This window comes from Salvelinus namaycush, chromosome 14 (assembly GCF_016432855.1).
Source record: "Salvelinus namaycush isolate Seneca chromosome 14, SaNama_1.0, whole genome shotgun sequence".
NCBI lineage: Eukaryota > Metazoa > Chordata > Actinopteri > Salmoniformes > Salmonidae > Salvelinus > Salvelinus namaycush.
The window spans coordinates 19,950,875-20,018,381 of NC_052320.1; the positions used below are offsets into that span (position 1 = coordinate 19,950,875).

General features: G+C 41.7%; 5 protein-coding genes across 7 annotated transcripts in view; 2 read left to right on the forward strand and 3 right to left on the reverse strand.

Moving 5' to 3' along the window:
- LOC120059255 (E3 ubiquitin-protein ligase NRDP1-like) overlaps window positions 1-3,402 on the reverse strand; it is a 7,420-nt gene extending 4,018 nt beyond the window's left edge. The window contains exon 1 of one of the 2 annotated variants that reach the window (XM_039008160.1): window positions 3,245-3,402. The gene's annotated coding sequence lies outside the window, so the exon portion shown is untranslated. The remainder of the gene's footprint in view (window positions 1-3,244) is intronic. The other variant, XM_039008159.1, reaches the window with a different exon arrangement.
- Window positions 3,403-9,627: 6,225 nt separating this feature from the next.
- slc39a5 (solute carrier family 39 member 5) lies at window positions 9,628-18,675 on the forward strand. The gene is made up of 7 exons (XM_039007405.1): window positions 9,628-9,681; window positions 10,002-10,179; window positions 10,401-10,570; window positions 10,732-10,860; window positions 16,170-16,464; window positions 17,152-17,342; window positions 18,467-18,675. The coding sequence occupies exons 1-7, from the start codon at window positions 9,628-9,630 to the stop codon at window positions 18,614-18,616; spliced, it is 1,167 nt and encodes a 388-aa protein (XP_038863333.1). The 3' UTR covers window positions 18,617-18,675.
- Window positions 18,676-29,002: 10,327 nt separating this feature from the next.
- Window positions 29,003-41,766, reverse strand: LOC120058654 (serine/threonine-protein phosphatase 6 regulatory ankyrin repeat subunit C-like). Its single transcript, XM_039007406.1, is given in 26 exon segments — window positions 29,003-29,560; window positions 29,765-29,939; window positions 30,095-30,177; window positions 30,364-30,509; window positions 30,693-30,776; window positions 31,282-31,369; window positions 31,516-31,735; window positions 31,926-32,043; window positions 32,264-32,351; window positions 32,531-32,732; window positions 32,880-32,951; window positions 33,072-33,183; window positions 33,335-33,397; window positions 33,496-33,636; window positions 33,842-33,910; window positions 34,022-34,139; window positions 35,438-35,635; window positions 35,718-35,796; window positions 36,037-36,249; window positions 38,510-38,652; window positions 38,868-38,955; window positions 40,189-40,389; window positions 40,512-40,582; window positions 40,810-40,888; window positions 41,371-41,451; window positions 41,740-41,766. Coding segments are annotated over 26 exon segments (3,279 nt in total). The 3' UTR covers window positions 29,003-29,240.
- Window positions 41,767-42,232: 466 nt separating this feature from the next.
- Window positions 42,233-45,515, forward strand: LOC120058893 (coenzyme Q-binding protein COQ10 homolog A, mitochondrial-like). Its single transcript, XM_039007637.1, has 5 exons — window positions 42,233-42,703; window positions 43,387-43,539; window positions 43,735-43,927; window positions 44,189-44,290; window positions 44,511-45,515. Exons 1-5 carry the CDS (start codon window positions 42,573-42,575, stop codon window positions 44,676-44,678), a joined length of 747 nt encoding a protein of 248 aa, XP_038863565.1. The 5' UTR covers window positions 42,233-42,572; the 3' UTR covers window positions 44,679-45,515.
- Window positions 45,516-52,208: 6,693 nt separating this feature from the next.
- LOC120059256 (citrate synthase, mitochondrial-like) lies at window positions 52,209-64,929 on the reverse strand. Of its 2 annotated transcripts, none has more exons than XM_039008162.1 (11): window positions 64,772-64,929; window positions 60,671-60,718; window positions 60,226-60,333; window positions 58,846-58,911; window positions 56,989-57,120; window positions 55,263-55,451; window positions 54,290-54,492; window positions 53,682-53,811; window positions 53,411-53,512; window positions 53,025-53,234; window positions 52,209-52,731 (listed from the first exon to the last, which is right to left on the reverse strand). In XM_039008162.1, the coding sequence occupies exons 1-11, from the start codon at window positions 64,826-64,828 to the stop codon at window positions 52,558-52,560; spliced, it is 1,419 nt and encodes a 472-aa protein (XP_038864090.1). In that variant the 5' UTR covers window positions 64,829-64,929; the 3' UTR covers window positions 52,209-52,557. The 2 variants fall into 2 exon arrangements, with proteins under 2 accessions (XP_038864090.1, XP_038864091.1); XM_039008163.1 differs by having other exon boundaries at window positions 52,558-52,731; window positions 60,671-60,768; window positions 64,772-64,878.
- Window positions 64,930-67,507: the final 2,578 nt, after the last annotated feature.

Here is a 67,507-nt window from a genome sequence, read left to right on the forward strand (position 1 = left end):
CTGAGTTGATAGGAACATTAGCCCGAGCTATTTAGGAGGGATATCACACCTGGCACAAATTATTGTCTAGTTGTGTTTTTCCTGCTGAGGGGTGCCCTATACCTGCGCCCAGAGGGGAGTAGTTCAAAGTCCGGGTACAGGGGGTGGCTTGGGTCTTATGACAATTACACAGTAATTAGGCCTACACAATATCCTTGGGATTAATCACGACATGCATCTTCATCTTCGCAACAATGCCTCCTTCACTCACGCCACCAAACTTACCCTAGTAAAACTGACTATCCTACCGATCCTCGACTTCGGCGATGTCATCTACAAAATAGCTTCCAATACTCTACTCAGCAAACTGGATGCAGTCTAACAGTGCCATCCGTTTTGTTAACAAAGCCCCTTATACTACCCACCACTGCGACCTGTATGCGCTAGTCGGCTGGCCCTCGCTACATATTCGTCGCCAGACCCACTGGCTCCAGGTCATCTATAAGTCTATGCTAGGTAAAGCTCCGCCTTATATCAGCTCCCTGGTCACGATAACAACACCCACCCGTAGCACGCGCTCCAACAGGTAATCTCACTGGTCATCCCCAAAGCCAACACCTCCTTTGGCCGCCTTTCCTTCCAGTTCTCTGCTGCCAGTGACTGGAACGAATTGCAAAAATCGCTGAAGCTGGAGACTTATATTTCCCTCACTAACTTTAAAAATCAGATATCTGAGCAGCTAACCGATCGCTGCAGCTGTACATAGTCCATCTGTAAATAGCCCACCTAATCTACCTACCTCATCCCCATATTGTTTTTATTTACTTTTCTGCTCTTTTGCACACCCGTATCTCTACTTGCACACCATCTGCTCATTTATCACTCCAGTGTTAATCTGCTAAATTGTAATTATTTCGCTACTATGGCCTATTTATTGCCTACCTCACGCCATTTGCACACACTGTTCTTTTTTTCTATTGTGTTATTGACTGTACGCTTGTTTATTCCATGTGTAACTCTGTGTTGTTGTTTGTGTCGCACAGCTTTGCTTTATCTTCGCCAGGTCGCAGTTGTAAAAGAGAACTTGTTCTCAACTAGCTTACCTGGTTAAATAAAGGTAAAAAATAATCATTATGCTTCTCAGCCCAGGCACAGTGCAAGTACACACATCTGTAATAATGTCACCTGAAGTGCATGACAATGAAAAAAATGATTGGTAGATCAGCTATAAAATAACTGCGGCAACGCGATAACATCTAGCTAGTATCTAAATTTATGGTCTTTATGGCATACTGAAGATGATGAAACAGGGCATCAGCGTAGTTTGATCTGACTATGGTTTATTTTCTCAAGTGGTGGTTGAGAGTTAAAAGTATGTGGACACCCCTTCAAATTTGTGGATTCGGCTATTTTAGCCACACCTGTTGCTGACAGGTGTATAAAATCGAGCACACAGCCATGCAATCTCAATAGACAAACATTGGCAGTAGAATGGTATTACTGAAGAGCTCAGTGACTTTCAACGTGGCACCGTTATAGGATGCCACCTTTCCAACAAGTCAGTTCGCCAAATTTCTGCCCTGCTAGAGCTGCCCCGGTCAACTGTAAGTGCTGTTATTGTGAAGTGGAAACGTATAGGAGCAACAACGGCTCAGCCTTGAAGTGGTAGGCCACACAAGCTCACAGAACGGGGCCGAAGTGCGTAAAAATTGTCTGTCCTCAGTTGCAACACTCATTACCGAGTTCCAAACTGCCTCTGGAAGTAACATAAGCACAATAACTGTTCGTCGGGACCTTCATGAAATGGGTTTCTATGGCCGAACAGCCGTACACAAGCCTAAGATCACCATGCCAAGCATCGCAATGCCAAGCATCAGCTGGAGTGGTGTAAAGCTCACCGCCAATGGATTTTGGAGCAGTGGAAACCTGTTCTCTGGTTTGATGAATCATGCTTCACCATCTGGTAGTCTGACAGACAAATCTTGCCCAAATGCATAGCGCCAACTGTAAGGTTTTGTGGAGGAGGAATAATGGTCTGGGGCTGTTTTATGGTTTGGGCTAGGCCCCTTACTTCCAGTGAAGGGAAATCTTAACGCTACTGCGTTATTTTCAGTAATGTTATGTACAATGACATCCTAGACAATTCTTTACTTCCAACTTTGTGGCAACAGTTTAGGGAAGGCCCTTTCCTTTTTCAGCATGACAATGCCCCCGTGCACAAAGCGAGGTCCATACAGAAATGGTTTGTCGATCTGTGTGGAAGAACTTGACTGGCCTGCACAGAGCCCTGACCGTAACCCCATTGAATACTTTTGTGATGAATTGGTACGCTGACTGCGAGCCAGGCCTAATCGCCCAACATCAGTGCCCAACCTCACTAATGCTCTTGTGGCTGAATGGAAGCAAGTCCCCACAGCAATGTTCTAACATCTAGTGGAAATCCTTCCCAGAAGAGTGGAGGCTGTTACAGCAGCAAAGGGGGGGACCAACTCTATATTAATGACCATGATTTTGGAATGAGATGTTCAACGAACAGGTGTCCACATACTTTTGGTAATGTAGTGTAGCTACTATAGATGATAGACTGTAGTTTAAATCAAATTAGGCTGTTCATTAGGCTATTCTGTTTTCCTAGACACAAGTGAAGAAAGAACTATAATATTGGATTGAAAAACAATTTCCTAATGGTAGAATAAAAGGACAATATTTCTGAAATTGAGAATCTGTTTTACACCTTTGTCTAATCTTTATGCCAACTGTCTAGCCTCCTATTATATGAGTGGAAGCTCGTGTTGTTCAAGCTGACCAGTGACCTATTTTCAGTAACGTTATGGTCGGGGGGTGTGGTTGAGGAATGGTTAAATAAGAGATCCTTTTCGCATATCTAGCTATCTGATATTACAAGGCATTTTACAGACTGATAGCCAGCTCAATCTAGCTAGCTAATGTTAGTTGGTTAGCAATCTAACGTTAGCCACTACTAGATATACAGCTTACTAGCTACGAATGCACTGCAGCTTAAATATATTTTTGTTTTACTAGCTAGCTGCTAGTTAGTTAGCAAGTTGCCACCGAAGTCAACATTCGTTTTTTTGTTTAGAATATAGCTAAACCCAACTAGCTAGTTAATGCTGGCTACCTAGCTAGCACTGCAGCTGACTAGCTAACATTAGCTAGCCAACTGTTGTTGACTTGCTATCTATATCAAGACTGTAACCATGTTTCAAAAAAATTATAATAATCTGTCATCGGAATGAAAACTTACGTGTTTGAGGCACAAGCAAAATTGCTGCGACAATTTCAGACCTCTGCTAACTAGGTATAGTAGCTGGTTTAGCATGCAAGCCACTCCTACACCTCCACGCGGTGCTATGCAACCAGAGTTTGGGGGTGTCTGAAATTATTGAAATCAAATGATATTAAAACATTTAGGATAAAATTATTTTCTTTCGTTTTTCTGTTGACATACTTGGGGGAAAAAAAATCACAATCTTCTTTGTAATTCAGCTTTGGATACGGGCTCTCAAGTTTGGGGCCATTCGGGGGGGCTCCATTTTCCTGTGCAAGTGGCAGATTCCTAGAGTCCTCTGGGAGATTACACACAGGGGGACCACTCACTGTCCTATTTTCTTCAGGGTGTCACTGCCTGTTGTGGGGTCAAGACAACCATCATCTTTTGGCTCTCAAAGGCCATAGATGAACCAGCCAGGAGAGGGTGTCTTCTCGAATGAGGTTTAACGGAGGTTGGCATCCAATAAATGTTGCATTACCGCCACCTACTAGACTGGAGTAAAACTCAATTATACTTTGCTTGAAAAAAATAATAAATAAAACAAATACCCTACCATCGAACACTACATTACTAAAAAATAAATACACATAAAAATAAAAGAAATGTATGCCATACTCCACTATTTAAATCGATTTAGTCCTACTTCAGGCCAACAACCTGAAAGGATGGGACACCACCACGTAAAACACCCTGTAACTCTTCTGACATCAAATCTCGCACACCTCAATACCTCTCTGCAGCTGCCACCAAAACGTTCCATCCCTGCAGTACATTTGATAACCATTGCTATAAATGCCAAAAATCCAATCTTACTGAAACATATATTACTTGTTGTTTATTCCTCTGTACTCATTCATATCTACTACTCACACCACTCCTCTCAGGATCCATCCCCCTTTACCCATCTTCCTATACTTTCTTCACTGCCTCAGCATGTGACAACTTCTGTACTACTCTAACCCTGGAAACCTCAACCTGCCTCTCTCGCACAGGACATTTTTGATCACCAGCCCCATGGGCACTCCTACAATTAACACATACCACTAATTTCCGCAATGCTACACATTCCTTTGTCCTTCTGCACACTTCTCACACCTAGGAACCTCCCTTCTACAGACTGCCGCCACATGCCCATGAGCTTGACACCTGTAACAACGTAATGTATTCGGCACAAAAGATTGTACAGGATAACATATTTCCTAACATCACTTTGTCGGGCAAAGACTCAACATCAAAATGCAAAAGAACAGACAATGACTGTTCTGTTTCACCAGTCACGCCACCCTGTCTGCGTCACATCAAATGACGAGCATCACAAACACAGAGAATCTTCCCCTTCACTTGGTCAGCTTTCAGTTGGTACCCCTCTCTCTCTTAGACCTCCTCTGCCTCTTTTTCCTTCCATTCCTCCTACGAATTCCAAGTATTAGTCTCCTTATGATAATACTGCACTTCCCCCGACGTACATATTGTTCTTGCCTTCTCAAGGGACGCCATTTAACCGGCTGTCACAATCTCCGTACAATCAGCACAAACCCCTCGGAATGTAGCGCTCAACAGTACATCCCACTTATAAAGCCCAGGAGAGGGTGTGGTGGCTCTGGGGTTCAAGAGTTCTCCTCTTTGAACTTCTGACTGTTAAAAGCAGACTCATAATCTATTATCCCATTAGGCCTACTCATCCCTCTCTTTCATGAATGATTGTGAGATATTACTACTTACCTGTAATGTATTCTTCAACATTTAAAGGGGCAATCTGTGGTTGAAACAATAAGAAAAGGGTCACCCCACCTCTGTTTTGGTAAAAAGCTGAGGGGCGGGCCTAGAGACATGTAACCACTCTCAAATTCATAGACGGAGCAATGGATGCAAGGACTGCCCAGCCAATAAATCAAGGTTATAGTTCCAAGTATGTTTTAAGCCTGTGCAGTGTTTGTTTGCATGTACAATGTTTACAAACATTGGAGTAAGAAGTGTAGCAACTGCAGCTTGCCCCTTTAAAGTGATAACAATTTGCATAGGGTAGGCCTATCACAAAGGTTGAGAATTCAGCTAATTATTATTTTTTGTGGATATTCAATTCAACCCTTGTTAGATCCTCCACCTATTATTATACTGGTTGAAGATGTTGCAGTAGCCCAGTTATTGCAACAACGCTGTTCCAGGACATGGATATTAAAAACACTTCTCACGTGCCTTGAGCAGGGCAAACCATCCTGCTGTATGGGAAACGGTAGGTCAATTGCCGTGAGCAATGCTTTGCGGCCTCCCTTATCTGTTTCATGACTCAGTTAACGAGTCGTTATAATATTAACACAGAAAAACAAAAGACAATAACCCCAGGCTCTTCAACCCTCAGATCAGCAGGGCAAGAGAAGATGTATTTCAGGACTGGGAAAAACAACCCGTGTGAGTAGCCTATAGGCATAATAAAATCTGTACGACTTTGTTGGTTCGCGGACTCTATAAATTTTGGCCATTTTGTAGCGTTTCGCTGCTTGTTACAATTTGCCAGACTAAATGATAAACAAACTGGAAGCATTAAGAAGTTATTGAGACTGTTCACGGTACGTGACTTTTGAATAAACTTGCCTCCATATTGCTTTCTGCAGTTAATTTCTAGGATGTCACCTCTACTGACGCTCGCAGTATTTGTTTGTCTGCCTCTGCTGGAGTTCGGGACAAGGGCTCGACCATCTCTCAGTGGCACAGTGGAAACGCCATCGAATACGACAGACAGGATATCAAATGGAAGCCGACAAGAGGTATCAACAGCCGAACATTTAGACGAGGCTTTTGAGGAGCAGGTGAGAATATTGTGGAAGACCGTCTATGCCATTACATTTTCTAATTTGATCATTCAGAATATTTCGAGAGTGCTCTTCTCGACGATTTGATGGCCTGATAAATCCTACCCCCTCTAACCTATGAACTTTCCTCCACATCTAAATGTGATGAGTTTACGGCATATTTCAGAGACAAGATAACCAACATTAGGCTTAGTATCAGACTTGATTATAAGTTTGATTTGTGCCCTAGCCTGCCAGGTAAAGGCACTATGGATTTATTTTTCCTGGTTGACACAGACATGCTCAGGAAAGTAATTTCACTCTTATACTTGCCTTCTCGATCCAAGCCCCCCCTTTTTCAAAACAGTTTTTAATTGCATATCTGAAGAAGTGAAAGCTATTGTTAATCACTCCCTGTTCACAGGCACTTTCCCCACTGCACAAAACTTATATGGTGAAATGCCTTCTGAAGAAAAGTATTCTAGATTCTTCAGCTTTTAGAAATTTTCAGCCAATCTCCAACCTTCCATTCGTCAGCAAAATTCGTGATAAATTGATTTTCAAACAGTTAGGTGATTATTATTTTTTAAATGCCAACTATTAAAAAAAAATCCAATCTGGTTTTCGTGCCCACCACAGCACAGAAACAGTGGTAAATGATCTTAGAGCCAACACAGATGCCAAACAGCTCTCTGTCCTTGTACTCTTGGATTTAAATGCTGCATTCAACACTGTTGAACATGATGCCCTTCTGGAGAGGTGGGTTAGCCAATTTCTAATTTGGTTTAGGACCTATTTAACTGGTTGAGAGTTTGTCACCCTTCGTGAACATAACTCAGAGAAAATACATATCACGTTCCACAATGTTCGATTTTTGGTCCGGTGCTGTTCAGTTTATATGTTACCCCTTGACAGCGTTATTAGAAAGCACAACATAGATTTTCACTGCTACGCAGATGATACACAACTTTACATTTCTGCATCACCAGAGGATTTTAGCTCAATAATTTAGACTGTTAGTGATTTAAATACTTGGATGGCTCACAATTTCCTCCAGCTAAATCAAGACAAGACAGAGGTACTTACTGTTGGAGCCAAAGCACAGAGAGATAATCTGGCCTCACATTTTAATTCAAGGCGATAAAGATAAAACACCAAGTAAAAAACCTAGGTGTTGTTTTAGATTCTGAACTAAACTTCGAATCACACATTAGGAATGTGACCAAAATAGCTTTTTACCATCTGAGGAACATTGTCAAGTGGCGGCTGTTTCTTTCTCAGGCTGTTAGAGACTCAATGCTATTATTACAAGCAGGCTTGACTACTGTAATGCTCTCTTGTCTGGTCTACCCAAGAAAGTCATTGGTCAACTGCAAAACATACAGAATGCTGCAGCACGGGTACTGACCAAGACCAGACAGAGAGCACATTACACCGGTTTTAAGGTCTGCACTGGCTGCCTGTGAGTTTTTGAGATGATTCTATTGGTTTTTAAATCAATCTACGTTTGTGCACCCCAATACATGTCAGACATGCTTTTAAGTTATGTACCCAGTAGGTCCCTCAGGTCCTCTGGCACTGGCCTTTTAACTATCCCAAAGCCTAGGACCAAGAGGCATGGAGAGGCAGCCTTTAGTTATTACGCCCCCAGCCTCTGGAATAGCTTGCCAGGGAACCTGGGGGGGGCCGAAACTGTGGACATATTTGAGAGTGGGTGCTTTTTAGTCGTTCAGGTTGTCACTTTTGTTTTTTTATCTTATGTTTGTTGTTTAGTAAATATTTTAGCTTTTATTTTAGCTTTTATTTTCATATTTTTTTTCCTGTGAAGCACATCGCATGGCATTCCATGTCAAATGTGCTGTATAAATAAAGCTTGATTTTTATATTCTCCAGGCATCTCAAATATATCTGAATTTGGCCTCAATATATCAGTGATACAACTTAATTTCACAGCGACATTATGGAAGTCATAGTTGATAAGGTTACAACTTAAACTTTAAGGAGAGACACTGATGTCAACAAGACACTAAACCTAAATTGCATCGGTAAAAAGGGGTTCCACTAAATTGCATCAGATAAATTAGCCGGCTGGCTAAAACTGTCACTTTTACAGTAATATTCATTAATGTGCGCTATCCCTGTAAAACAAAATTGAATAAAGTAAAAATATAAAGTTGCCTAGCTATTATAAGTCTCATAATGGCAGTGTTTTAACACTAATGATTATCCTTCTTGCTGACAATTTCAGCTGACAATTTACTCTTGTCAATACCTTTTTTCCAGGTCTACTACTTGCACCGTCTGTTCCATCAGTATGGAGACAACGGGACCTTGTCCTATAAGGGCCTTCAGATGTTACTGGGCAGCCTGGGACTAGGGCAGGTCAGTGTGTTGGAGATCAGCCACCAAGGGTTGAGGCACAACCATAACACTCTGACACCCCCTCACCCACAATATCATGACCATGAAGATCAGGAAACGGACACCCCCAGTCCTAGTAGGCCTATTCAACCACCCCCCTCTGTAAAAGCATCCAGGTGAGATACAGATATTGCAACTGATTTGATTCCATGATTGTTAGAGATGTGCGATATACAGTGCCTTCAGAAAGTATTCACACCCCTTGACTTTTTCCACATTTAAAATTGATTACATTTGATTTTTTTTTTTTGTCAATTGCCTACATAATGTACAATACCCCATAATGTCAAAGTGGATTTTTTTTAAATATTTTTTATACTAATTAATAAAAAATGAAAGCTGAAATGTCTTGAGTCAATAAGTATTCAACCCCTGTGTTGTGGCAAGCCTAAATACGTTCAGGAGTAAAACATTTGCTGAACGAGACACTTAAGTTGCATGGACTCGGTTGTGCAAAAATATTATTTCACATGATTTTTGTACCCCACACATACAATTATCTGTAAGGTCCCTCAGTCGAGCAGTGAAATGAGAACTTGTTCTCAACTAGCCTACCTGGTGAAATAAACATTTCAACACAGATTCAAACACAAAGACCAGGGTGGTTTTCCAATGCCTCACAAAGAAGGGCACCTATTGCTAGATGGGTAAAAAAACTGACTTTGAATATCCCTTTGAGCATGGTGAAGTTATTAATTACACTTCGGATGGTGTGACAATACACCCAGTCTCTATAAGATACAGGTGTCCTTCCTAACTCAGTTTCCGGAGAGGAAGGAAATCGCTCAGGGATTTCACCATATGCTGACTTTAAAATGGTTACAGAGTTTAATCCATTCTCAGGAGAAAACTGAGGATGGATCAAGGGGTGTGAATACTTTCTGAAGGCACTGTATGTAGCCACTTTTGAAGTACTGAGGTTTTGGCATTCTAGTGTTCATTAAGCTATGAATAGTTACACAATGACACCTGAATAAACTGTACAGCCTCTTCTCAACCCCCTCTGAAAGAACCCCACAGCCTGGGATATCAGGGCCTGCTGGATCTGGGTCTGAAGAGGGCAGTGCATTATCCTCTGATCATGTGATTAAGGAAGAAATTCTTCTATGGTCATCCCCTATAGCACACTCTATTCCTGTCCAAGGAATGTTTGACTCCCTTGTGTCAAATCACCCCACTACGAGACATCTTCATGGGAACGTGAGTAGTCAATAAAAAAAACGTTGATCTGGCTAATGTTTTGTGCCAAATGCACAAAGTTAACAACTGAATTCTGCTTACTGTTCTTGGCTAAATGTCATCCTCTCAGGTGATGTTTTTTATTCAAAATTGTTAAGATAAGGAGGAAGTTAAAGGAAAAGGGTGTTCTGTTGTACATGCCTGGCCAATGAATGTTTTGGGTCCCTTTTGTCAAAAGAAACCCCTCTTAGAGTTAATGAGAAAATCCACTATCAAAACATTCTCCATACATAAACAGTTTCTGTGGACAGTGATGCCTTTTAACCCTTTCCTTTTCACAGTGTCTGAACGTTACTCAGCTGTTGTGGAATTTCGGTCTGGAAAAGGCATCCCACATCACTCCTGCCCACTTCACCCTCCTGTGCCCAGCTCTGCTGTACCAGATTGAGAGTGGCGTGTGTCTACGCCACCCAGAAACTCATGGTGCGGAGTCAGAAAGGAGTGTGACTTTCCTCAAAGGTGCATTTAATGAAACTACCAGCTGTGACAGGAAATGATTGATCGATATAGTATGTTTTAAAACTCAATGCATCCCTTTAAGTTGGAGCAAAGGGGCATAACTTTACATTAATGACACACCTAGACTTAACATAACACTGGAAACTACAATACCCTATTGACCAAGCAGAATGAATACAACATCTAAATTAATACAATACAATATATTGTTTGTTTTGCAGCTCTGGGATGGAGCTCCTTGGCACTGGTTGTGATCAGCCTGCCGTCTCTGCTGGCTCTGAGCCTGGTACCCCTCCTGCCACCCGCCCGCCTCCATTCCTTCCTCTGCCCAATGACAGCCCTGGCTGTGGGTACGCTGTGTGGAGATGCCTTGCTGCATCTCCTGCCTCACGTAAGTACCCATCCAAACTGTCAAACACTAAATAAATACCAGTGCTGCTGTCTCTGTTTAGTCATGGAGGGTGAAGTTGTAAAATCTATTGGTAAATGTTGTAAGGTAAAAACCTGTTGTTGATAGCGAAAACTGTGTCTTGTTGTATCTGTGTCCTGCAGGCCAAGACTGGGCCACACTCAAACCACTCTGAAGAACAGGACTCTATTCTGAAGGGCCTTTGCGTGCTGGGAGGTTGCTACGTCCTTTTCATCTTTGAGAGCCTTCTAGGACTGAGGACCCATTACAAGGTTAGCTGGATTAAGATGATAAAGGGGCGAGTTTAATGCTGTTGTCACTGTTTTATAATACACTGTGCAAAAATATAAATGCAACAATTTTAAAGATTTTGCTGAGTTAGTCAATTGAAATAAATTCATTAGGCCCTAATCTATGGATGGGTGGGCCTGGGAGGGCGTAGGACCACCCACTTTGGAGCCAGGCTGACCCACTAAGGAGCTAGGCCCAGCTGGTGCCTAGCCAAACTCGGCTAAGTGAACCGAACGAATGTGCTCGCATATCCCCTTTAAAAGACATTAGCTAGAAAAACGAGAAAAGCGGCAATAGTATTGTTTGTCCATCTTGAGATGCCGTAGCCAGTATACACTTCCTCATAAATCAGAATTAATCTAAGTCTAATTAATCTACGTTTTTGCAGAGATCTTAGTTGTGCAATTTTTTTATCTAACCAAGATGTGTTGTGCAGTATTTTTGCAGTAAAAAAAATTGCATTAAAACTTGCCGTCTGTTGTTGAACGACAACAAACACTTAATTGAAGAATCCCTACTGTTGACCAATCACTGACGAAGGGGTGTAGACTTCGGCTTCTGAACTTCGGCTTGCCTCAAAGAATGTTTTTGTAAGCCCCCAAAAAACCTGCCGAAGACCAAAACAAACAAACACGTCACAAAATGTCATAATATATTCCCAAATGTTTCGGATGGGAAGCATGAGGACGCCTTTAGGGCCTATTCTCACTATAAGATATGAAGACATCTGAGGAGCAGGGGTGGCAAAAGAGAATTCTACTTTTTAATTCACATGACATCCTTGCCTAACATTTTGTTGTAGCTGGCCACATGACATCCTTGCCTAACATTTTGTTGTAGCTGGCCACATGACATCCTTGCCTAACATTTTGTTGTAGCTGGCCACATGACATTCTTGCCTAACATTTTGTTGTAGCTGGCCACATGACATCCTTGCCTAACATTTTGTTGTAGCTGGCCACATGACATCCTTGCCTAACATTTTGTTGTAGCTGGCCACATGACATCCTTGCCTAACATTTTGTTGTAGCTGGCCACATGACATCCTTGCCTAACATTTTGTTGTAGCTGGCCACATGACATCCTTGCCTAACATTTTGTTGTAGCTGGCCACATGACATCCTTGCCTAACATTTTGTTGTAGCTGGCCACATGACATCCTTGCCTAACATTTTGTTGTAGCTGGCCACATGACATCCTTGCCTAACATTTTGTTGTAGCTGGCCACATGACATCCTTGCCTAACATTTTGTTGTAGCTGGCCACATGACATTCTTGCCTAACATTTTGTTGTAGCTGGCCACATGACATCCTTGCCTAACATTTTGTTGTAGCTGGCCACATGACATCCTTGCCTAACATTTTGTTGTAGCTGGCCACATGACATCCTTGCCTAACATTTTGTTGTAGCTGGCCACATGACATCCTTGCCTAACATTTTGTTGTAGCTGGCCACATGACATCCTTGCCTAACATTTTGTTGTAGCTGGCCACATGACATTCTTGCCTAACATTTTGTTGTAGCTGGCCACATGACATCCTTGCCTAACATTTTGTTGTAGCTGGCCACATGACATTCTTGCCTAACATTTTGTTGTAGCTGGCCACATGACATCCTTGCCTAACATTTTGTTGTAGCTGGCCACATGACATCCTTGCCTAACATTTTGTTGTAGCTGGCCACATGACATTCTTGCCTAACATTTTGTTGTAGCTGGCCACATGACATTCTTGCCTAACATTTTGTTGTAGCTGGCCACATGACATTCTTGCCTAACATTTTGTTGTAGCTGGCCACATGACATCCTTGCCTAACATTTTGTTGTAGCTGGCCACATGACATCCTTGCCTAACATTTTGTTGTAGCTGGCCACATGACATTCTTGCCTAACATTTTGTTGTAGCTGGCCACATGACATTCTTGCCTAACATTTTGTTGTAGCTGGCCATATTACATCCTTGCCTAACATTTTGTTGTAGCTGGCCACATGACATTCTTGCCTAACATTTTGTTGTAGCTGGCCACATGACATTCTTGCCTAACATTTTGATGTAGCTGGCCACATGACATTCTTGGTCCGCAGCTCAAATTGACCTTAAATATTACAGTAGCCAGTAAGCACAAACTATTCAACAATGATAGAAACGTTTCTTCTAAAACACAATACATTTTTGAATAATGCAACCAAACCATATTATACTCTTGAATAATGCAACAATTTACAAGCATGTATCTGCAGACAATTTGTGTTTATTTTCTCGTCTGTAGGCTTCACTCATTAAATGTTACCTTCAAGACAAAAGCACAGAGTTGCTATAACAGCACGTTTCATTGTGACATTAGCCTATCGGGGAAAAAATGTACGATTAAACCTCTAATACAAATATAAAGGTACATTAGGCCTACCTTACAACATTACAACAAAGCAGGCTTCATCATGCAAATCATTACATGTGGTAAAAGCAAATTGCGACAAAGTGGGTATAAGTGAATTCACTGCGAGGAGCTGTTTTATATGGAAGCCCATAAACGCCATAAAATAAAATGCCTCGTGATTTGTCAACGTGCACAATTAGTCTGATCAGCAGTAGCCTACTGATAACAACCACAGCTTCAGGTAGCCTAGAGAAGCCTATGCGATCTGATCCCATTTGGGCTTGGCCAGGAGAAAAATAATCATGTTTTTTATAGCCTTAGCTATGTATTTATAGCCTAAAATAGGTCAATTTTATTTGTATTCTGAGAAAATGTGAATTTGATCAAATTTGGGTTATGTTCACACTTCGGGTGGCTAGGCTACTTAAGCCTTTTTAATAAAAAATTACTGACTGGAATTAATCAATCAACACAATAGTGATGACATACTTTGAGTATCTTTTTCATTACAGATGCAACCAGCCATACAGCGAGCTCGGCACTGTTCTTTTTTTTGTCCAATCGTAGTTGTCTCTGTGTAAAGGGTTTTAAAGTTTTCATTCTCCCTAGGGCCAGAAGTTATATTTTTTTAAACCATATGACGTGATTAGAAAATGATCTGGTCCCATTTATAGCCCATGTGAAACTGCTTTTTTTACAGCTGATTTATTACTATGTCATACACTACAACTAGGGTCCAGAGTCGGTTAGGTTAGCCTACTACCAGATCAGGAAAAACTCTGGGCCCCAGGAAAACAATCCCCCCCACCCACTCTAGGACCTGTGGTGCTTACTTGTTTTTGATCCCCATTAGCTTTTGCAGAAGCAGCAGCTACTCTTCCTGGGGTCCACACAACATGACAAGTAACAAAACACTGATACACTGAGAGAAGGAAAGTCACACAAACTAAACATTCAATAAAATACAACAAAGTGTCTGTGTGCGCCACCTCTGAAATCAGCACACAATGCTACAAATGAAAAAACATATCCTATTTGTACGATCTACATTTCTGATCTTCCATAGTTTTATGTAGCTCAGTGCAACCAGCAGCTACTGCAAACATTTCAGAATATAACAGGCTGTTACTGCAATTTCAGGTAAAAATCTATAAAAAGTCTCATATTAGGAAAATGTCTACATTTCAGCTGTTTCAAAAACATTGCTCTGCTGTTTACATTTATACTGTAGGAGTGTTGGTTCAACGAGACAATTGTTTACACTTCCCTGCTTCAAGGGGGCAACTGTCAGGCGAGTGTTGTGCACTACGTCGACACGTAGCAAGTTCACATTTTAATGTGTAGCCGACGGTATTTTTACAAAAAGTGTTGTAAGTGTGAAGAGGTTCTATATTGTCTTTGTTAGGAAAGCAGGGTGGATTGTTTGGTCTGGTAGTTTAGTTTATTAATTCGACCATTTAAAAAAAACAAGCACACAACTTAAAAGCCATACATGCACATGAATAAAATCATTGATAACACACAAAGTCTGGGACTTATTTCCATTGTGGTCCTCTTGAGACGAGATCCAACACAGTATGGCAGTGAAATAATAAAACAAAAACATAGAACATCTCATCGCAGTTACATCATAGGGGTTATTCATATGGGCACAGAAGACATCAAACATATTTTTACTTTATTTTTAAAGCTGCCCAGAGAGGATGTTGTTTTTATGGGCAGAGGCAACTCATTCCATTCTGAGGCTCCAGTATACAAGAAAGTACCTTTCCCAGCATTACTCCTGAACCTGTATAAGCACACATCAGCAACACCTGATCTGGTGCTGTGATTGTGTGCATCCCTAACACGAGGAAAGTAATCACTTCAATATCTGGGCGCAGGACCATAAATACTCCTGTAAACCAAACCTAGTCTAATCTGGGATACCCTAGCCTCAACAGGCAGCCAGTTTCTGAAAGCAGCTCCTCCCTATGTGAGTACGTGGACTCACCTTTAATACTACCCTGATCAGCTTATTCTGGGCAATCTGGAGCTTCCCCTTCATAAATTTAGATAAGCCCCCAAACCAGGAAGTACTAGCGTAGTCAAAATGGCATTGAATGAGGGCAGTAGCTAGCACTTTCATGGAGTCCTTATCAAGCAGCTTGGACTTTCTAGCCAAAAACTTAGTCCTGGCATTAACCTTCCCTAGCAGTTTATTGGCCATGCTCACACCTCCCAAGCTTCCATCAAGGATACATCCCAAGTAGCTAACAGAGGTTTTAGTAGTCAGCACCTAACTCCACTCTGATTTCAGATGACCTGCACAATTTAGGTCTGGATTCAAAAAGAATTGCTTCTATTTTCCCTAAGTGCAGAGATGTCTTATCTCCAAGCCATTTAAGCTCTGTGCTAAGCATAATCCAACGTAGTTTTACTTTTGTGAGACACCAGAAGTGTAGAGTCATCCGCATAAAGAAAAAGACGGCAAGAACAAGCATCTTTCATATCATTAATATACAATAAAAACAGCAGAGGCCCAAGCATGCTCCCCTGCAGAACGCCACAAATCATTGGTTTTGCCTGAGACAGTGAACCATTAACCTATACTACTTGCTCCCTTCCTGATAAATATGACTTTACCCAGCCTAGAGTGATACTGCTTAACCCCAGTGCCTCCAGTTTGGAGATTAGGAAGCAGTGGTTAACTGTATCAAAGGCCTTCTGTAGGTCAAGCAGTACCATTCCACACAGATTTCCCTCATCAGTCTCTTTCCTGATGAAGCCAGTCAAGTAAAGTAGACATGAATCAGTGGAGTATGTTTTTCAAAAACCCGACTGAAAATCATACATTAGACCCATTTTAGTATTCAGTTGTGAATGTTTCACTCATATGGACATTTTTTTTAAAGCTCTTTCTTTTGTCATCAGAAGGCTAAGAGGAAGGAGCAGAACACCAGTATAGAGCTGTATCCAGAGAGGGAGCTTACTGCTCTGCAGAGTGAGACACAATCCTCTGAGCACGGTCATGGTCACGGCCATTCACATGGTCCATCTTCCAAGGAGGAAGCTGGGATAGGAAGCTTGGTGTGGATGGTGGTTATGGGAGATGGGATCCACAACCTTACTGACGGTCTGGCAATTGGTGCAGCTTTTTCTCAGAGTCTGGCTGGAGGTCTCAGCACCACGATAGCGGTGTTCTGTCATGAGCTTCCTCACGAACTAGGTATACAAGAGAACCTTCCCTTTCAACTGAGTGTACAAAACATTAAAAACAGCTTCTCTCTCCATGACAGACTGACCTGGTGAATCCAGGTTAAAGATATGATCACGTGTTAAATCCACTTCAATCAGTGTAGATGAAGGGGAGGAGACATGTTAAAGAAGGATTTTTAAGCCTTGAGACAATTGAGACATAGATTGTGTTTGTGTGCCATTTGAGGGTGAATGGGCAAGACAAAAGATTGAAATGCCTTTGAACAAGTTATGGTAGTAGGTGCCAGGCGGACCAGTTTGCGTGTGTCAAGAACTGCAACACTGCTGGGTTTTTCACTCAACAGTTTCCCGTGTGTATCAAGAATGTTCCACCACCCAAAGGACATCTAGTCAACTTGACCACTGTGGGAAGCGTTGGAGTCAACATGGGCCAGAATTCCTGTGGAACGCTTTTGACAGATAACCTTGTAGATTCCATGTGCCGCTGATTTGAGGCTGTTCTGAGGATGAAAAGAGGAAGATGCAACTCAATATTAGGTTTGGTGTTCTTAATGTTTTGTACACTCAGTGTATGTACTGTAGGCTACAGACAAAGGTACAACGCATCATAAAATTCATGTTAAAATGTTCAGGTATACCTCTGCTCTAATGTTCCATGGAGTATACGGTTCATTCAATGTGTTGACTGTCTGTGTAGGTGACCTGGCAGTGCTGCTAGGAGCAGGGTGGCCTGTTCGCCGACTAGTTCTCTTCAGTGCTGTTTCAGCCTTGCTGGGCTTCGTGGGACTGCTGACTGGCTCTGTCCTGGGCCACCAGTCTGCTCAGATCTCCCCCTGGATCCTCACCCTCACCGCTGGGGTCTTCCTCTACGTGGCCCTTGCTGACATGGTGAGCCACGAGAGTGGATCGATTTCCACACGTACATTTTCACACTAAACACTTTGACAACTTCTGCTGTAAATAGGGCTTTATAAGTACCATTAATTTAATGATACTGCCAACCATAACCATATTGTGCTGGCTGATATCTTTTCACATTACACATCCACCATGCTGGAAAGGACAAACAGGCCAGGGCCTGGTTTCCTTAGTGATGAAACTTAGGCTTATGAGTGTTTTAACAATGCATCTTTCCTACAATGGCCGACGATGTAACATATTTCCTAAAACGCCACGCAGAGAGAACGTTCGCTAAATGCGGCATTTTGTTGATCGAAAGAAAGGCAGTGCTGCTCTCGGATCAGCTTTCTCCATTCAAATCTTACCTTAACATTAGAATTATTCCACAATACTATCAATGTATCAACTCCTAGAGCGATATTATCACCTATGGCTTCAAATAATGAGGCGGCTTATTCTAATGCTTACCCGACAACAGGGGTGTCAAATTCATTCCATGGAGTCCTAGTGTATGCTGGTTTTCCCTTTCAATTAAGAGCTAGAAAACCAGGTGAGGGGAGTTTCTTACTAATTAGTGACCTTAATTCATCAATCAAGTACAAGGGAGGAGCGAAAACCCGCAGACACTCTGCCCTCTTTGAAATGAGTTTGACACGTGCCCTATAATAATGCACAAAATCAAGATTTGGCAAATTTTTTTGACAGTAGCCAAATGGCAAAATAGAACTACATTGAATGAACATGTATTTAAATAAATGTCAGTATATAGGCCATTTCCTTTTATTTATCAGTTTATTTGAAACATATTTTTATCCTTTGTGAATTTATCAGCGGTTAGAGACCGAGAATTAAGATGTTTATATGTTTAGTGGAGATCTGTGTATGTGACAGTTGGGAAAAAACACCTGTTCTATGAGTGGTCAGTAAATAACAAGAGTTTCATTGCAACTTTAGTAACAATGGTTTTGGTTAACAGCTTGGAGATTTAACCTCCTATGAAAGGTTCTAATGATGAACTTAGCCTTAAGATGCTTTTGGGGAACCGGGCCCAGCTCAGTACAACTCAGCTGTGCTCCGTGGTGTGAAAATGTCACATTATCTCTCATCAATAGTTACCTGAGATGCTTCATGGTGATCCTGGCCTGATGGGACCCTGGACTCGCTTCCTGCTACAGAACCTGGGCCTGTTGGCAGGGGGAGCCATCATGTTGTGTATCGCTTTGTTTGAGGACCATATCGCCTTCAACCTGGGTGACGTCTGACTCAATGGGAAAGATATGAGTGGATCAAATTCTAAACCACCTGAGGTTCAGATGGTGATTCTAACCCACTGGATTGGCTACTCTTAATTCAAGTTCAAAACGGCCAATATCAAGACCTCAAAGTAGACTTAGTTTACTACTAAAGGCCTGAAAAATGTGATTTGAGATGACCTCAATTAAGCACCAGCTTCACTTTTAGAGCACTGAGGCACGAGATTCCATATTTAGTAATTTAGCAGACATTCTTATCCAGAGCGATTTACAGGAGCAAGTGCCTTGCTCGATGGATCAAAAACATTTTTTTTTTTTCTCATCTAGTTGGCTTGAGGATTCGAACCATCACCCTTTCGGTTACTGGCCCAACCGCTAGGCTACCTGCTGCCCTACTGACACAATTTGATGGTTAATGTAAACAACCCGTGAGTCACTCGTCCTGCTGGGCATCACATGGCCAAGAGAATGGCACTGTACTGCACACAATTTTGCTTTCTTATTACCATGTTCTATGAAACTACATTCTCTTTTAATGTAGTGTGCAACTTGTTTTTTCCTATATCATGAATGTAAAAAATCGAGTCAATTATTTCAGAATTGTTTGCATGGGTTGAACCACGCTGGCAGGAAGTGCAAAACATATGTAGACTTTCAATATCCAACATGTCCTTTGTTTAAAAAAATCTTGAATACTGAATAACCATGTCAAATTTACAAATAAAGGTGTCCCTTTTATATCTGACCATGACTCCAGAGCACTTCTCACTAGTTGTACATCTAGGAATCAAATCATAACACATGATGCAGTGAATATTTATCAATAGCACTTTATTTAAAACACAACCAACCCTAAGCCACAATACTGAATGACAAGACCAATTGGCTGCAGCAAACATTGTATAAAATAGATTTAGATTCAAAGTTTAAATCATTTTAACGTCAAAGATTGATGCGCAGATTAGTCCGAAATTGTGAATGAATGATCTTACACATATCCGTAACATTTTGAAACAAATTACATAGTTCACACAATGGAAAAACAAGGCAAAGTGCTTTTGGGATCAATTGCATTGTTGTCAAATAAAGAAATGGCTTGAGGTTTTGGAGGGACAGTGGATGGGGAGTGAGGGGGTGTTCCTCTCCTTGTGTGGGAATGAGGGGCAGGGTGAGTGTCTGTCAGAAACCAGACCTCATACCCTGTCCTCTATTGCCATGGAATTAAAGCTAGAATCTTTAGTTCCTACATTCATTTTTGTACTTAAATTAATGTTATATGGCCATTTTCTTACACTGTATAGCCTCAACATGGTTAACTATGTTTTATATCATGGGTGGTCAGTCCTTGCATCCATAGCTCTGTCCATGAATTTGAGTGGTTACATTTCTCCAGGCCCAGCCGTCAGCTTTTTACCAAAACAGAGGTGGGGTATCCGCTTTTGTTTCAATTAAGGATTCTAGCTTTAAAGCTGATGCACAATGACAGTGGGAAGGCAAACACCTAGCAAGTTGCGTGGATTAGTGTTTCTGAAGACATATGGCTTGAGGGGAACAAAATTCAACCTCGTACAGAATATAATAATGCATATAACCGGTCTCCACTGTTAAAAATATGATAGTACCAAAACCAGCTGTACGTACATATGCAATAACTAACCCAACCAAAATTCACATTCCAGGAAGCTGTAAACTTTAAGAGACTAGAGCATAACATGAAAGCAGAAATGAGGTTTTAAAAAGACATCAATCAGCATCAGTCTGGCTTCACATCCCAGTGGTATTTTGTTGTAGAAATGCGGATCATAAATCTCATGAACACACACAATTATACATACAATCAAGCACACTTCAAGTTGAATTATTATTCATGGTAAAGTTCCCATAGGCTAATGTGTATATATTTGTTTGTCAAAACAGGTGCAGATTAACTCAAGCTGCAATTTATGGGAGGTAGGAAAAATGCTACTATTGAAAAAGACAAATGCAAACAAGTTTATTTACATGGATAATACCATTATATGCATCAGCCTTATAGAATTTGAAGAAAGTGAGAGGCGTTGACTATTCATGTTTTAACTCACTAATGTTGAAATCGCGCTACGTCATTGGTCCTGTTGCCATTGTCATCACAGGTCTAGAGCACATGCTGGTGATGGCATTTTCTACTCACAGAATAGTATTTGCAGGTTTGTAAATGAGGTAAGAGTTAAATAGGGAATCTTTCCTTTCTCTGACACACCGCATGTAGACTAGGCCTATGCCAGATGTCAAAGTTACTACTATTCAACAGCAAAGCAGTTTAGACTGTTCTGTTACCCAACAGCAAAGCAGTTTAGACTGTTCTGTTACCCAACAGCAAAGCAGTTTAGACTGTTCTGTTACCCAACAGCAAAGCAGTTTAGACTGTTCTGTTACCCAACAGCAAAGCAGTTTAGACTGTTCTGTTACCCAACAGCAAAGCAGTTTAGACTGTTCTGTTACCCAACAGCAAAGCAGTTTAGACTGTTCTGTTACCCAACAGCAAAGCTTGGAAAACTTTTGGAATGTTTAGCTGACAAACCAAATTATTTTTAAAAGGTACATTGAAAAACCATTTCATTGTAACTGTTCATGTGCCCTGATTTAGACTCCTCCTTTCCTGGTATGGGGTCCATAGTATTTACAATACATAAGCCACGGAGTGAAACGGGCAACTAACCCATAGTCGGTCTTCATCAGTTCACGTGCTGCAGAATAAACTAAGAAATACGCAAAGGGACCAACAAGTCACAGGATATGCCAATGAATGCATCCATATTGCTCAGGGAGCACATTACCATAGTGTACCTCCAACAGATGGTATCAAAATGACTGCGATGTGAATCACCATTGTGGTCCCTTACGGAGTCCAATGATAATATCTGGCCCCAGACTTGATGCGTGGTCACCCACAATGAAGGCAATTCCCAATAGGAGGCTAATAATTGGCATTGATCCTGTGCTTATTCTAAGAGTACGTCTGTGCTTTTACAGCAAATTACTGCCAATAATGGCAAACAATGTTTTTGAACATTTCCTTCCCCTGCTGGTTAAGGGGAATGTTATTCTACAACTAATATCACAGGGCTTCCAACAATGGCCATTTTGACATGTACTCCAACATGTCAAAAGGGTGTACAGTAGGTATACACATTATACCCTAAGCACTGAGCTGTTCTCATGCTACACCTTTCATTTCCATTGTCATCGATATGTCTGATTTAGACAGGCTTGGTTACTTGCCCAAAGTAACAAAAACATACATGTGCAACACTATAAAAGTGTTTCTTTTAAGTAGTTGCTTGTAATGTGTAATAATTCTTACAGTTTTCTTAATGTAATCCATGGGTCACCATTTCAACACGCCTCCATTATTGATACTAATAAAACATACATGAACAGTGAAGATCAGAACAGCTTCAGAAAGCTTAACTTCGATGCACACCTTAAGTTTAGTGAGGGGGAATGAATGGGACGTCTCCCTTAATGTTTCTTCTGAAAACAAGGCATTTCATAATTCCTTTAGATACGGAGGAAGATGCATACATACACACTTAGACATGCAATCAAAATATTCCATCCAAAAATGCCTCTAACACAATACACACAGTTAATGTATCAGTCAAATGATCTTGTGCATGGTCTGGTCCCCCTTATGAGAAAGCAGCTTTGATACTTTGATATCAATCACAGTTCCAAGAATGCTGTTCTTCACATCCTAGTGTCACTTCTCTGGATGCGAAGCAGCAAGGAGAGGTTACAATCCCACTGCATTAACCAGCTACAGAAAGTTTTTTTTACATGAGGAAGCAAATGATAAATAAGAAGTTTATTGCACTCGTCTTTTTCATCCACTTCAAAAGGGAGGTCAGCTTAAAAAGCGAGGATGATTCATCATACCCTAATGCTACTAGAATACGACGCATGTTATATTAGACCACTTCAACAGAATGATCACATGCTTAACACTGCACACCGCTACTGAGGAACCACTACTTTTAATAATGCAAAAACACCACACGGTTACGACCAAAACATTATCATTATTACTTTTATGTACCCTAATATGACTTCAACCTGAACTATTCTGTACAGTTAGCACATCTAAGTATAAATACATCTAAATTGATATGCTCAGACTACAGTTACTGGTAATGACTATCCAATCCCATGCTTTCCTTCTCTTTGTGACCCCCTCGTTCTAACTCTTCTTGGCTCTAACCGCCACAGCATTGCGAGACACATCTTTGCTTGGAGGTATCGTCAAAGAATATGGTTCCATGTTTGGATTTGTGCTTTAAAAAAAATACTCCAATATTGGTATTCAACATCAGGTATGATAGTACACTCGGATTCACCATATGATGGGACTCACGCACAGAGATCAATAGCATGCACACGGAATAGGCCAAGAACATAAACAAGAGTTGCTTATTTTAGCAAACATCACAAAGGTTCTTTTCAGAGAGATGTGCTCTTATTTTACATGGAATTCATAAGGCTTCCAGAAGGTATAAATGGAAGACCATGCCGTAGCTACAACATTCATTTAGAAACACATGAAAAGGCACCATGCCACCTCTGTGCTGGTTATCACACAGGTCCAACTGATGGAGAACAAAATACCAAGCAAGGATGAAGGAAAAAATGAGACCACAAGCAGGGGGAAAGCTAGAAAAATCCTCCCATATTCACTAACCCACATTCACCAACTTGAGGGGGTAAATAATTACTGCATAGTACCCCCCCCCCCCCCCCCACCAAAATATAGATTGTATTTTCACACAACTTTTCCTCATGACCTTCATTGAATTACACATTTCTGCCCTTCACGTACCAGAACTTAAATCTTTAGAATCAAATTGACAACTGTTTGCATTTATAACAAGGTAGACTTCTATTTTTGTCCTTTCTCTTCTCTCCAACTGGTACTGAGGTACTTAAATTAATAGCGTTATTTGGTTTTGGAGATTACAGTCAAACTGTACTAGACCGGTAATAAGTAAAATCCAATTGTTTTTCACTCAATGTAGCAAATATGGCAAAATCCCAAAACAATCTCAGGGAAACCTTGAGTTGTTTGCCATCAACATTGGGTGTGTGCATCCAAAATGGCACCCTATTCTCTAAATAGTGCACTGCTTTTGACCAAGGACCATAGGGCTTTGGTCAAAAGTTGTACACCATGTAGAGAATACGGTACCATTTGGGATGCACACCATAATAGCAAAATCAGCAGAGATTTGATCAGTTCCACTGAGAAATGTAACTCCAGAGGGGTCACGTGTTATAACTTAGTAGGTACTGCAAGATACTGGTTCCTTTGCTTTAAAGGTAAGGCTTGGCTGTGAATGAAATTTTTTACATTTGCCTTCTATGAAAGATACTTCAAGTAAGAATAGGGGCATCCATCGAGGTAAATCTATTCCCTGTTAACCACACATCTGCCAACATTAAAAACTGTTCATATTATAATTACAAAACCAGCTCTTACAAAGAAATAAACATACATTTTGATCATTGCCGACTTATTACATTATATTTGTCTTTACAAAGTCTGTCCAATTATAAATACTTAAACAAATCTTGCATCCATTATTTTTTCCAGACTACCATGTCTGTTCTGATTGCTTTCCTCTTCCTAGTTTCCACCCTACGATCAGTACTAAGTAGTGATGCAAACCATTAGTCACCACTGACATAAGGACCTGTATCTGTGACAGCAATGCTTCAAATCAGAGCTTAATACTATTTTTTATTTTACTTTCTAACCATGGCTATCTGGGTAAATGAGTCCCAACAAAGAAATTAGTTACTGACCAAATATGACTTATGCTTTAAGGCAAATAAAGGTTTCTATGGCACTAAATGGATGTAGCTAGGTGTATTTTCCTTTTTAAAAAACAGGCTATCAATTAATGCAAAAAAATTAAAGCAACTACAGCGTAGTCTAATTTCCTGTTCAAAATATATTGTAAGGCTATCTCAATGATATTAACAGAGATGAATGTTCAAACCCTCCAACCTGCTGTTTCCATTGTCAATGCATGACAAACACATAGGGACCTATAGGTATAGCTCGATCACATTCAAGAGACAAGACCCATAACAGGAAGACTAAACTTACATGACAACTATTTCATGCTGCTATTTGTATAATTTCATGAATGCCAGAGCAGCAGTTCAAAAGGTCAGGAGAAAATAATTGTTCCAATTTGACCCCATATTCACATTTGCCAGTGAAGTCATGGCTCATATTTGGAGTCAGTGTGTACATTCCATGTTCTCAGAATTAGTTTTTTTATCCAATGTACTTTGGAAAATAAGGCCTTAACTGTGACCTAAGATTTGCACAATAAGTCACGCAAATCTTCAATTGGCATGCATGTCAATTGTAAGTCGCTCTGGATAAGAGCATCTGATAAATTACTAAAATGCTTTGTTGGATTAGCTTAAAATACAGCAGAAGGCAGTGCAATATTTGTGCTGCACACATCGTTCACACGCTCTTTATTGCTACAAATAAATGTCCCATTTAATTGTTTCTTTAAAGTCAGAAGTATGATCTCAAGCTCCTTTATAATGAGTTCTCTGTCTAGCAATGGAACACACATGGATAGAGGTCCAGATGGGATATATGCTGGAGAACTGGTGCCATCTGCTGGACAAGGGCATTGCAAGAAGAAAAACATTTCTGATCTGCTAGCCAGACACACTTGCTGTTGGATTATTGATGTAATCAGTGTCTGTTATACAACATACAGATGTTGATCAATGTGGAGTCATGGGAGGAGGATGCAAGCATGGTGAAAGCAAGCCTAACTAAATCACTGGACTAACCAGATGGACTAGTAACATACCCTGGACTGGCATCGATCAAACCACATTGTGATAGCTGGATTTTGGACCATGTTGTGTGGACTGACCATTTTAGACCCTGAGAGTTTTGAAGTTAAATCTCTGTCAATGAAGCAACAGTATACATACCTTGCAATCTTTGCCATGGCCTGTTTTGCACCTCTTCTCTCCCACAAAGCAGACTTCATGTAGCTACAACACATATGCATGTAAATATACATACGTATGCACGTATTCAGAGTGACAATGCACACAAAGACACTTAACGTGTTAAAGTGCATAACTACCTCAATAAGTGCCTTGGATCAGGGTTGAATGAATAACTATAGAACTGTATGCATACCACATAAAATGTCAATATGACTTGCATGTTATCAATCCATGTGATTGGCTCCACACAGCCTGAGACTATTAACCGTTTACACATGACACCAAAGACTATACAGTCCCTTTGTTCCTCCTCTACCCCAGACAACAGAGAACACCGACTGTTGGGCACCACATGACTTGTTAGTCCATTATATTAGGTCCTCATCTTTATCATCCAGAAAGAACTAAGGCATGTCATTTAGCCATCATCAAGAGATGTTATGGTGAAGCATTAAATAAATGTAAATTAGTCCGGAAACTGTGAAATGTAGCTGTCCACTGATGATGCAATCGAAATGGTAGTGTAAAAAATATTTAAATTAAGTTGAGCTCCAGTGGTCTGATACAATCTACAATGTAGTACCACCAGACAAGATACACACGTAACAAAAAGCAAAAAGGAATTACACTTTTTGGCTTTACTAAAACACAAGTACTACTACTGCCCATATGAGTGTAACATTCGTTTTTTCAGTTCATTCCTACAGTAACCCTGCCTACCTACCGGGCTTTCAATCATCTCTAGTAAGTCATGACTTCTGTCCGGAGACATGAACAATCAAGCCCAACCAAGGAATCCTCTTCTTACCAGATTTACAGGTCTGACTAAGTGGGTGAGATCCTAGGGTTCGTCTTATTTTGCCATCCTGCATTCATACTGCCAAGATGTCATATGGTTCTAAATGAGATACCATGGTGGCAATCAATTGAAATGTTTTCTTGGCACAGAAAAATGCCTTGACACAGCGACTACAGCCTTTAGTCTAGAACAGATCATGTCCATGTAGCTAGGCCTAGTGTCAGAACTCAAATAAAGTGAACATCAAACAAGATTACCAAGGAAACAAAAGCCCTTGAGGCTATGATTGTCTTTTCAATAACGTTCAAATGCCAGAAAGTAAATATTGCTTATATTATACAAAAACGAAAGAGCATTTCAATCTCATACCAGGACTGACCATTGTACTAGTCAAGATACAAGCGTTGAGAGGAACAGTGGTATTGCTCCATCTCTTAATTTCTGAAGAACACTGAACAAAAATATTAACGCAACATGTAAAGTGTTGGTCCCATGTTTCATGAGCAGAAAAATGAGATCCCCAAAATGTTCCAATCGCACAAAAAAGTATTCCTCAAATTTTGAGCACAAATTTGTTTACATCCCTGTTTGTGAGCATTTATCCTTTGCCAACATAATGCATCCAACTGACCGGTGTGGCATATCAAGAAGCTGATTAAACAGCATGATCATTACACATGTGCACCTTGTGCTGGGGACAATAAAAGGCCATGAAAATGTGCAGTTGTGTCACACAACAATGCCACAGATGTTTTTTCAGGGACTGTGCAATTGGCATGCTGACTGCAGGAATGTCCAGCCAGAGCTGTTGCCAGAGAATTTAATGTTAACTTCTCTACCATAAGCCACCAACATCGTTTTAGAGAATTTGGCAATATGTCCAACCGGCCTCACAACTACGGACCACGTGTAACCATCTCAGCCCAGCACCTCCACATTTGGGTTCTTTACCTGTGGTATCGTCTGAGACCACACGTTGATGTCAACGTTGTGAACAGAGTGCCCCATGGCGGCGGTGGGGTTATGGTATGGCAGGCATAAGCTACGGACAACGAACACGATTGCATTTTATCGATGGCAATTTGAATACACAGAGACACTGTGACGAGATCCTGAGGCCCATTGGGGTGCCATATCTCAAGAATCTGTACACAATTCCTGGAAGCTGCAAATGTCCCAGTTCTTCCATGACCTGCATACTCATCAGACATGTCTCCCATTGAACATGTTTGGGATGCTCTGGATCGATGTGTACGACAGCGTGTTCCAGTTCCCACCAATATCCAGCCACTGAAGTGGAGTGGGACAACATTCCACAGGCAACAATGAACACCCTGTCCAATTCTATGTGAAGGAGATGTGTCGCACTGCATGAGGGAAATGGTGGTCACACCAGATACTGACTGGTTTTCTGATCCACGCCCCTACCTTTTTGAAAAAAGTTGTGACAAACAGATGCATATCTGTATTCCCAGTCATGAAATCCACAGATCAGGGCCTAATGAATTGATTTCCTTATATGAACTCAGCTATCTTTGAAATTGTTGCATTTATATTTTTGTTCAGTATAAATTCAATTTCAGATTGACCAAGGCCAAATTTGGGGAAATAATCCCATTCAATGTACCAAAGTCTTTTGAGAATGATAAGATTTTTTTTTTGAGAAATCAATTGAAATGGTTTAAGATTGACTGAGCAGAATCTCAGAATACAAGAGAAAGTGCACACAATACAAGAGGCTTCACTGAGGTGCAATGGGGCGAGCCCGCTCCCAAAGGCAAACTAAATAACCAAGGCCTCATTGCTACTACTCTCCCTGTCTAATCGTTCAGCAGCTGCAAAATTATTTATCGAGGTATCTCAAGATCGATCTATCGTCTTTCTCTATACAGTACATCTCAAATAAATATTTTTGTTTTGCCATAGTAGTGATGATCACCTTTGGTCATAACTGATATGCTTTGAACCACATTCTAGCTTAGTAAACACAAAACTGTGTTGTAGACAATACTTCAGCATTTAGAATAAATTGATGCTAAAATCCCAACCTGAGCACTGTACTCCTTTGCAAGGAGACATGCTTACATATACATTTTTCAAACTTTAGCAGCTCTATGAAATTCTCCTCTATGAAAATGACAAACTATTTTAGGCTAAAAGTTTAAATATAGGCTACTACACAAGGTACATATTATAATAATTTAAAAAAAAGTCAGAATAGTTATATTTTAGCATTGCACTCTTGGGCAGGACTTTCTTCTGTATGGTTCCTTCATCAAGTCCTCTACCCTACTTTAACCCATTTGAATATTCTCCTTTGGGGAAGGCTGTGCATTCCTATTCAAGGCCACCACTACTAGTCCTAGTTTCTGATATATTAAATACTGAATGATAATGAGAAGTGACTAAACAAGAGACTACAAACAAACACAAAAAGGAGAATAAACTGTACTTTAAGCTGTCAGTCATTTTTCTGTGCTGACAAGTACCTATTTGCGGGACATTTTTTTAAAGGGATTGATTATTTCGATTATTTTTGTGGTTGGTTATTAGCAACCATTTTAGGGACAAACAGCGGTATTCCAGTGACATTACAGAAAGAGAGATCAGTCTCTCTGTGTTAAGCACTAACTACTACAGAGCTGAGATAGATGCTGTGGGCTCTATTTGCATATAGGTTTGACTGCCCTTCAGGTGAAGACCACACATACGCGCACACATTCGCACAGGCGTGTAGGTGGGTGTACTCAAGGGAGTCACCCTGTGGTGGTGGTAGTTGTGGTGTCGGATTGTAGGTGTAGGATGACCTTACTCAGAAAGGCACCCGTCCAGGCCGATGGCGGCGCCATGGTGGTCTTTGACTTAGCCGTGGTGATGGTGAAGGCCTCCGTTGGGCAGGGGTGTGCAGGCTGCGGTGATTCCGCAGTGCTTCAGTAGGTTGAGACCGGGGGAGATGGAGGAGGAGACAGAGATGGAGGAGACAGAGATGGAGGTGCAGGGGCAGGAGGAAGAGGAGCAAGAGCATGAGGAAGGGTCCAGAGGTGGGAAAGGTTTCATGGTAGAGAGGATCAGAGCCAGGCAGTCAGCCACGTCCTTGTTGGGGGCGCAGGCCAGGGCTGGAGTGTGGCCTGGTCAACAACAAAAACACCATCAGACCAGATACACTAGAAAGCTGTTGTCTATGGCCTATGCTCGAGGAGGAGAAAAAGGCCTAAGTAAGTAACAATCAGAAATCAATTAGAAAGCCCATAGCATTAGGCTACATGGTGTAGGACTAAGATGTTAAAATGAAGACGACGTTTTGAGAAAGGTGGAATAGTGTCTCTCCTTACCCTCCTCATCCACTGCCAGCACTGTGGCTCCTCGACTCAGCAGTGCCTGGACCACGGTGGCCATACCGTTGCGTGCTGCTAGATGCAGGGGCATTTGCAGTGCAGCGTTGGTTGCATTGACGAGGGTAGCGTTATGGATCTCCCCCAGAATCAGCAGGGCACACATCTCATGAGCCTGCAAGACAAATACAGAAACATGCTTACATCAACCATTATCAATACATGCACTTCATTAATCTCCATTCATCAGAGAGGTGCTGAAAGCTTGAATGCTATGTTATTATGCTCCATTTCTTTCTGAGCTCTGATGATATTCTGAGGGCTGCTTACCTTGCTGCAGGCCAGATGTAGGGCAGTGTTTCCACTGTCGTCCAGCAGTGTCAGGTCAGCCTTGGCCCGTTGCAGGAGGATGGCTGGGAACACCAGGGGAGAATCAAGACATAAATGACACAGGATTCCTCTTTACAGATCTACCCAACACATAATGAATTCACTCCAATCAAGTGGTAGTTCATTCTTCTTCAGAGACTGATGAAAGAGAATCTGCTAAACTCTATCCTTTTGCAAAACATCAACGAAAACGTGTTCCGTAGACTTACCCACGGTGCCACTCTGTCCGTTGTCAGCAGCAACCATGAGAGCAGAGCGTCCGGTGTGGTCCACGGCGTTGATCTCAGCTCCGTGGCGTAGGACCAGCTGAAGCCCCGACACGTCCTCGGCACACGCTGCGGCATGAAGCGGGGTCCTACAGGCAAAGAGAGGCAGCCCGACCTTGGTGAGCTCAGTCTCGCATGACAATGAAACAGGAGATAAAATCTGGAGTCCACACTGAGTGCAGAGGTACAGCTCAGAAGACATACCAATGAAACAGGAGATACCCAAGTAAACATCTAGTAAGGTAATGACACCTTGCCCTCAATTGACTTACCTTCCTTTAGTATCCCTGGTGTTAACCATCTGTACACCAGCAGATTCCAACAGCATCTCTGCAGCTCCACTACGGCCATTCATTCTGCAGCATCACACAACATCAAAAGATCACCACATAGACAGGTTGGCTGATGACTTCACAAAAAAGATGTGCGCGTCGATGTGGCCGGAAGGCATGCTGTTATGATTCTGAAAGGTCAGATAGCTAGCAACAAGGACAAGAAGCTGCCATGTGGGGAATCATTGGTGGCTCGTTTCATCATTATTGATACCATGTCTTGTTTTGAGGTGTTTTGACTGATGTTTATGCTAATATGGCTAAAATTAGCTAGCTAGCTAACAATTGTAACGATGAATTTGAGACAAGTGCTCATTGTGCAAATGTATTTATGTTTTCAATAAACATTTGGAGACTAAATATAGTTCACGTTGTCAACAGTCTAAGCCAACCCTGTAGTTGAGCAACCGTCAGTTTTGTTGCTAAACAACCAACCTGTTTATAGAACCCATCATTACTGATCCTTTCCCAAACACATTGTCCTAATAATGTATGATCATGTTTAAAACATTGATTAGAGAATACTCACAGAGCACAGTGCAATGGGGTAAAGCGGTTTCCCTCCTGGCTACTACATGTTTTGTGTTCAAGTAAAACCTCCAAACAGCCTTCATGCCCTGATAAAAGGAGGAAGAAGTGTGTTCATTTGAATTACAAAGACACTACAAAGCAAACTGTTCCCCCCCCACATTTCATTTATACATGTAATATACACCCTTCTTGAAAGAGGGTGTTTTGGGATGTAACCAATAACCACGCAGACCTTGGTAGGCGGCCCAGTGTGACGGCGTGTACTCTTCGTGGTCCAATAGGGAGTCCAGAGGATCGGAGCGCATGGCGGCACGCAGCAGACTGGCCAGGATGTCAGTGTAGCGGTGGGAGGCAGCGTAGTGCAGGGGGGTACGACCCTGGCCGTCCCGACACAGGGCAGATGCCTCGTGATCCAGCAGGGCTGTCACACAGTCCTCACGGCCCACCACCGCCTATGGGACAGGTTCCAAAGAGTTACACAGATATATTTCTAACTTTTACAGTGCTAATTAATAATTATTTCAAACTAATGTTGCAGCGTTCCTCTGTACCACACAACAACCAGACAGGCTAGGTGTAGCTGAAAAATATGACCTTTTTCTCAGTTGAGTAGTGTGAAAAGCCTATAGGTGTGTAGCTCACCCCTCTGTGCAAGGCAGTGCTGCCCCCCTTGTCCTTGGCGTCAGGCCAGGCCCCCTTCTCCAACAGCAGGTGGACACAGTCTGTATGGCCACCTAGCACGGCCAGCATCAGAGGAGTCCTGAGGAGGAAGACAGGGAAGACCACACACACAGTCATTTATATTACAACGTCAACAACAATGCTTTCTAGCAGACAGGATGTGTGATTCTGTAAATCTTCAGTGAACAGCCTAAACTGTACTGCTATCTATATGGAGTTACTAAAAGTAAATAACACAATACATTTACATTACAAAAACAAAGTTTCCTGCCAGGTAGCAAGAAAGAGAGACCACTCACTGTCCCTGTGTGTCTGTGACGTTGGTAAGGTCTGCCTCCTCCCCGCTTTCCACCAGCATGTGCAGACATTCCGTGTGGCCGTTGGCAGCTGATATGAAACAAACATTTAATCACACATTCAACCCTGACTGCTTTGTTTCTAAGCTATTCCATACTTGCTAATATCGAACAATATACAGGGACACATGCTTGCATGTATTCATTACACATGGCAAATAAACTTTAACTAATTTCAACCCACATCTAGTTCTGAGGGGGGGACCGTACCTGCGACGTGTAGAGGGGTCCACATGTGTCTGTTCTCGTTGAGGAGGCAGGAGGCCCCCTGGGCTAGCAGGACCTCTACACAGCGGGCGTAACCTCTCTGGGAAGCCAAGTAGAGCACAGAGCGGCCCGAGGCATCTTGCACATCTACGTAGGCAGCAGTCTCTGTCAGCACACTCAGCGCCTGCCAGTGGCCATTATCAGCCTGGGGGGGAGAGGAGATGGGATACGACAGGAAGCTGTCATGTTTTTGGCTGCTCTATATGAACATGGCATCTTCTCCATACGAAACACACACTCAGTCTCAAGCTACAAAGTAACAGAGGATTTTAGGAATGAAAAGCACACTTACAGCTAAATGCAATGGACTCACTGGAATACTGCTCTCAATGTCTCCCAGGGCATTAAAGGACATTTCCAGGAGCTAAAGGGACAAGAGTCATGATGTATTACTATCCACAGATACAGCAAAGTCATGATGAAAAACTATTTACCTAAATGGCTGGAGCTATGCAAGTTACTGAACACAAACAGAAAGACTTACCAGTTCCAGGTTCTGCTTGTTGCCGTGGGAAGCAGCATAATGAACAGCACTGTAACCTTTAGAGTTGACCAGGGATGGGTCTGCACCGTTGTCCAACAGATGCTCCAAGCAACTAGTAACAAAAACAGACAAAAGCCACAGTCAAGTAGGGGTCATGAAATAAACAACATATTTTGAGTTCTTTAAGCGGATCTTTAAATCAGTATAATTTTTTTTATTAAAAAAAATAGATACAAAATAATAGCTGCAGACAGTAAACTAACAAATAGGACTCCTTATCTCCATCTTCCTCGCTCTGAAGAGTCCCGGGGAAATGTCGGTCCATTCTGGAAGTGCAGAATGAACACATTTATTCACAAATTCAACACAGCTATGTTTCCTGAAAGCGTCTTGGTGTATTTGTCGATGGAGTGCGAGTTCCTACCTGCAGAAGGCCTGGGAGGCAGCAGAGTAGTGCAGGGGAGTGCAGCCTGTACGGTCTGGCTCATTAACCTCAGCGCCAGCACTCACTAGGGTCACAGTGCATTGGTACCTCCCATTAGCAGCTGCATAGTGCAACGGAGTCCTGAGAGACCAAGAGAAGGCCCATCTAATAATCAGTGCATCAATCAAATGTATTCATAAAGCACTTTTTACATTAGCTGGTCACAAAGAGCTTTTACAGTACCCATCTCAAATTAATGACTATTCCATATAACATAACAATCTCGTACTCACACCAGCATGAGTACAAACACAGACAAAGAAAATAATCAGTGGCAAAAACTCACCTTCCCGATTGGTCCCTCTGATTCAAGTCAGTACCACTGCTTAAGAGCAAGTTGAGACATTCAACGTTTCTGTCAGCAGCGGAGAAGTGAGTAATAACATGATGAGAATGACAGACTCATTTGGGTATATTATCCAATAGTTCAGAATAGGTCCAGTTTGAGTGTGATTCTGTGTCTTACCCTCCAGAAGCAGCAGCGTGTAGACAGGTCCTTCCAAAGTTGTCTGGAGTGTTTATGTCAAACCCGGCTGATAGAACGTGCTCCTTACTCATAGATGAAACAATACTGTACAGCTGACCTGAGGGGAGAGGAAGAGGCTACCAGGAGTGATCAATCAAATACAGATATAATGTACACTACCAATCAAAAGTTTGTGGTCACTTAGAAATGTCCTTGTTTTTGAAAGAAAAACACCTTTTTTGCCCATTTAAAATAACATGAAATTGATCAGAAATACAGTGTAGACATTGTTCATGTTGTAAACGACTATCGTAGCTGGAAACGGCAGTTTTTTGTTATGGAATATCGACATAACGGTACAGAGGCCCATTATCAGCAACCATCACTCCTGTGTTCCAATGGCACGTTGTGTTAGCTAATCCAAGTTTATCATTTTAAAAGGCTAATTGATCATTAGAAAACCCTTTCGCAATTGTTAGCACAGCTGAAAAATGTTGTTCTGAATAAAGAAGCAATAAAACTGGCATTTAGACTAGTTGAGAATCTGGAGCATCAGCATTTGTGGGTTCGATTACAGGCTCAAAATGGCCAGAAACAAAGACCTTTCTTCTGAAACTCGTTAGTCTATTCTTGTTCTGAGAAATGAAGGCTATTCCATGCGAATAGCCAGAATCCCGGAGTCGCCTCTTCACTGTTGATGTGGAGACTGGTGTTTCGCGGTACTATTAATGAATTTGCCACTTGACGACTTGTTTCTGTTTGTCAAACTAGACACTAATGTACTTGTCCTCTTTTTCAGTTGTTCACAGCGGCCTCCCACTCCTCTTTCTATTCTGGTTAGAGCCAGTTTGCGCTGTTCTGTGAAGGGAGTAGTACAAAGCGTTGTATGAGATCTTCAGTTTCTTGCCAATTTCTCACATGGAATAGCCTTCATTTCTCAGAACAAGAATAGACTGACGAGTTTCAGAAGAAAGGTCTTTGTTTCTGCCCATTTTGAGCCTGCAATCGAACCCACAAATGCTGATGCTCCAGATACTCAACTAGTCTAAAGGCCAGTTTTATTGATTCTTTGATCAGACAACATTTTTCAGCTGTGCTAACAATTGCAAAAGGGTTTTCAAATGATCAATTAACCCTTTAAAATGATAAACTTGGATTAGCTAACACAACGTGCCATTGGAACACAGGAGTGATGGTTGCTGAAAATTGGTCTCTGTACGCCTATGTAGATATTCTTAAATCAGCCGTTACCAGCTACAATAGTCATTTACAACATTAACAATGTCTACACTGTATTTCTGATCAATTTGATGTTATTTTAAATGGACAAAAAAAATGTGTTTTTCTTTCAAAAACAAGGACATTTCTAAGTGACCCCAAACTTTTGAACGGTAGTGTATGTATGTAAGTACCAACCTGAGGAGAGTAGCTTGCGACAACAGTCTGAAAAACCATAGAGCACAGCCAGGTGCAGCGGGAACATCCCATGAATCCCTTGTCTGGCTGTATCTGCACCGTTGGTCATCAGAGTACTGATCAGTAGTTCATGGCCGTACTTAGCAGCAACATGGAGGGGGGTATTGCCATATTTATCCACACTGTCAATCTCTCCACCTAACAACAAACAGAATCAGAGAACCAGTGGGACAGGACTTGTATAAAGCATCCTAACAGTCAGAGGGGTTGTCATGGTTACCGTTTTGGATGAGGATCTGAGAGCGTGTGAAGCGTCCATGAATGGCTGCCATGTGCAGGGGGCTCTTCCCTGCATTACTCTAGAAAAGGGAGAAGAGAAATATGGCAAACTAGTCTGGCAGAGAACAGATAAATCCTCCCATTGCCACCCATTAAACAACATCTAAGGCTACTGATTGCATTAGTCTCAGAGTAGAGCTGCTGATATAGGATCAGTTTTGCATTTTAGATCATAATGAATAAGATTACATGGACAGGCGGGGACATAATCCGAGATGAGTATTCCTACTCATTGACGCTTTATGAATACGGGCCCAGACCTGCTGGTTGACGTCAGCCCCATTGTTGACCAGCAGCTCCAGGCAGAGGGCCCCGTTGGTGGACACAGCGGCCAGGTGCAGTGGGGTATAGCCACTTCTGTTGGGCTGGTTGACGTTAGCTCCTTGGTTCACCAGCTCATTGGCCACAGCCTCTTGGCCTGTGTAGCAGGCCACATGGAGAGCAGTGTTCCCAAAGGCATTGGGCTCATCCAGCTGAAAGAGTACAGGATCACACAAGACATGAGGAGCTAGCTAAGCAACAAACAAACACACACGAAGGCGGAAGTTTACATACACTTAGGTTGGAGTCATTAAAACCCGTTTTTCAACCACTCCACAAATGTCTTGTTAACAAACTATAGTTTTGACAAGTCAGTTAGGACATCTACTTTGTGCATGACACAATTAATTTTTCCAACAATTGTTTAGACAGATTATTTCACTTATTATTATTTCACTGTATCACAATTCCAGTGGGTCAGAAGTTGACTGTACCTTTAAATAGCTTGGAAAATTCCAGAAAATTATGTCATGTCGTTCATCATTTGAGTCAATTGGAGGTGTACCTGTGGATGTATTTCAAGGCCTACCTTCAAACTCAGTTGCTCTTTGCTTGACGTTATGGGAAAATCAAAAGAAATCAGCCAAGACCTCAGAAAAAAATTGTAGACCTTCACAAGTCTGGTTCATCCTTGGGAGCAATTTCCAAACGCCTGAAGGTACCACGTTCATTTATACAAACAATAGTACGCAATTATAAACACCATGGCAGGACGTAGCCGCCATACCGTTCAGGAAGGAGACGCATTCTGTCTTCTAGAGATGAAAGTACTTTGATGCAAAAAGTGCAAATCAATCCCAGAACAGCAGCAAAGGACCTTGTGAAGATGCTGGAGGAAACAGGTACAAAAGTATCTATATCCACAGTAAAACGATTCCTATATCGACATAACCTGAAAGGCCGCTCAACAAGGAAGAAGCCACTGCCATAAAAAAGTCAGACTATGGTTTGCAACTGCACATGGGGACAAAGATGGTCTGATGAAACAAAAATAGAACTGTTTGGCCATAAAGACCCTCGTTATGTTTGGAGGAAAAAGGGGGAGGCTTGCATGCCGAAGAACACCATCCCAACTGTGACGCACGGGGGTGGCAGCATCATGTTGTGGGGGTGCTTTGCTGCAGGAGGGACTGGTGCACTTCACAAAATAGATGGCATCATGAGGCAGGAAATTTATATGGATATATTGAACGCAACATCAAGACATCAGTCAGGAAGTTAAAGCTTGGTCGCAAATGGGTCTTCCAAATGGACAATGACCCCCAAGCATATTTCCAAAGTTGTGGCAAAATGGCTTAAGGACAACAAAGTCAAGGTACTGGAGTGGCCATCACAAAGCCCTGACCTCAATCCTTTTGAAAATGTTGTGGGCAGAACTGAAAAAGCGTGTGCGAGCAAGGAGGCCTACAAACCTGACTCAGTTACACCAGCTCTGTCAGGAGGAATGGGCCAAAATTCACCCAACTTATTGTGGGAAGCTTGTGGAAGGCTACCCGAAAGGTTTGACCCACGTTAAACAATTTAAAGGCAATGCTACCAAATTCAAATTGAGTGTATGTAAACTTCTGACCCACTGAGAATGCGATGAAAGAAATAAAAGCTGAAATAAATAATTCGCTCTACTATTATTCTGACATTTCACATTCTTAAAATAAAGTGGTGATCCTAACTGACCTAAGACAGTTAATTTTTACTAGGAATGTCAGGAATTGTGAAAATCTGAGTTAATGTATTTGGCTAAGGTATGTAAACTTCCGACTTCAACTGTGTGTGTGTGTGTGTGTGTGTGTGTATATATATATATATATATATATATATAGAGAGAAAACAAAATTGAATTGTAATCAAAGATAATCCTCTGTCTCTTCTGGTAATGGTCAAACTAAAACTCAATTAATATTACTTCCTATGGCTATCTTGAGCATCCGTTTACCCATAAGGCCATATTGAGACAGCTCCCATTTTACCTATGTACGTGCATTGTCCAGCTGACTAATGACAAATATCGCCTACGCTCACAGATCTGTATCTCGTTGACAGTGCCTAAGGCCCGTACAGAGCTAGGTAAAAAAGCATTCCAGTACCCTGCCTCCTCTACTTGGAATGAGCTACAAAAGGACTTGAAACTACAGGAGCCCATCTCCTTGAATAATTTTAAAGCCAGGGTAAAATCTTTGGTGGAAAATGAATTGGGCGGCAGTCAATGGTTTGACCCCTAGTTGAACCGCTCCTCCCAAAACCAATGTGCCTATTCAAATGTGTCAGATGTTTTTTTTTAATGTAGTGCTTTGTGTTGTAAATGTTTGAAACTTTGTGTACTGCTATATTGGCCAGGTTTCTCTTGCAAAAAATATGTTTAATCTCAATGAGACTAACCTGGTAAAATAAATACAATTTAACCTCAACACTCACCTCAGCCCCGAGCCTCAGTAGGTACTTGACTATGTCAATGTGTCCGCTGGCAGCGGCAGCATGGAGAGGGGTGTAGCCCTGCTTGTCCTTGCAGCCCTTGTCTGCACTCCGAGACACTAGCAGCTTCAACACCTCCAGATGCCCTATAAGTCACATAGGAGAGGCAAGAGAGGCAGTGTGAGTACTGTTTTAATGTCACCCTCTAGTGAGGAGTACATCCATAATGTTCACCCAACTTAAAATTGGGAAACACTGAATATTTATCACCTGCCATTCACATCAGTTTTATGAAATTCAGATTTTTCTGTACTCTAAGAAAATCAAGTTAAGAGTTTTCCCAGTGCAGAGCCCAACTTACCTAAGTACGCTGCCCAGTGGATAGGCTGTCTCTCTCTCTTATCATTGGTACTCAAGTTGGCCCCTTTATTCAGCAGCAACTTCACCATCTGAGGACAGACAAGAGGAAAATTACATATAAAAATTGTTTCATTATTCACTAAAGCATCTCAGAGTAGGCATGCTGATCTATAACCAGTTTTTCCTTAAAAATGATAATGAACAAGATGGGAAAACTGATCCTAGAGTTGGATGGTGGTTGGAAGAGCACGCTTACTTGAAATGGAAAAGCGTTGCGGTAGCTTTTGACAAAGAATAACATGAAGATGAAGCAGCTGCTTTATAAGTGGAATGCAGTGTTGAGCGCTACATTCCGAGGGGTTCGTGCTGATTGTACACAACCTAGTCAGTTGTACAATTGAATGCCTTCAACTGAAATGTGTCTTCTGCATTTAACCCAACCCCTCTGAAGTAGTGGTATGTGTTAATTGTAGGGGTGCCCATGGGGCTGGGGATCAGAAATGTCCTGTGTGAGAGAGAGGCAGGTTGATGTTTCCAGGGTTAGAGTAGTGCAGAAGTTGTCATATGCTGAGCCAGTGAAGAAAGTAGAGGAAGATGGGTCAAGGGGGAGGGATCCTGAGAGGAGTGGTGTGAGTAGTGGGGCGGCAGGTAGCCTAGTGGTTAGAGCGTTGGGCCAGTAACCGTAAGGTTGCTAGATCGAATCTCTGAGCTGACAAGGTAAAAATCTGTCGTTCTGCCCCTGAACAAGACAGTTAACCCACTGTTCCTAGGCCATCATTGTAAATAAGAATTTGTTCTTAACTGACTTGCCTAATAAAGGTTTATAAAAAATAATAATACAAATAATTGTAGATATGAACCAGTACAGAAGGATAAAACATATGATATGTTTCAGTAAGATTGGATTTTTGCCATTTATAGCAATGTTATCAACTGTACTGTAAGTCGCAGAAAATAGAGGTTTTGGTGGCAGCTGCAGAGATGTATTTGGGTGTGCAAGACTTGACACCAGAAGAGTTACAGGGTGTGCTAAGTTGTGATATCCCATCCTTTCAGGTTGTTGGCCTGAGGTAGGAATAAATCGATTTAAATAGTGGAGTAGTGTGTTTTTTTTGTGTGAGTAGGGTAGTATTTGTTACATTTTTTCAAGCAAAGTATAAGGGAGTTTTACTCCAGTCTAATAGGTGGCGGTAATGCAACATATTGGATGCCAACTGCCTTTAAACCTCATCAAAGAACTGATCTTAGATCAACAGTTCCACTCTGAAATGGTTTGTAAAAACAGCCCTGTTCCAAGTGCACACAGTATTTCCAGCCCTCACCTCCATGTATCCGCTCTGAACAGCGTGGTGCAAGGCGGTTCTGCCAGTGCGGTCTGCCATGTTCAGTTTGCTCAGCTGGGGGAGCAGGGCCTCTGCACAGCGCGTGGCTCTATTGGCAGCTGCAACATGCAGTGGAGTCTGCCAGAACTTATCTCGTGCATTGGCCTCTGCTCCCTGCCGCAGAAGCAGCCCCACTGCCCTCTGGAGAGAGAAGGAATCAAACTGGGCTTGAGAAAACACTTCTTGTCAACACCCAAACAGTACCAAACATTGATACAGTGCTTTATAATCTTCACATTAGAGAGATGATCAACACTGCTTACTTCATTCCGGGAGGCAGCAGCTCTGTGCAATGGAGTTAGCCACACATGGTCCTTAGCATTTACATTTGCACCTATGAGAGAGCACAAAACAAGGAGCAATATTAGCGGGCCATGACAAGTACAGTTGAGTCATTTCTTTCAAGTTTCAGTCAGACTAATGAACAGACACTACACACTGTTACTACAACTGTGCATAGACCAAAACCAACTTTTCATTGCAAATATAGCAGGTCAGACGTGGGCAGTTCTGTTTAGTTAACATAGCTACTAGTGGTTGGTCAATTTTGGTCACAATCACCTGCATTGACGAGGAGGTCCATTATATGAACATCCCCCAAACAGGCAGCAGCATGTAGTGCTGTACGGCGCTCTTGGTCCTGTGGGAAAAGTTAAGACAAATTAACCATCTATATTAAGAAACAAAATCCATCTCCCTCTTACACTGGCAGCCACAAATAAGTATATTGATGAGATACTGGGGCGGCAGGTAGCCTAGTGGTTAGAGCGTTAGACTAGTAACCTAAAGGTTGCCAGATCGAATCCCCGAGCTGACTGTCGTTCTGCCTGAAAGGTAGTAGGCCGTCATTGAAAATAATAATTTGTTCTTAATTAACTGGCTTGCCTAAAAAAATAAAAAAAACATTTAGGCCTTCTGTTGACATTCTACTGTTTGTAGATATATAAATGAGGTTTTAGGGAAATAGAAAGCAATAACCTAATCACTTGAATTGGGAAAAGGATCCTCCTGGCACCCCTCTACTTGCAATAAATGGAGAAATGTTGAAATACAGTAGCTAGCTAACGTTACAATATCAACACGTAATAAACCAGAGCCAGTGCTGTGGCACCACAAACATACCAGTGCATTGACGTCCTCTTTCTGCAATAGCAGTTGAATTTCATCGGCATTTCGATTAAAAACTGCTTGGACCAGTGGAAGCTGGAGATAAGCACAGGAGAACGTCAGACTGTGGTTAGCAAGGAATCGCAGCTAGTTAACGTTAGCTAAGTAAAGTGAACCGTTGGCAGACAGCATCAGGCCGCGCCGAGGTTTAGCTAACAATCCTACGACACATTGCTTGCAGATACTTGCATCAGTAACGTTATGGAACTGGTCAACTTTCAGGAAAATGGAATCAAAACATTTGATTAGCTAACTAGCCAGCCAAATAGCCAGGCTTTTCATCTAACGTTAGCTAGTTAGCATGCTAACTACTTGCTAGCTCACCTGGTCTGTAATATTGTGTACTCCCATCTCCCAAAGTCAGCCAGGACGGAGCTCCTTCATTAGAGTGGAACTGCAAGGTATATTAAACGATAGTTAACCCATGTAGATAGTTAGCTATTAATAAGAAAGTTCGTGATCTGTGTTTGCTGTCCGTCTCTGCTTGATGTTTGTTTGTTAGTTAGTTCTGCTATCACGCACATGCGCAGTTCCACGTCCCCCGTTTTGCCCTCCCAGACAATGTGAAAGCCTCGCAATGTTTGAGGGGAATTACAATTATATACTAAATGCATTTCAAAATAATCTCACCTTTTTAAAATGGTACTCGTTTATTATATAAGAAATCATTGCTTACTCACAGTAATGTTATTTGGGAGCAAGGCGGCTGGGATTGTAATACCTCCGACACAGTTGGTGGCAGCAATGCACTGATAGGACAGTTGCTCTGTTTTAGAACAGTGTGTCCCTGGCCATGAGCCTGACCGATACCGGTGTTTACTTTACTAAACAGATACGGTCGAGATAAAGAGTTGTCGCCGTATGGGGAAAAACGTGAACGCGCATTTTATGCACCTTCAGCGTCCCAGGACATCGAGCTTGGAATAAATAAACGACTTATATAAACGCGGCCTTTTTGGTTGCGTCTACTTGGATAAGTGAACTGAAGCTTATCTACACGGTGTCTGACGTTGATGGATGCGGTGAAATAGGACTGGGAAAGGCTTCAAATAGCCAATCCGAAGTTGGCTAAAGTCAGTGTTTAACAGAAACCTACAGATCCGGTTTCCGTGAACCGTTATTCTACTTGAGGTTCTGATAAAGTAACCCAAAATACAATGGCAGCAACTGCCCGGCGAATGCCGATGGGTGTGCGGACATTCAGTGAGTTTTTGGAGATTGCTGTAGGCTCTGGGCGCTCACCATGCCACACCGCGGGGTCAAGAGAACATATGAGACAGACTATCAGGTGAGATTAATACATTGATAACTTCATGTGACACAATTAACCAATCAGTACTGTGCATGCGCATTGTGCATATCTTTGAATCTCCTTTGGTGCAGGTTTTTGTTCCATGCAAGCACTTACACATCTGGTTCAAATAGGTCCACACTGAAGAACATTCTGTTTTTTCAGAGAATATAAACAATTAGTAACTGTTGTGTTCTTCCTATTAATCATCACATTTGCATTAAGGCTTAAAAAGTTCCCTTTTCAATCCTATCAATGTCACCGTTGTTGTATATGCATATTGTGGCTTTCTTCATATTGGTTTCACTTTGTCAGTAGTGCTCTCTGTAGTTTTGTCTGACTGTAATTAAACTTTTTATGACTGTCACACAGTTATTTGTAGTGAGCACATTTAGACCCCAATAGCAAAACATGCCAGCTCTGCAAGCCACCTGACTGAGTGGGTCGCATTACATATAGTTCCATTCATGTGTTTACTCAGAATATAGTAGCTTGTCCTAGACAAGGTTGAAGGTTGGGACACACATTGAAGGTTAGGACACTACTGGCAACCTTTTCCCCCTGCTGGCAATATATTATTTCTACCCTGACTCTAAAGGCAGGAAGCCCGTCTGGAAAAGTATGTTTGTTAGAGATGTTACTCTCCAGTATTTTTAACCTTTCTCTCCCTTCCCCATCAGACACTTGTCATCATGTGGTATTGTAATGACTAGGACTCCCAGAGTGCTTTGCCACCAGCAGAATTGGGACACAATGACATCAGTTCCCCACAGCAGAACCTTCATGGGGTTCACAAATAAGAGAAAGGAGTACTCCGAGCGGAGGATACTGGGGTAAGATACTACCATACATGAAATAGAATATATTGTAGGACTTGCTATTTCTGTATGTAGTTACAAGCATGAACGAGAGCTTGAATGCATAGATAGATTTCATATTAAAGGACAAAATAGGGCTTAGCCTATTTGAAACACGAAGTGGAAGGGATGTAATGTTGTTTTCAAACTCCTTTTGCTATGCTGCTTCAGGTACTCTATGCTGGAGATGTATGATGTGGTAGCCAACGTGGATGACTACAAACTCTTTGTCCCCTGGTGTAAGAAGTCCCAGACCATCATGAAGAGGGCAGGCCACTCCAAAGCTCAGCTAGAGGTGGGATTCCCACCCATCGTAGAGCGATACACATCCATGATCAGCGTGGTGCGACCCCACATGGTCAAAGTAAGTCTCTCCTGTTTAATTAGGGTTTAAAAATTCCAGTAACTTCCAGATTTCCTGCTTATTCCCTTCTGGTTTCAGGAGTCTTCCAACCAGGAATTCTGGAAAACCTGGGATTCTTGAGAAAGTTACCAGATTTTTGCAATCCCATTTAGTCCCGCTTAATTGAGGATCCATGAATTATGATAAGATATGTGATGAACATTGTTGGTTTGGTGATAGATTACTCTAAGTAAACCTTTCTTATTGGATTACATTTTTTAGGCGGTATGCACAGATGGAACACTTTTTAACCACTTGGAGACGATATGGCGCTTCAGTCCTGGAATCCCTGGTTATCCCCGCACCTGCACTGTGGACGTTTCGGTGAATATGACAGCCCCAGCTTGCAGCCCTTTTATTTCTCATGCTGCCAACCTCTCAGTTTCTTCTAATCTTGCTCTCTATTTGTGCGTAGACCTTGTGCATGTGAATAGTCTGACTAAGTTATATCCTTTAACAGCGCTTATCCTTTGCTTATCCTCTTTCTCTTTTGTATGTCTTCTCTGACTGACATTCTGCCCTCTCCTTCCTTCCTGCCACACAGATCTCGTTTGAGTTCCGCTCCTTGCTCCACTCCCAGTTAGCAACTGTGTTTTTTGACGAGGTGGTAAAGAAAAATGTGTCTGCCTTCGAGCGCCGGGCCGGCACGCTCTACGGCCCACAGACTCGCGTCCCACGGGAGTTAATGTTCCATGAGGTACACCAAACGTGAGGTCCATCTGCCATTGTGTGCCCTTGTCCCAAACCAGCCTGCACCTTCACCCTGGCTATCACCTAGCTGGACCTGCATGACACTACACCATCCAGCCTCCACCAACCACCTCCATTGCCACCCAGGTGCCATTAGCCTGGTACCAGAACTGTTTGTGCTGTCTTGCCAACTCCTATGGTCACACTGGCATGAGAGACAGCACTTCTGAGATCTTGGACCATCTGGGACTGGGCTAAGATGCCACTTAGTGCATCCTCACATCATAGAGTAAGGACCAAGCAATCAGTGTGGGCATCAGCCCGGCTAAACACCCTTCACAACTACAACTAGTTGAAAGTCCCATATCTTAGCCTGGATCATGTCTTGTAAAAATCTGCCGTCTACCTCCTCACAAGGGTTACTCTTCAGCGCAGGCCCCTTGTTGCATTGGTGCTTGTGCACAATTTAAATAGAAGAATCCTTCTTCCAAATCTAGTTGTAAAACAAAAAAGCCACTACACATATTGGAATAGATTTAATATATTGCTGTGTAATCGTGAGTGAACAGGACACAATATTGAGTCAACCAATGACATGGACCATTTTGAGTCTGTCATACTGTCTGTCATGTCTGTCTGTTGATGCTTCAGATTGTTGAGGAATGGATGCAGGTGCACTCCACTTACCTGCCACATTAAAGTCGTCCATTCATGTCAAATTAATTTATCTTAGAAATATATTTTAAATGTACAGTATTGCTTATACCAAGAAGTGCTTCTTTTAAAATGTATTTGTTTTGAAGTTATTGATTATAAATATACACTGTATACAAAACATTAAGAACACCTACTCTTTCCATGAGAAAGACTGACCAGGTGAATCCAGGTGAAAACTATGATCCCTTATTGATGGAACCTGTTAAATTCACTTCAATCAGTGTAGATGAAGGGGAGGAGACAGGTTAAAGAAGGATTTTTATGCCTTGAGACAATTGAGACATGGATTGTGTATGTGTGTCATTCAGAGGGTGAATGGGCAAGACAAAAAAGTGAAGTGCCTTTGAACGGGGTATGGTAGTAGGTACACCAGTTGGTGTCAAGAACTGCAACACTGCTGGGTTTTTCACACTCAAGTTTCCCGTGTGTATCAGGAATGGTCCACCACCCCAAGGACATCCAGCCAACTTGACACAACTGTGGGAAGCATCGGAGTCAACATGGGCCAGCATCCCTGTGGAACGCTTTTGACATCTTGTGGAGTCCATGTCCTGACAAATTGAGGCTGTTCTGAGGGCAAAGGGGGGGTTGGGAGGGTGCAACTCAATATTAGGAAGGTGTTCCTAATATTTGATATACTTGTGTGTGTGTGTACAGTCGTGGCCAAAAGTTTTAAGAATGACACAAATATTAATTTTCAAAGTCTGCTGCCTCAGTTTGTATGATGGCAATTTGCATATACTCCAGAATGTTATGAAGAGTGATCAGATGAATTGCAAATTAACTGAAACCCCCAAAAAACATTTCCTCTGCATTTCAGCCCTACCACAAAAGGACCAGCTGACATCATGTCAGTGATTCTCTCGTTAACACAGGTGTGAGTGTTGACGAGGACAAGGCTGGAGATCACTCTGTCATGCTGATTGAGTTCGAATAACAGACGGGAAGCTTCAAAAGGAGGGTGGTGCTTGGAATCATTGTTCTTCCTCTGTCAACCATGGTTACCTGCAAGGAAACACGTGCCGTCATCATTGCTTTGCAAAAAAAGGGCTTCACAGGCAAGGATATTGCTGCCAGTAAGATTGCACCCTAATCAACCATTTATCAGATCATCAAGAACTTCAAGGAGAGCGGTTCAATTGTTGTGAAGAAGGCTTCAGGGCGCCCAAGAAAGTCCAGCAAGCGCCATGACCGTCTCCTATAGTTGATTCAGCTGCGGGATCGTGGCACCACCAGTAGAGCTTGCTCAGGAACGGCAGCAGGCAGGTGTGAGTGCATCTGCACGCACAGTGAGGCGAAGACTTTTGGAGGATGGCCTGGTGTCAAGAAGGGCAGCAAAGAAGCCACTTCTCTACAGGGAAAACATCAGGGACAGACTGATATTCTGCAAAAGGTACAGGGATTGGACTGCTGAGGACTGGATTAAAGTCATTTTCGCTGATGAATCCCCTTTCCGATTGTTTGGGGCATCCGGGAAAAAGCAAGGCCGGAGAAAGCAAGGTGAGCGCTACCATCAGTCCTGTGTCATGTCAACAGTAAAGCATCCTGAGACCATTCATGTGTGGGGTTGCTTCTCAGCCAAGGGAGTGGGCTCACTCACAATTTTGCCTAAGAACACAGCCATGAATAAAGAATGGTACCAACACATCCTCCGAGAGCAACTTCTCCCAACCATCCAGGAACAGTTTGGTGATGAACAATGCCTTTTCCAGCATGATGTAGCACCTTGCCATAAGGCAAAAGTGATTACTAAGTGGCTCAGGGAACAAAACATCGATATTTTGGGTCCATGGCCAGGAAACTCCCCAGACCTCAATCCCATTGACAACTTGTGGTCAATCCTCAAGAGGCGGGTGGACAAACAAACCCCCACAAATTCTGACAAACTCCCAGCATTGATTATGCAAGAATGGGCTGCCATCAGTCAGGATGTGGCCCAGAAGTTAATTGACAGCATGCCAGGGCGGATTGCAGAGGTCTTGAAAAAGAAGGGTCAACACTGCAAATATTGACTCTTTGCATCAACTTCATGTAATTATCAATAAAAGCCTTTGACACTTATGAAATGCTTGTAAGTATAATTCAGTATTCCATAGTAACATCTGACAAATATCTAAAGACACTGAAGCAGCAAACTTTGTGGAAATTAATATTTGTGTCATTCTCAACTTTTGGCCACGACTGTATGTGGTCACATAGAAATGTCCTTGCTTTTAAAAGAAAAGCTTTCCTTCACTTTTATGTGTGTGCAGAGAGAATGTTGTTCAAGTGTTTTATTTTTCTTGGAAGAAAGGTTTTTAAATGTAGTCTGCGCCTTTGTCTGTTAAATGTTGTGCTTGTATGTAAATATGGAGAAAAGGAGCTTTGTCGATATGCTGTGAAAATTCTATAAAGTGTGTCAAGATGGCTGTGTGTGTCAAGACAGGCTGCCTAGCGTGTTCATAAATTAAACAAGACACAGTTATTTTATTGCAGTATTTATGCATGAAAGATATGGCTACTTGTGTAGGATGTTTTCTTTTGAATTGTATTTCTGTTGGGTTTGCCTACGTTTTAATGGGAAGACATGCACATATTTTAGTTATTAATGTGTAATAAAGGACTCAGCAATGTCAAACAAGTGTAATATACTGGTATGTATTTGCCATTTTGCTATGATGGTGGAATTTACTCTAGGTCATGAAAGGTTAACATAGGAAGCTATTTTAAGTGTGTCTTTTAGATTCAAGACTATTCATTTGTTCTTAAGCAAGACTTCCAAGACTCATAACCACTGTCTCAATACTTCAAAGCAACTTCCTTTTTGTATTTTTTTAATGTTCAAAAGCAACCAATAAGTTGCTAGTGGTCATCCAGTTTGATGTAACAGTATTGCACCTCTAGCCTTCCTAAGAACCGCTGTATTCATTGCTTTTCATTTTCCCTGTCGGGTGTTGATATAGGGCAATTGTATTTGTGTGCATGATGTGTGTATTGTAAATAAAGATGGAGGTGGAATTGTGAATCATGTTACTGTAATCCTAATTAGGCCTACCTTTTACTTATTCTGCCAATTAGATCTAAGTGAGCAATAATGCACAGACGGGTGTTGAGACCCAGTGTATGAGCATATGTTTGAGTTTGGCGTGCTGATCAAATTGGTTTTACCTAAGTTGTTAAGTTGTTTTTAGTGTGTTCATTTACACTTCTGTAACCATGGTATCAGTTGGAGAACAAACACTATATTTGTGCTCTACTTTTTTTTTCCAATTAGAATTTCAGCAAAATGTCACATTCTGGTTTTGACCATGAGCAGCTGGTCACTGCTCACTACAAAATCACACTTATCAATGCAATGGAATATTGGGAATGTGCATCCATACAATGTAGTCTAAATACATATTGCCATAACTCCTTATCGAGTTGTTTCCTTCGCAGTGTCAAGCACAGAAGCTGAAGAGGAAAAAAATCGAATCACATTTTGTCACATGCGCCGAATGCAACAGGTGAAGAAGTGTGAATCAGTGTGTGAGTGGTGGTGGTGGTGGGGTTCCGCTATGTGTGGATGGGATGCTGCCTTTTCAAAGGGAAACCAGAGCAGGGTGGTGGTATCTGGGCCAGTTATTAATAACAGCACAGAGAGATGGTTCCTTTAACCATCTGCCAATTATTATTACACATATCTTCCATACACCACCATACCTATACAAATTAAATCACAACGGAAGAAAGACTACCATGTTGGGCAATACCGTACTTAAACAGAACATAAATTGATTGTAGGACATTAACTAAAGTTCACTAAACAAAACCCCACTTCCTTGTGATTCAGCTGTCTAGCCCTGTATACAGAAACAGACATGGCCTGGTACAGAGACTTATGAATGCAGTGGGGGCTCATGCAACAGCGGCTGAGTGGTTGTTTCAGTGTGTAACATTATCCTCGGACTGGTCTTATGACTGCAGTTCTCCAGAGCCAGAAAAAAAAGAGAGCCAGAGGTGAGACATGGACTGCTGGGCATATTTGACATAAGGTAAGCTGGCTGGTTGTGTATTATTTTTTATTTTTACATGCACAAGGGTATTCTCATTCCTTAATGCCAGTCCAAATCTGATTATGTACAGTTCATCCAGGACATTGAGACAGGAGGACAATCTGTCAGGACTAGATTACCAGCGACTTTGCAATTATCCATTTGTTATTGAAATAACCTTGTCAGTTTTCAACCTCTTCACACCATGAGTAAAGATGAACATGACACCAAGTGTTAATAAAAACATTTATTGGTTTTCCATTTGTTCTAAGCGCCTTTCACCTATTTGACCCATCCCGTTATAGCTTTCTCCAACTGAATCCCACCTAAATAGATCTTCCCCTGGTTCCACACGGTCTTTAGACCCTATGATCAGAAATAACCACACTCCACAAGACAAACCAAGAAGAATGAACACAGAAAAACATGAAGCCAAGAGAGAATAGCAAGGCATAGAAATCTGAGGGGGCTGACGTCAGTGAAGTCTGACAGACATTGAATGAGTTGTTCCAGAAAGCAGTGTGAGAAGTGCTACAGCTGCTATATAGTATGTTGTGTTGATAAACATAAGCACAGGTAAAGCTGCTATGTGCCTGCAACTAATATCTGCTGCCTGAGAGCAAGCTTGAAAACAGTCAAAGCAAACACCCCCTAAACAGCAGAAAAAGCCCATATAAAACGGGCAATAGATTTATTTACAAGAGTAACTTTCAAAACGACACGTAAAACAGAAAGACGTAATGAGCGAGGTTGGAATCACACAGCTGTATGACTGAGCAATACTTTTTGAAAATAGCTCATTCATTCAAGCTATACATAACTATATACAAAGTATAAATAAAACCACAAATTATTATCTTTATACATTAGCGGTTTATCATTCAACACCCAAAAAAGGACAAATCCAACAGGGGTTTTAATATTGCTAAGAATTAAGGATTCTAAACCAACAAGTGCTCATTTTGAAGTAGCAGCTCGATCACTGAAGCGCTTTTCTGGGGCATTAGTAACATACCCTCTCAGGCCTTATTGCTTAAGTATAGTGTATGCTATATGACCACTATACTACAGCTAAGGGCTGTTCTTAGGCGCAACACAATGCCTATACAACAAACCCCCAAGGTGCCTTATTACTATTAAAACTGGATACCAACGTAATAATAGCAGTAAAAACAAATGTTTTGTCATACGCGTGATATACTACGGCTGTCAGCCGATCAGCATTCAGAGCTCGAACCACCCAGTTTATAAACAAAATTAAGACAGGACCTCAACAGACAAATAGCCCCCGACTGCACACTTATGTCCAAGCTTGCATTCATGTACATACTAAAATCAGAAGACCTTGTCCTCCCAATCCTTCAAAGATGACAAGTCTATGCTATTATTAAATCAGGCCTTTGGGTACTCCAGGCTTCAATTCAGAGCTCTATCATATACATCCTACCCACACAAATCCCACATTACAAAAGATGCCCAGACAGAAATTGAAAGGAAAGAATGTAAGACACGATTGAATGACAAAAAACAAAAGGTTATTTTGATCATTGAGGTGTGGTCAAGGTTAAATCCATTGAAGTCAGGGAATCAAGCCAGACGAGAATATATATATATATTAATTTTTAAAAAGGGGGCAGTACCCTTTTTTTCCTGATTTGCATCCTTCTTCGGCGAAATTGAACATCTTCCGTGGAAGTTAGATACTTTTACAGAGAAGGACCTTTTTCTTTACTGGAGTGTTCTTGGGAGTGAAATCAGAATGGTTAGAGTGACATTGGGGGAAATGTATAGATAAATGGGGTGAGGGTTTCCGGCAAAAAAAATGATATGTTTCCCTGTTTTAGATTAGGCCAGGCTTTCCAGACAATCAAAGCTTCAGCAACTAATACCAGCAGAATGTGACCGAAATTAAAAGTAACTTGCTTCCTTATTCATTTTGCTTGCTTTTTAAAGGGGTTAATCTTGATGTCAAACTACCACAATTTAAATCTCAATTGATGACCATTTGGCATTCGTCTGTAACTCCCCACATAATTCTATGTTTATGTAGCCTGGAAACCAAACGGATATGCTCCAATTGAAACAATAGTAAAACAGAGTATACGAGTTTGGATTTCATGCTACTTTTTATGCCCCTTCACATCTTCAATCTGTTGGTGGCCCAGTCCTCCCAGTCACATGGGGAAAGCTGATAAGATGCTACAAGACCACATTAGCCTACTGTGCTGTAATTGTCTTGAGTCAGGAACAGAGGTAGGTGGGAGCTCTGTAGTAATGAGGTGGAGTGACAGACTGGGCAACCCAGGCCTGGCCACCATACGAGAGGCATGGGGTTAGCAAACACTGAACATAAATTAAACTAGCTGTAATCTCTAGGCAGGTGAATTGTATATACACTGAGTGTACAAACCATTAAGGACACATGCTCTTTCCATGACAGACTGACCAGGTGAAAGCTATTATCCCTTATTGATGTCACTTGTTGAATTCGCTTCAATCAAATCAATGTAGATGAAGGAGATGAGACAAGTTAAAGGATTTTTAAGCCTTGAGACAATTGATACATGGATTGTGAATGCGTGCCAATCATAGGGTGCATGGCCAAGACAAAAGATTTAAGTGCCTTTGAATGGGGTATGGTAGTAGGTACCGCGTGCACTGGTTTGAGTGTGTCAAGAACTGCAACACTGCCGGATTTTTCCTCACTCAACAGTTTCCTGTGTGTATCAAGAATGGTCCACAACCCAAAGGACATCTAGCCAACTTAACACAACTGTGGGAAGCATTGGAGTCAACATGGGCCAGCATCCCTGTGGCACGCTTTCGACACCTTGTAGAGTCCATGCCCTGACAAATTGAGGCTGTTCTGAGGGCAACTTAATATTAGGAAGGAGTTCATGTTTTTTTACACTCAGTGTATGAGTACGTGTTTTGCATCTTCTCTCTTTATCTTCCAAATGTGGAGGCATAGCGGGGATATATAATATAGGATATCTATGAATACCTAACACAGTCTCACACCAAACAATGTAAATATCAAATGCCCTTTTTGGGGATTTTTGATTAATAATAATAATACATTTTAAAAAGTGTACTGTCTCTTTGAATCTCTTTCATGGGGATGGGGGCGAGGTCAGCTTTTATTTGTTATTTCCTCCCTTCTCTCCCTCTTCAGCCTGACTTGTTGGCCCCCACCAGGGTCATGAGTCCGTCCGTGCTCATGGACTTAGGGCGTTCCAGGGGGAAGCCCAGGGCTCGGCTCCAGATCAGCTGGGCCAGCACTCCCAGGGCTCGGGATACGCCGAACAACACAGTGTAGTAGTTCATCTCTGTCATCCCATAATACTGTAGTGGAGAGAGGTCAGGGGGAAGGCCAGGGAGAGGTCAAATATGTTTTGTTACAGAGGGTCAACAAAAATGGAATGATTAAAAGACTAAACTAAAACACACAGGTGCTGTGTTTTGTGATGCTTATAATTGAAGTACATCTGGATTGTAATTCTGACTGGTCAAAATACATTTAGAATTCACTTTCACATTCCATCGAAGTTTCAGAATGGATCTGCATTACATTGCAATACGTAACATTACAATAGGACATTGTTGAGCAGAATGCCCGAATAAAGAATATTGCTTACCTGCAGCAGCACTCCACTGTGGGCATCTACGTTGGGCCAGGGGTTCTTGGCCTTACCCTGCTCTAGCAGCACTGGGGGCACGATCTTGTAGAGCTGGTGCACCAGCTTGAACATGGGGTCATTGGGCAGGTGCTTAAAGGCAAACTCCTGCTGGCATTGGTACCTGGGGTCAGTCTTCCTCAGGACAGCATGCCCGTAGCCTGGCACCACCTACGGCAGAGAGAGAGGGTGTGAGGATTAGGGTTGCAAACTTCCCCCCAAATGTCCTGTGTTCTTCAGAATCCCGTTGGAGGATTCACTCCTTCCTTCCTGATTCCCAGAATCCTGGAGAACTAGGAAATTTTTGGTAAGATGCGTCGTAATAGTGAAGCCAGATGCGCTCTTACCCTGCCAGACTTGAGTGTGTTCCAGATGTAATCCCTCATCTTCTCATCAGACACCTCCCCTCCCATCTCCTTCTGCAGGGCCGTCAGCCACACCAGTACCTCCTGCAGGGCACACAGAAACACACTGTTATAACCTCAGCAAGTCTAAAACAGAAACACTCTATAAAAGCACTATTGTGCTGATGTTAAGGAAAAGCCAGTTACGCCAACATGACTATCGTTCTGTCCATCCATGTGACTGTGCAGAGCAAAGGACAGGATTGACACAGACCTGGTTGGCCAGCCCATGCAGAGGTCCAGCCAGCCCGTTCAGAGCAGCACTGAAGGAGAGGTAAGGGTCCGACAGAGCACTGCCCACCAGGTGACTTGTGTGGGCGCTGACGTTGCCTCCCTCATGGTCACTGAAACCCCAAAGGGTCACATTCATTTTAATGTATAGTAATTCATTACAAAATTGTACTTCACATTATTGATTATTACTAACTAAAACATTTATACAGAACTATATTCAAATACAGACTTATCCCCCCCAAAACTGTAGAATAATTCTACTGCAACATATAAACACTAGGGGGCAGAGAATTTTTATATTTGAGGGTTTCACAATTCTCTATCATGCAATGCCAGAATTTTGTGGCAAAGGAAGGGGAAGGAGCTACAGCCAAAACATAGACAAAATGGCAACCCCCCCAAAAGTAAAATAAATCAATGACTTATAATGGTTAATAATATGAATACCTGGGTTTTATAGAGTGCTTTTCAATGACCCAAAGGCGCTTAAACTGTAATTATGCTTAAAATATACATCCTTCAGGGCTGGTTTCAATGGAGATTCTTCAGTGGAGATTCTTAACCTGAAACTGGCCCATAGTAAAATACCTGTGGATGGTGAGGTAGAGCCTCATAAGTTCAGTGAACTCAGCAGAGTTGCTGTAGCCCAGCATGTTGGCGAAGTTAGCGGACCAGTCCTGGTTGGAGTCAATAGCTCCAATGCTGCTGCCCTCACGGTAAAGGTTACGGTAGATCTTAGCAGCAACACATGGCAACTTGGCAATTAAGTCCATGGAGTCCTCATAGATGAACTGGAATAGAGTAGATTAACTGAATAGATGAACAGGAATAGAGTAGATCCACAGGAATAGAGTAGATCCACAGGAATAGAGTAGACGAACTGAATAGAGAAGGGTAGGTGGTTTAATCAACAGTCAGTAGACTGTCTCCCACAGAATCTCACTGAAAGACATGATAAATCCCACACACGATTACCTCGGTAGGTGATTTCCTGTTGGTGTTTTGGTCTGTGAGCTTTTTCAAGTATGCCTATCGAACTCTGGGGCTGTAATTCCCTGCTCTACACAATAAACAGTGTGGTTGTGTTTCTATTTACCTAAATTTAGCCTAATCTTTAACCAGGAAGTCGAGGAAGAGATGAATATGCTCTTGTTCAAGGGAGACCTGGTGTGCGTGTTAAAATTCACATTTAAAAGAACAGACACTTGAAAGGTACTTTAAAATCAATCAAGGTTTAGTGAAGACGACTCATTGATCTGGCATCACACACTGGTTTAATGCCTTTAGCCACACCTCTGCCTGTACTGCATTGTAGTGTAGTGTGAGGAATGCAGACTTGGGTTAAAATTATATTTAAAATCTTTCAAATACTTTGAGCGTTGGCTTTAGCCTGCCTGAAGCGCCAGATGTGCAAGGTTTACACCTTAATGGCTTTTCTGTTTGTTCCATTTCACCAGGCACGTTCAATCAAACACAGACAACGTATTTAAAAAATGTCAAATACCATTTGAACCCAGGTCTGTGAAGAATACATGCTGAGATCTGTCTGTGTGTGACTTACCTCCCAGTACTTGGCCTTGTTGACGCCCTCGGAGTAGGCCCGGGCAAAGCTGCTCTCGCTGTTCAGAGCTGTGATTGCGGCGCTGAACTGGGACATTGGGTGAAGGTTGGTAGGGAAGTTATCTAGCATGGTGACGACGTGGGAGGGGAGTGCTGCCCGCTTAGCCCATTCTTTGGACAACCAGCTCACCTGGAGAGATGAGATGCAAACATGATCGGTGAGTACAAGTAGGGCCAATAAAAAAATTGAGACAGGAAATGTTCTTCAATCCCAAACATTATAAATCCCCATCACTTTGCTATGGTTGTATAACTTCAATGCCTTCCTCCTAAACCATAAAGTAACTTGCTTCTAGTATGTAATATAGGAATTTCCTCCAGCTGAGCCATATCAGGGTGGAATTAGACCTCATATTGTGGTGGCTTCAAGAAAGAGCTGCAGCAAACACCAAATGCCAAGGATGTGTGTTGGAGTTGGGTTGTTGCTGGGTGCAGTAATACCCACAATTTGTGGCCCAAAAACGAGAAGCTAGCTTTGTACTGGAACCGGTTTGCCAGTTGAAGCGAGCGGATTGGATGAAGGGAACCACGGGCACGTCTACTGTATGCAGTGCTCATTTAACCACGGAGGACTTTGATAGCTATAACCAGTGGAAGGCAGGATTCGGAATGAGTGACTGAAACCAGGTGCTGTGCCGAGCGTGAATGTTATGCCAGCAACCTCTGTTCCCTACCGACCTACCGGTACATCACGAGAGTCAGCAGTAATGAGATAAACCGGGTAAATTCAATGTGGATTTACCTCCCTATATCGCTATTGGATTAGCTGACTCCCTCAGGCTGGTGAAAAGGCCTCTTCCTCGGCTCTTCTTTGGTCGTTAACTCAGTTGTCAATCGGTAAGTCTCCACGCTCTCTACTTTATATCTGTTAGATTTATATATATTTTTCCTGCTTGTGCTAGAATAGTTGGTGTTGTTCTCTGGCTTACCACTTAGCTATGTCGACCGTGGTGGTTGGCCAACTAGGCTAGTTAGCTGGCTATGCTAGCAAGCAGGCTAAAATAAGTAACCTTAGCTGGCTGGCTAAGATAACTGCATATACGGCAACATTATTTGATAATTGTTTAGATGGTGTTATGTATGTTCAAAACTTTGGTTTACTTTAAATGTTTCTGTAAGCTAGGTGTTGATCGCAACTGGCTGACTCATGCAGTGCTAACCTAACGTTAGCAGGCTAGTAGGGCTAACGTTAGCAGGCTAGTTGGCTAGCAACTTTGCAAGCTGATTTCTATCAATAAATTCATAAATTAATTTGGTTTTAAGTTAGCTGAACATTTTATTGAAACCAGTAGTTATGAAGGTGCAAACGATTTGCTTTAATTTGAAGTTATACATTAAGTTATTTCTGTTGGAGTTTACATTATAGGGAATAGGCTGACTGGCCGGGTTCTCCATATAAAACGCCACAACCCGCAAAAAATATTTTACGGCATGACTTCGGCATTCTGATCGGTTTTATGTAATAACTTGAAAAATAAAAGTGAGGTCTAACATTGCATTAGAACTTTTCGTGCGTATACTAATGCAAAACCATGTTACATGTGGTGCGTATACTAATGCAAATCCATGTTACATGTGGTTATGTTTATGCTACCCTTTAACCTCCTTTCCACTTGACCAGACTAAATCTTCACATTCAGTTTAAATTAGCCCTAGCCCCATCTCACCTGTTCCTCTGTTGGGACCTGTCCTGTGACCAGCAGCCAAAAGAGGCCCTCAGGCAGCGGCTCCTGACCTCCTGGAGCCTTGGGCAACAGCTGCTGACACTCTGGAATGCTGTAGCCACGGAAGCGGATGCCCTAAAGACAAATTTGACACAATTTAGATAAGTACTTTCTGAAGGCACTACACCCCTTGACTTTTTCCACATTTTGTTGTCTTACAGCCTGAATTTAAAATGGATTAAATGTAGTTGTTTTGTCACTGGCCTGCCTACACACACACAATACCCTAATATCAAAGTGGAAATTTTCGAAATTTACACAAAATAATTTAATAAAGAAAAACCAAAATGTTATAAGTATTCAACCCGTTTGTTATGGCAAGCCTAAATAAGTTATGGAGTAAAAAAAATGTGCTTAACAAGTCACATAATAAGTTGCATGGACTCACTGTGTGCAATAAGTGTTTAACATGATTTTTGAATGACTACCTCATCTCTGTACCCCACACGTACAATTATCTGTAAGGTCCCTCAGTCAAGCATTGAATTACAAGCACAGATTCAACCACAAAGACCAGGGAGGTTGTTCAATGCCTTGCAAAGAAAAGCACCTATTGGTAGATGGGTAAAAAAAAGAAAAGACTTGAGTATGGTTAATTTATTAATTACACTTTGGATGGTAACTCAGTTGCCGGAGAGGATGGAAACTGCTCATGGATGTCACCCTGAGGCCAATGGCTGTGATAGGAGAAAACTGAGGATGGACCAACAAAATTGTAGTTACTCAACAATACTAACCTAATTGACAGGGTGAAAAGAAGAAAGCTGTACAGAATAAAAAGATTCCAAAACATGCATCCTGTTTGCAACAAGGCATTAAAGTAATACTAGAAAAAAAATCTGTCAAAGCAATTCACTTTTTGTCCCGAATACAAAGTTATGTTTGGGGCAAACCCAATACAACTAATTACTGAGTACCACTCTCTATATTTTAAAGCATAGTTGTGGCTGCATCATGTTATGGGTGTGCTTGTAATTGTTTATTTTTTATCCTGAAAAACTCCAGTCCTTAACGGAATGGAGCGAAGCACAGGCAAAATCCTAAAGGATCCCAGTGTCTGCTTTCCAACAGACACTGGGAGATTAATTCACCTTTCAGCAGGACAATGACCTAACAGACAAGGCCAAATCTACACTGGAGTTGCTTACCAAGAAGACAGTGAATGTTCCTGAGTGGTCGAGTTACAGTTTTGACTTAAATATACATGAAAATCTATAGCAAGACCTGAAAGTGGTTGTCTAGCAATGATCAACAACCAATTTGACAGAGCTTGAAGAATTTTTTCAATAATAAAAATGGGCAAATAGTGTACAATCCAGGTGTGGAAAGCTCTTAGAGACTTAGCCAGAAAGACTGTAAGCACTGCCAAAGGTGTTTCTACAAAGTATTGACTCGAGTGTGAATACTTATTTCTGTATTTCATTTTCAATAAAATGTGCAAAAATGTCTTAAAACATGTTGTTTTCAGGGGTCATCAAAAAGAAAGGAGGACCAAGGCACTCTTCATATAATTAATTAAAATGCCTTTATTAGTATGGCAAGTTCAATAGAAACTTTCGGCTGCATGTTTACAGGGGTATTGTGTGTAGATGGGTGAGAATAATTGTTTTCATCAATTTTGAATTCAGGCTATAACACAAAATGTGGAATAAGTCAAGGAGTCTGAATACTTTCTGAAGGCACTGTAAGTGCCAATATGGCTTATCCATGAGGGACAAGAGTGCTCAGCTTGACACATCAATTATTCTGTGGGTGTTACTGTTTAGTGGATTATTTGTGTTGGGATGGCAGGAAACACACCTCATCAGGATCCAGCACTGAGGTCTCGTACACCAGACCCTTCATGCCCCTCATCCCACCATAGACCTGTGAAACAACAGAAATTACATTCTGTACAGAAAGCGCAATATAGGCTAGACTAATTCTCTCTGATCAAAGTCCAGAAATAAGTGTCTCAAATCAAAATGTGTAAAGATGACCCTGAGCTTAATTCATCTACATTCTTCATAGTCATAAAAAAGGTGAAGATGTCATGTGAATGATAAACGTGTGGATGACGTTCACTGTAAGAGCTGAGGTGTGTGTAACCCTGGAGTGAGTCTGCTGTGATTTCTGGTGTGGGAGGCAAGAGCTGTGACTCAGCTTTATATTTTAGTTGTTTTTTTTGCATTAGTCCGCTGTTGGTACAGTCTCAATGTTTTGAATGTCAGCAATCAAGTTTTCAAGAAGCAAAGTGTCATCGGCCACATCATCATGAGGCTGTGCTCAGCTGGCAGGAAACAAGCTGAGTAGTGGTACATTACATGACCGCTAGTATGCTAAAAGGGGGATAGCTGAGGGGCAACATCAGACCCAATCACGTAGCAGCCGGTTTATAATACAGTAATATGAATCCATTTCTACATATTAATAAACTAAAGACCCTCACCACACATAATTTTGTTAATGGAATTTTGAAAATGATTTTACCATTGCTTTTCTGATCTTTGTGGTGTGGTGGTTAATTTCTTTACTATCAAATGAGGAGACAACCTTATCACACAAGTCAGAGTTATACTTAAACTAAATCTTTAAATCACTTAATAATGGAGCAGGTCAATACAACAAACATATAAAGTGAATTGATTGAGTCCTCTACGATAATGATGGCTGGTCGACTCGTTGAGAGCCCCGAGACAAAAGTACAAAGGTCTTTTATAGCCAAGATACACCCCTTTCAACCTACATGACGAACAGATGTATAGAATGGGTCACAAGGTTAAGATTTATATGAAAGATACTGTCTGCTGTGAATTATAAGTATCTGCTGTAAAAACAGTTTTCATTGTGTAGAGACCAGTGTCTGGTCCCCTAACTCCATACTGGAGCCATGTCTCACTGGTACCGTATAGAACAGAAACATTAACTCATGCTCTGGAATGCGGTATCCCCAAAGACATAAATCTCCTGTCAGTGTTATCTCCCAGAGGCCCATCCTCAGTAGAACACACACAGACAAGCATTCTAACAACCCCTTATTCTATTGCATAAAACAACCATTTGATGCAATAAAAGTATTATAACATAATCTTGCAATTTTCCTCTCAAAGTGGTTTATTTCTACATTAAAAGCCTTTGATTCTCATGTATGGTTTTACCAACATTATGTTCTGAGATAATGAATACGGCTCAATTACTTACCATATCAACAGTGATCGATCCAATGTTGGTTTTGCCATACTGCTGTTTGAAGCTCTTGATCCTACTTTGTTCTTTTGGGATGAGGTCTGATAGAACATCCTTTAAATTCTGCAAAAAAACAGACATGTCTCTGAAAGCTCAGGCAAAATAAAATTTGTTGAAAACCAGCCTATATAAAAAAAAATTCAACTACAGAGAACCTAGTGAAAACTGTGTGATAACACTGCCAAGTCTGTGTTAGTTAAACAACCATTATATCCAAAACATAGGTTGAAAAACACAGGCTTATAAAGTTGTCAGCATGATCCATAATGGCAAAGAGAACAAAGAAGGAAATCATCTCTTCTTGTCAATCCCTATTAATATCATGCTTCACCAACAATGACGTTAATAATGGGCAAACTGTCAATGAGTGGCCTTGAAGAGGTGGTCTGAGAGTACTTACTGTTGATGAGCTGGCATGTCTGGATGCCACAATGACACATGAGGCATTCTGCAGAGAGGAACATGCAAGCATCAGAAAACATGAGCCTGAGGGAGGGTCTGTGGTTAAAACAAAGACTTGGTTAGCACTGAGTGTAAAGGAGGCATTAGAGAAGCTTCAAATTAGCTGCGTAGCACAACTGCACTCTGATTTCCAATACCTGCAGCTAGACTACTAGAAGTAGGCCTAATTTAATCATTGAGCTGATAGTACCATGAAATCCTGATTTCTCGCCGCTTCTCAATTAGCCTAAATATCCAACCCCATAGACTCACAACATCCACGACAGAGTGGGAAGATTGGGTAATTGGTTCAGTATAGATAACTGATATCCGGTCCAGCAATCCGAAATGTCTGCCTTGACTGCAGATAATAGTGGAGACCATTATACTGTTGTCAGAGGTAAATGGGAGCAGCTGGTATAATGATGAATGAAAATGAACCTAGAGGGTTTATAGCGAAAAACTAGCAATATTTCTCAATTTCAATTAACCATAATGTATTTGTTACTCCAGCTATCCAGCTGCATTTGTCTAAGGCTACCACCCATCAATTGCAGATGACCCTAAGGACTCGGTCACTAGAACTAGGAGATTGAGTGGGATTAACAGGAATGTTCTTGAGTAAATAATTGAAAATACAAAATAAGCCCAGGCAGGATAAAAAAGTTCTTGACTGGCTGCCAGTAATCTTGTAGCTTAGCAGGTGATTACTACCAGTAGTCTGAAACCAGACCAGAGAGGAAGAGGCGAAGTGAGAGGTTTCACTCTCGCAAAAATATGTCCAAAATAAGGCCAATGCGTTTATATGTTTTTTATTTTATTTAAGCTTGTCATCTGCCTTCCTGCCTTTGGGACAAGGGCTCCCATTGTTAGGGCAAAGACATGAACATCTCGTCATTATATACAGATCTCTGACCAGACTCATCAGTCAGATTGTCAAAGTCAATGGAAGGGGGATGGAGCCAGGGGGTCAACGCAAGGGACCACTTCGATACAGCCACAACCGGAAGTGACTTTTTCATAGTAGGTTAGGAGAATTAATGTGGCAGGTTAGGAAAATTAGGTTACGGTTAGCAAAAAGGGTTAGGAAAAAAGTGTTAGGTTTAGCAAAAACCTGGGACGAAAAGTCACTTCCGGACGTAGCTGTATGGAAGTGGCATGTTTTTAGGGAGTCCCATCTGGCTACTTTCCCAACGTCATCAATGCTTCAACTGAGAATCAAAGAGGGATTTGGTGAACGAGAGGTACATCTGTCTGAGGCTTGAAAGTGAACAGTCCTTCAAATAAGATGTCACAAGTTAACGTGATTTGTCAGCTATCTGGGCCATAGAAATAGAATGATCTGAGCAGGAGGGTAATTGGGTGAAGGCAGTGCTGTAGGTTACAATCTAGTTACAGCCGGTGTGCCAAGGACACTCAGACAGTCTTTAAGTCTTACTCCTGACCAGGGAGGTAGTTGCTTGGAAACCCAATGGGCAGAAATGAGCATTTGAATCAGGAAAGTTTCCTCTCACAACATCCACAAGCCAGAATGTCAAATAAAATTATATTTTAACGTACTTTACCAGTTGTCCTTGCAGTTGGTCCTTTTGGCGGTAGGAGACAATATATCCACAGGGAAGTATAATTACATCAATGAGCCTCATGTCTACTGCCAAGCTCCTGCACATGTTTACCGTACATGGTTCTGTGCATGCTTCAGGTGATAGAAATCTGAACACACTACCAGAGCTTTGAAAAGTTAATGTAATTAAACTTTCTTGTGGATATTGCTTCACATTCCTACCGCCAAAAGGACCAACTGCACAGACAACCGGTAAAGTATGTTAAAATATAATTGTATTCAACATTCTGACTTGTAGAGGTCGTGAAAGGAAACTTTCCTGATTCAAAACACTCATTTCTGCCCGACATAGAATTCAATGCAATTTAACGTTGGGTTTCCAGGCAAGAGGTAGCAGTGGCACACAGGAATCAATACAGACCTCTGTGGAATGCATGAAATCAAGATAGACAAGACAGAATTTAAATCAATGTGTGTTATTGAAACTTCAGTGTTGCACATGCATAGACATATTACATAATTGGATAGTTAACTGGCTAGGTATACTGAATAAAGATCAACACAATATGCAACAACTTCAAATATTTTACTGAGTTACAGATCATAAGAAATCAGTCCAATAAAAATAAATTAGGCTCTGATCTATGGATTTCACATGACCGGGAATACAGATTCTGTTGGTCACAGATACCTTTAAAAACTGAGGTAGGGGCGTGAATCAGAAAAACAGTCAGTATCTGGTGTGAACACCATTTGCCTCATGCAACACGACATCTCCTTCGCATAGAGTTGACCAGGCTGTTGATTATGGCCTGTGGAATGTTGTCCCACTCCTCTTCAATGGCTGTGCTAAGTTGCTGGATATTGGCGGGAACTGGAACACGCTGTCGTACACATCGATTAAGAGCATCCCAAACATGTTCAATGGGTGAGTATGCAGGCCATGGAAAAACTGGGACATTTTCAGCTTCCAGGAATTGTGTACAGATCCTTGCGACATGGGGCCGTGCATTATCATGCTGAAATATGAGTTGATGGTGGCGGATGAATGGCATGACAATAGGCCTCAGTATCTCGTCACAGCATCTGTGCTTTCAAATGGCCATAGATAAAAATGCAATTGTGTTCATTGGCAGTAGCTTATGCCTGCCCATACCATAACCACACCGCCACCATGGGGCACTCTGTTCACAACGTTGACGTCAGCAAACTGCTTGCCCACATAACAACATACACATTGTCTGCGGTTGAGGCCAGTTGGACATATTGCCAAATACTTTAAAACAACATTGAGGCAGCTTATGGTAGAGAAATGAACATTAAATTAACCGGTAACAGCTCTGGTGGACATTCCTGCAGTCAGCATGCCAATTGAACACTCAACTTAGCATTGTGTTGTGTGACAAAAACACCTTTTAAAGTGGGCTTTTATTGCCCCCAACACAAGATGCACCTGTGTAATGATCCTGCTGTTTAATCAATTTATTGATATGCCACACCTGTCAGGTGGATGGATTATCTTGGCAAAGGAGAAATGCTCACTAACAGGGATGTAAAAAAAAAAAAAAGTGTCCACAAAATTTGAGAGAAAAGCTTTGTGCATATGGAACATTTCTGGGATCATTTATTTAAACTCATGAAACACAGGACCAACACTATACAAGTTGCGTTTATATATATTTTTCAGTGTAGATTGCGACAAATGGAGTTGGCAACAATACAGCACCCGAAAATGAACAAACCTAGATAGTTGCTGTTGTATTGGCTAACGTTAATAGTTAGGACATTTACTTATGAATGGAAATGTTAGCACTGAAGGTCAAATGAGGGGAAGTGGAGGAGCAGGTTAGCTAGCCAGCCAATTAACTTGCCACTGCTGACAGTAGGTAGCTAACATAAAACTATGCATTATTTTGGATTATCTAAATCCGTCCCCTCGCCCCGACCGGGGACCCTCTGCACACATCAACAACAGTCACCCACGAAGCATCGTTACCCATCGCTCCACAAAAGCCGTGGCCCTTGCAGAGCAAGGGGAACCACTACTTCAAGGTCTCAGAGCAAGTGATGTCACCGATTGAAAGGCTATTAGCCATTTCACATCGGTTACATAAACAAGCAGTTTAAATTACTTCCATGTGAGAGGAGGGATAGCTAACTAACTGTCAAACGTCAACCTCCTGCACAATCAATCTCCTGTTAGTTAACGTTATCCGTCACTGTCAACTGGCTAGCTCGCAGCTAACCTAAAAAAAACGACGAGAAACAGTAGTGCCAACACATTTAAAAGAAAGAGAACCATCTTTGGCAAGCTTCAAAACAGTCTGGTGATGTGTAGCCACTAGCATACATGAATGCGCTTGACAACAACCGACATTTATCCTGGAGAACGAGCAAGCCGGCTAACTAGTTGTTGAAGTTTACTTGTTAGTTTCTAGCAAATTAACTGACACTGACGCCCACTCTACTTCGAAGAGGCTCCTTGCCTCGGCTTACCTTTGACTGAAGGAGTCTTGGCGCTAGCCTGCAGATACTGGTAGCCAGAAAGGACATGATATCTGTGGGAAAATATATTTATTCTGAAAGACAGTGCTAGTTGAAGGTGCCCCTACAGAAAAAGCACTACTGAAGGTTGAAGAGGGATTCGGGCCTGCAAGTAGGCGTATCGTTGATTGGATGGTGGTTGCAGCAAAATGTAACCTGATTGGCCAGTTGAGCCTCGTGTGTCTCTATCAATCGAAACGATTGGCTAAGGCAAACGGAAGACTGGGATGGAACTCATTTCCGTTTCATTCTGTCACACAATGTAAATGAATTGAGTGAGAGAGTAAAACTATCATTGTTTCTGGACATGACCATATAAATTACAGGTGTACAGGTGAAATAATTTGATAAATATCAGCAATATTTTACTTTTGATACTTAGTATATTTTAGCGATTACATTTAGTTTTGATCCTTAACTATGTTTAAATCCCAAATACTTTTAGACTTTTACTCAAGTAGTATTTTACTGGCTGACTTGGTTGGCCCTGTCCGGGGGTATCGTCGGACGGGGCCACAGTGTCTCCCGACCCCTCCTGTCTCAGCCTCCAGTATTTATGCTGCAATAGTTCATGTGTCGGGGGGCTAGGGTCAGTCTGTTATATCTGGAGTATTTCTCCTGTCTTATCCGGTGTCCTGTGTGAATTTAAGTATGCTCCCTCTAATTCTCTCTCCCTCTCGAAGGACCTGAGCCCTGGGACCATGCCTCAGGACAACCTGGCCTGATGATTCCTTGCTGTCCCCAGTCTACCTAGTTGTGCTGCTGCTCCTGTTTCAACTGTTATGCCCGCGGCGATGGAACCCTGACCTGTTCACCGGACGTGTTACCTTGTCCCGGACCTGCTGTTTTTCGACTCTCTACCGCACCTGCTGTCTCTAACTCTGAATTTAAATGTATTTTTTTTATTTAACTAGGCAAGTCAGTTAAGAACAAATTCTTATTTTCAATGACGGCCTAGGAACAGTGGGTTAACTGCCTTGTTCAGGGGCAGAATTACATTTTTACCTTGAATGCTCGGCTATGAAAAGCCAACTGACATTTACTCCTGAGGTGCTGACCTGTTGCACCCTCTACAACCACTGTGATTATTATTATTTGACCCTGCTGGTCATCTATGAACTTTTGAACATCTTGGCCATGTACTGTTATAATCTCCACCCGGCACAGCCAGAAGAGGACTGGCCACCCCTCAGAGCCTGGTTCCTCTCTAGGTTTCTTCCTAGGTTCTTGCCTTTCTAGGGAGTTTTTCCTAGCTACCGTGCTTATACATCTGCATTGCTTTCTGTTTGGGGTATTAGGCTGGGTTTCTGTATAGTACTTTGTGACATCGGCTGATGTAAAAAGGACTTTATTTGATTGATTGATTGACTTTCACTTTAGTAACTTTCTATTAAGGTATCTATACTTTTACTCAAGTATGAGAATTGAGTACTTTTTCCACCACTGGCCATATTGCACTTATCCAATTCTTGCCAAATCTATTGGGTCTGACTGTTGGGGTCTAGGTTAAAAACACCTGGTACCAACGAGACTGGTTCAAGAAATTATACTTGACACAACAGACAGTTATTCATTCACTACTTCAATGCTGATACTTTGGCCGAGGCTCCACTTGTCCTCTCCAAAGCAGCCAGTGATGGAACACACACAACAATATTTCTGTAAAACAAGGAATTGATTCTTTATCGTAAAGGATTTAGTAAAACAAAAAAAAGGAAAAATGTAAAGTTGGCTATTCAATTGCAAACAGACTACAAGCAGTGCACCATAGATGTTCCACAACTTTGATTGGGGGTCCACATTGCTGGGGGAGATGTATACTTTTCAGTGAGGTGTTAAACTTTTGCAGTACACATGAACAAAGTATGCGTGACTATCAAAGGAAATTCATTCAAGAAAACAAACAAAAACATAACTACTGAAATTATCTTCTAACAAATGTGCTTCATATTATATTTTGTTGGGTTTGTTCATTCTTATTATATCCATCCAAAGTTACCAAATACAACATGGAACTGTTGAAAATAATCATGCAAGAGGCATGGGAAAATACAGTCTATAACTTCTGCAAGTCTGGATACGTTTCTAAATTGGCATGGTGAATACACTTGTAAACATACCATGTATTTGGCACATTAAAAGGGACACTAAGTCCATACCATATACAGTGGGGCAAAAAAGTATTTAGTCAGCCACCAATTATGCAAGTTCTCCCACTTAAAAAGATGAGAGAGGCCTGTAATTTTCATCATAGGTACACTTCAAATATGACAGACGAAATGAGAAAAAAAATCCAGAAAATCACATTGTAGGATTATGGTGGAAAATAAGTATTTGGTCAATAACAAAAGTTTACCTCAATACTTTGTTATATACCCTTTGTTGGCAATGACAGAGGTCAAACGTTTTCTGTAAGTCTTCACAAGGTTTTCACACACTGTTGCTGGTATTTTGGCCCATTCCTCCATGTAGATCTCCTCTAGAGCAGTGATGTTTTGGGGCTGTTGCTGGGCAACACAGACTTTCAACTCCCTCCAAAGATTTTCTATGGGGTTGAGATCTGGAGACTGACTAGGCCACTCCAGGACCTTGAAATGCTTCTTACGAAGCCACTCCTTCGTTGCCCGGGCGGTGTGTTTGGGATCATTGTCATGCTGAAAGACCCAGCCACGAGTTGAGTTTTTACCA

Excerpts from the sequence above, each read along its gene's own strand:
- slc39a5 (XM_039007405.1), top strand. The coding sequence starts at position 9,628 with ATGTTTGACTCCCTTGTGTCAAATCACCCCACTACGAGACATCTTCAT. Across the intron at positions 10,571-10,731 it reads TGCTGCATCTCCTGCCTCAC|GCCAAGACTGGGCCACACTC; the intron begins GTAAGTACCCAT and ends TGTGTCCTGCAG. Across the intron at positions 16,465-17,151 it reads TGAGCTTCCTCACGAACTAG|GTGACCTGGCAGTGCTGCTA; the intron begins GTATACAAGAGA and ends CTGTCTGTGTAG.
- LOC120058893 (XM_039007637.1), top strand. The coding sequence starts at position 42,573 with ATGGCAGCAACTGCCCGGCGAATGCCGATGGGTGTGCGGACATTCAGT. Across the intron at positions 42,704-43,386 it reads CATATGAGACAGACTATCAG|ACACTTGTCATCATGTGGTA; the intron begins GTGAGATTAATA and ends CTTCCCCATCAG. Across the intron at positions 43,540-43,734 it reads TCCGAGCGGAGGATACTGGG|GTACTCTATGCTGGAGATGT; the intron begins GTAAGATACTAC and ends ATGCTGCTTCAG.
- LOC120059256 (XM_039008162.1), bottom strand. The coding sequence starts at position 64,828 with ATGTCCTTTCTGGCTACCAGTATCTGCAGGCTAGCGCCAAGACTCCTT. Across the intron at positions 58,912-60,225 it reads GATCGATCACTGTTGATATG|GTCTATGGTGGGATGAGGGG; the intron begins GTAAGTAATTGA and ends GTTGTTTCACAG. Across the intron at positions 57,121-58,845 it reads CAGTGCTGGATCCTGATGAG|GGCATCCGCTTCCGTGGCTA; the intron begins GTGTGTTTCCTG and ends ATTTGTCTTTAG.